Source organism: Cryptomeria japonica, chromosome 9 (genome assembly GCF_030272615.1).
Source record: "Cryptomeria japonica chromosome 9, Sugi_1.0, whole genome shotgun sequence".
Taxonomy (NCBI): Eukaryota; Viridiplantae; Streptophyta; class Pinopsida; order Cupressales; family Cupressaceae; genus Cryptomeria; species Cryptomeria japonica.
This window is the reverse complement of record NC_081413.1, coordinates 592,548,607-592,620,695: the sequence shown is the minus strand read 5'-3', so window position 1 is coordinate 592,620,695 and position 72,089 is coordinate 592,548,607. Positions and strand designations below refer to the sequence as shown.

At 34.8% G+C, this 72,089-nt stretch overlaps 1 protein-coding gene across 1 annotated transcript; it reads right to left on the bottom strand.

Moving 5' to 3' along the window:
- Nucleotides 1–38,850: 38,850 nt before the first annotated feature.
- On the bottom strand, nucleotides 38,851–45,973 carry LOC131030146 (uncharacterized). The gene is made up of 8 exons (XM_057960844.2): nucleotides 45,052–45,973; nucleotides 42,408–42,566; nucleotides 41,135–41,335; nucleotides 40,793–41,026; nucleotides 40,192–40,616; nucleotides 39,924–40,070; nucleotides 39,652–39,771; nucleotides 38,851–39,394 (listed from the first exon to the last, which is right to left on the bottom strand). Exons 1-8 carry the CDS (start codon nucleotides 45,761–45,763, stop codon nucleotides 39,314–39,316), a joined length of 2,079 nt encoding a protein of 692 aa, XP_057816827.2. The 5' UTR covers nucleotides 45,764–45,973; the 3' UTR covers nucleotides 38,851–39,313.
- Nucleotides 45,974–72,089: the final 26,116 nt, after the last annotated feature.

The window sequence follows — 72,089 nt, the reverse complement described above, 5'->3', positions numbered from 1 at the left end:
CTGTAAACTCCCCCTGAACCATAGATCTCAGGTCTTCTTTGTCTATCAGGTCCTAAATAAGGGCACCAATCTGCACCTTATACTAGTAGATCTAACCATGCATGATGTACAGATGTCCTTCCACTTCCACGATATACATCACAACATGTGACATGATATTACATGACCACAATATCAAACCACATCACCATCATGTTAGCTATCAAACTAGTTAGATCATAATGATGCATGCACATAAGGTCAACTACTGAATCAACACATTGTCATTCAGGACTTCTCCAATATAAGATAAGACATAATCTCCTCAATCCAAACCAAAAGAGTCACTGCAATGATCTTGGGACACATTGACTCACATAATCTACGATACTGGTTAATATGCATACCAGTTTACTATACCAGACCAATATCTCTACTGAAACACCTTCCTCTAACCTGTGTCTTCTTGAGTCAAATGCTACTGCTACCATTTTGTAGCTTAACCCATCCATTGACACTTGTAGCAGCAATCGATCCTTCATATGTAGATGTGTAGCTAAGACAGTAACTACACACTATCATCTCATCTTCTTCCTTGTGCCGATAGAAAATAGTCCTTTCATTCGTCCATTTCAACTATGGGGGTGAATGATGTGATCAATATGTATCTCCCCCTAAGGTCGTGTATCTCCTTTAAACCTTAGGAGATATCACATATCCATTGAATGCATTGTGCCTACCCATGGTTGTATTCTCTTGCTTCTTTCTCCATGCCTACTTGATCTCCCTCCTTTTCTCATTTGCAGTCTTGGGAGAAGTGTGAATTTTCTTTTTCTTATTGGTCCTTTCTCTACAAGATTCTGCAATATGACCAAAAACATTGTTGTAGTAACATACCGTGTTCATGCCAAACAAATGATTGGAGGACCTTCCATCAAACTAATTTGATCTCCTTCTCCTGATCATTCTATTGTAGCTAGCTACAGGAACCAATGGATCTCTCGATCTTGTAAGAACATTCATCCTTTCATCCCATGCAAGTTTTTGATTTTCATATGCTCTATAACTAGTTCCATATTGAGCATGATTGTTACACCGGCTGCCACATGGCTGAAAATTCTTCTTTCTACATTCATGACATCTATGACCAAATACATTACATCTTTGACAAACTAAATTGTTATTCTGAGGAAAAACACTTTGTCTATTCCTAGACTTTATTTTACATTCATTTTCTCTATGGCCATATCCTTTGCATGAAAAATAGTAACTAGAGAAAGAGGGCTTATAACTTACAAATTTATTTTTCCAAACATGAGGTGATCTTGCATACTCATTTCCTCAATTCCTTCTTCCTTTGTTGTTGATGTTGGGATGCTCATTTACAACAGAAATATGTCTTGGCCTTCTCCTATTCTCAGTTTTGTGTGCAACAAAATCTCTTTGTCTTTTAACAACAGAAGGTCTTCTAGGTTGTGTTCTTATGTTCCCTTTTCTGATGAAGCCTTCTTCTATCACCTTTCATTTCCCTTTTGGATCAGCATTATTCCTTCTTGCAGCAACAATCTTCATTTTCATGTCCTCACCGATTGTAGTTAGGTCAACCTTCTTCCTTGGAGCATTTCTGACTGTGAAGGTCTGACTCTTGTCATTTTCACATTTGGAGACAAATTGAATTTATTTGTTAGAGATGTCCTTGCTTATGGAGCACTTGCCGGTATCAAATCCTAATCCTCTGGTATCCTTGGAGTGTTTTTGTTTATTCAACATTTTTTGCAAGGCATCAATGCTGCCATCATACTGGATCCTCACCTTGAGCTCATCCTAGCACTTCTCAAGGTCTTTCTTGAGATTCTCCATTTCTTCTTTTAGCTGCTGACACTTTTTATCTTTTGTCTCCACTTCTAGCTCCAACTCCTCACATCTTCTCATCTTGGAATCAAAGACTGATTTTAATTCATCAGACATTCCTTTGGCTTCTTCTAGTTGAGTTGTCAATATGCAGATATTTTTATTTGACTCTTCAAGACATGTTCTCAACTGGTTGCATTCTTCATGAACTGATTTTTTATAATTCTTAAATTCATTCGTAACATTTTTTAGCTCTTCTAGGGCACTTACCAGCTCCCCTTCAAGATCAACTTGAGCCTCAACTTCTTCTTCATCTTCTTCATCACTGCCAAATACATCTTGCCAGTAGGATTGATCTCTATTATCACTTTCTGATGTGTGCATCTCACTTTGTGTCTCTTAAGACATGAAGAGATGAGTCTCCTCTTCATCATTGTTGCAACAGTTGATTGATCTACCTTTATCATTTGCACATGTGTTTGGTTTATTGATCTTCTTTCTTCCACAAACCGGTTCTATGGTGTTATGTTCATTTTCATATGGCTTCTTCAAACTATCCCACAATCTCTTTGTTGACTTGCACTTATCCACCTTTGAAGAAACATCATCAGAAAGCCTACTAAGTATGCCATTCATTGCTTCAGAGTTGCACCTATATCTTCTTTTTGATTCAGGATCAGTGGGAGGACTAACATACTAGAGAAACTATTTACAATTGACATCCATACATCATAGCCTAACGAGGACAGGTAGACTTCCATTCTACAACACCAAGCAAAATAGTTTGAACCTTTAAACACCGGAGTAGGGATTGACTCAAAATTCACCATTGTGTTCTCACACCAGAATCTACCCAAGTTGGCGAAAACTTATATAACTGGGAACCTAGGCTCTGCTACCAATTGTAGAACACTAGATGCCACTAATAGGGGGGGTGAATTAGTGGTTATCATTATTTTAACTTTTAAACCTGACTATGTGTACCGATTAGAAGATCTAACACAAAGAGAATATACCGTTGAGATAAGGGAAGAGATCAAGATGCAAGCACACACAATGACACATCACATAACACCAAATATATGACGAAAACCCAATATGGGAAAAATCTCGATGAGAAATATTGTTGGAGTCTATTGATCCAATCCAACCTCACAAATAAAATTGAATACAAAGTTTAGGTTACCAACCCAAGGAGCACCGACCCCTACTGATTTAGGGCACCAACCTAAGGAGAACCAACCCCTACACTCAGCACCAACTTAGTGATTACAATGATTGTAAACAATACAATAGTAATACCCTGCTTACAAATGAGTTTTGTAACCTCTGCAATTATTCTCTTGCGGTTCATGTCTTCTCTTTCGGTTCAACTCTTCTCTTCTGGTTCAAGGCTTCTCTGTTATCTGTTGATTCTCTACTCACCATCTCTTACTAATTCTCCTCCTGCTCTGCTTCCACCTTTTTAGATCTCCTCTTTCTCACACTATATCTTTACCGGTTTCACTCTTTTTAATCTTCTTGCTTCTATTCTTTGTCGGTTCTCTGATCACTCTGACCCCCTATAACTTGTCAACAATGATACTCTGCTCACCCTCTCAAAATCTTCTGCTACTCATCCTCTATTGTTTTTGACCTCTTCTCACTCTCTCTTCTCTCCTTTGGTCACTGTTGTTTCCTGACCGGTTCAGACTTTATCGGTTAGATGAACTATCAGACTATTCACCTGGTTACTGGTTACTTTGCTTACTAGTTTAACCCTTCTTACCGGTTCACTCTTCAACACTCATTCTCAATGATCTTCTATAGATTTCACTTTGATTGATTCTTCTTGCACACTCACGCTATGTCCTCCTGCATCCAACATCATCAACTTGATCTTTGAACTACATATATATACTTGTGCTTTCTCACCAAAACACTCAATCAAACCTTGGTGCTCTAGGGTTTCCTTCACCAACTCCATCTGTATCAGATCTGATCTGATCTTGTTTCAAGAATGGACAACTTGCCACAAATCACGCAACAGATTAGATAAAATGGCTATCTTTTCTTCGAATACACATATACTAAACATGGCAACCTGCAAATTGATCATCGACCCGCTTCTATCAATCATATTAAATGATCTCATTGTTCCCTTCTCCAGATTGACAAGATGATTAGATATCTTGCTTCGATCAACTCACCAAGAGACATCCTTTGATCTGCATCGAGCTGCAATTCTCTACAACTCACCTGTCATTTTCGTCTACATTAAACACTGACTTAGTTGGCAACTACTTCATCGATGTACCTTTCATCTACAACTTAACGTTTTCTACCTAAATTCTATGTGTCATCACTATACAACATACCCCTTAGTTGACTGTGTCGTTTTAGGATGAGTCACTGACCAAAAACACTCTATTGATATTCACCCTATACTACCGATTCATCTTGCCTTACCAGTTAACCTTCATGCCATGCACTTCACCATTCTGTCGGTTAGGTCATGATGACCTAGACTGCTTCCAGTTCAGAGTTCATCACTTCACTTTGTCTCTTTGTCAGTTTACAGGTTGCCTTACTTACTTGCATGTTGGACCGGTATTCATTCGTCTTCACAAAGAACATATTAGTCAATTATTAGTGAGCTCTCCGGTTGACCAATCTTGATACTATTTCAATCACAGACTCATGCCAATGTTATGAACATATATTTTGAACCACAACACTTGAATCCTCTCCAATCATTTGTACAGGTTGTTTTATCACTACTTTGTTCATGTTTACGGGTTGACAACATATCTGCCTGCATACTGGTAACATCCTTCATGACTCCATGCCATCAATCTCCAACTGTTATGCATAAATCTACATTTGCATCCCAATAACACACTCTTGCCTCCTGATGTAACTCCATAAGGACCTCATCTCAACCAGTTTGCCAAAGTGGAAAACTCATCACTTCTTATCTTTCCTTTTCTATCCCCGGTAGCTCATCATGCCTTCTCTTGTTTATCCGATGTGTATGTCTCTTTTGACACACATGAGGCATCTTTATGTTTCACTTAGGTCATCTGGTATGACCCTTCAATCAACTTCCTTTAAATTTTTTGTCTTATCTTGGAGGGTTATTATGCATTCCATGCATATTTGTGAGATAGGCTAAGTATTACCACTAACTGGTGGGAGTGGATCCTTGTCACTCATTCTAATTTCTGACATTGCACTAATAAGAAGATACATCTTCAACCAGACATATAACTCGGTTGAGCATACTCTCTATCAGTCTTCTTGTCATCCTGTGACAACATCTTTATCATTTTGGAGTCCTTTTGAATGTCATCAATCAAACTGTATACTAGTTGTCTGCCCTTCATCATTATCTCAACCTTGCTTTCGTACCAGTCACAATCTTACTAGTTGGCAACAACACCCTGCCAACATATCACTCAACAGTTGACATACCATACCGGTCTCCAATCCTTACTCACCAGTCAACATTCCATACTTACTGGTGATATGCTATATCCGTTGACATCAATGACAACACAATCCAGTTGAAATCAATGACAACACAATGCCAACAATTTCCCCCTTTGGAATTGATGTCAACACATGTAGTATCCGATATATTATAGATTTTCTCTCCCCCATTGACAACAATGGCAAAGGGAACTGATAGAACTTTCTACCGATTGCTTCTCCCACTTTGACTATTTACTCTGCATCCTCTCATCTAGCAACACTTGAGATAGAGGGCTCAGATGCTAATTGATACCAATTGTATATTCTCCCCCTGTGCAGGTAACTCTCCCTCTTTGGCCAGCATATGGTTCAAAAATCAAGGGATGTAATGCTGTAAACTCCCTCTGAACCATAGATCTCGGATCTTCTTTATCTGTAAGGTCCTAAACTGGGGCACCAATCTGCACCTTGTACTGGTAGAGTTGAGCATACATGATCCACACATGGCTTTCTACTTCCACGATATACATCACAACTTGTGACATGATATTACATGACCACAATGTCAAACCACAATACCATCATGTCACCTATCAAACTGGTTAGATCATAATGATGAAGGCACACAAGGTCAACTACCAGATCGACACATTGTCATTCAAGATTTCTCCAATATCACCTGAGACATAATTTCCTCAATCCAAGTCACAGGAGTCACTACAATGATCCTGGAACACATTGACTCACATTATCTGCAATATCGTTTTATATTCATATCGGTAACATACTATACATACCGGTTTACTGTAGGAGACCAATATCTCTACCAGAACACCTTCCTCTAATATTTGTCTTCTTGAGTCAAATGTTACTACTACCATTTTGTAGTTTAAGCCATCCATTGGCACTTGCAACAATCAATCAATCTTTCATACGTAGATGTGTAGCTAAGCCAGTAACTACACACTATCATTTCATCTTCTTCCTTGTACTGACAACAAACACTCTTTCATTTGTCCATTTCAACTATGCGGGTGAATGATGTGATCAATATGTAGCTCCCCTTAAGGTCTTGCATCTCCTTTAAGCCTTAGGAGATATCACCTGTACTTTGAATGCACAATGCCTGCCCATGGTTGTATTCTCTCACTTCTTTCTCCATACCTGCTTGATCTCCCTCCTTTTCTCATTTGCAGACTTGGGAGAAGTGTGAATTTTCTTTTGCTGATTGGTCCTTTCTCTACAATATTTTGCAGTATGAGCATAAACATTGTTGTAGTAACATGTTGTGTTCATGCCAAACAAATGATAGGAGGACTTTCCATCAAACTGGTTTGATCTCCTTCTCCCAATTATCCTATTGTAGCCAGCTACTGGAACTAATGGATCTCTTGATCTTGCAGGAACATTCCTCCTTTTGTTCCATGCAGGTCTTTGATTTTCATATGCTTTATAACCACTTCCTTATTGAGCATGAATTTTACATCAGCTACCACATGGTTGAAAGTTCTTATTTCTACATGCATGACTTATATGGCCAAATGCATTACATCTTTGTTAAACTAAATTATTATTCTTAGGAAAAATAATTTGTCTATTCCTAGACCTCATTTTACATTCATTTTCTCTATGGCCATATCCTTTGCATGAAAAATAGTAATCGGAGAAAGAGGGTTTATAACTTGCAAATTTGTTTTGCCAAAAATGAGGTGATCTTGCAAGCTCATTTCCTCCATTCCTTCTTCCTTTGTTATTGATCCCGGGATGCTCATTTACAAGAGACATGTGTCTTGGCCTTATCCTATTCTCAATTTTGTGTTCAACAACATCTATTTGTCTTTTACCGACAAAAGGTCTTCTAGGTTGTCTTCTTATTTTCCCATTTTTGATGAAGCCTTTTTCTATCAGCTTTCCTTTCCCTTTTGGATCAACATTATTCCTTCTTGCAGCAACAATCTTCATTTTCATGTCCTCACTAGTTGTAGTTAGGTCAACCTTCCTTTTTGGAGTATTTCTGAATATGAAGGTCTAACTCTTGTCATTTTCACTTTTGGAGAGAAATTAAATTTCTTTGTTGGAGATGTCCTTGCTTGTGGAGCACTTGTCGATATCAAATCCTAATCCTCTAGTATCCTTGGAGTGTTTTTGTTTATTCAACATTTTGTCCAAGGTATCAGTGCTACCATCATACCGGATCCTCACCTTGAGCTCATCCTGGCACTTCTCAAGGTCTTTCCTAAGATTCTCCATTTCTTCTTTTAGCTACTAACACTCTTTATCTTTTGTCTCCACTTCTAGCTCCAACTCGTCACATCTTCTCTTCTTGGAATCAAAGATTGATTTTAATTCATTAGTCATTCCTTTGGATTCTTCTAGTTGAGTTGCCAATATGCAAATATTTTTATTTGACTCTTCAAGACATGTTCTCAACTGGCTGCATTCTTCATGAACTGATTTTTTGTAATTATTAAATTCATTCCTAACATTTTAAAGTTCTTCTAGGGCATTTACCAGCTCCCCTTCAAGATCAACTTGAGCCTCAAAATATCCTTCATCTTCTTCATCATTGTTAAACACATCTTGTCGATAGGATTGATATCTATTATCACTTTTTGATGTGTGCATCTCACTTTGTGTTTCTTGAGTCACGAAGAGATGAGTGTCCTCTTTATCATTGTTGCAGCAGTTGACTGATCTACTTGTATCATCTGCACATGTGTTTGTTTCATTAATCTTCTTGCTTCCCCAAACCAGTTCTATAGTGCTAGGTTCATTTCCATATAGCTTCTTCAACCTATTCCACAAGCTCTTTGCTGACTTGCACTTATCCACCTTTGAAGAAATATCATCAGAAATCCCACTAAGTATGGCCTTCATTGCTTCAATGTTACACCTGTATCTTCTTTCTGATTTAGGATCGGTGGGAGGAATGACAAGATAGAGAAACCATTTACAACTATCATCTAGACATCATAGTCTAAAGAGGACAGGTAGACTTCCATTCTACAACTCCAAACATAATAGTTTGAACCTTTAAGCATCAAAGTAGGGATTGACTCAAAATTCACCATTGTGTTCTCACACCATAATCTACCCAAGCTGGAGAAAGCTTATCTAATGGAGAACCTAGGATCTACTACCAATTGTAGAACACAAGATGCCACTAAGAGGGGGGTTGAATCAGTGGTTATCAATATTTTAACCTTTAAACTTGACTATGTGTACCGGTTAGAAGATCTAACACAAAGTGAATATATCAGTGAGATAAGGGAAGAGATCAAGATGTAAGCACACACGATCACACATCACATAGCACCGAATATATGAGGAAAACCAATATGGGAAAAACCTCGGTGAGAAATGTTGTTGGATTCTACTGCTCCAATCTAGCCTCACAAATAAAACTGAATATAAAGTTTAGGGCACCAACCCCTGCACCAAGCACCAACTCAATGATTACAATGACTATAAACAATACAATAGTAATACACTAGTTACAAATAAGTTATTTAACCTTTGCAATGAATTCTCTCTACTGGTTCAACTCTTCTCTTATGGTTCAACACTACTTTGTTCTCTATTGATTCTCTGCTCACCCTCTCTTACTGATTCTCCTCCTACTCTACTTATGCCTTGCCAAATCTTTTCTTTCTCACACTATCTCTTTACCGGTTTCACTCTTCTCAATCTTAATGCTTCTATTCTCTATTGGTTCTCTGATCACTCTGACCCACTGCAACTTGTCAACATAGGTACTCTGCTCACCCTCTCTAAATCTTTTGCTACTCATCTTATGTCATGTCTGACCTCTTCTCACTCTCTCTCTGCTCCCCTTTTCGCACTTTTGTTGCCTTATCAGTTCAGACTTTACCAGTTAGATGAACTATCAAACTATGTACTTGTTTACCAGTTGCTCTGCTTACCGATTTAACCCTTCTTACTAGTTCACTCTTCAACACTTAGTCACAATGATCTTTTGCAGATTACACTTTGACTGGTTCTTCTCACACACTCACGCTATTTCCTCTTGCATCTAGCATCATCAACTTGATTTTTGAACTGCATATATATACTTGTTCTTTCCAGCCAAAATAGTCGATCAAACCTTGGTGCACTAGGGTTTCCTTCACCAACTCCATATGTATCAGATCTGATCTGATCTTGTTTTAGGGATGGACAACTTGCCACAAATCATGCAATAGATCAGATAAAATGGCTATCTTTTCTTCCAATACACGTATACTAAACTTGGCAACCTGCAAACTGATCACCAACCCGCTTCTATCAATCACATTGAATGATTTTATTGTTCTCTTCTCTAGATCAACAAGATGATCAAATATCTTGCTTCGATCAACTCACCAAGAGACGTCCTTTGATCTACATCGAGCCATAATCCTCTGCAACTCATGCATGATTTTCGCCGACTACATTAAATGTTGACTTGGTCGGCAACTACTTCACCGATGTACCCTTCATCTACAACTGCATGTTTTCCAGCTGGATTCTACGTGTCATCTCTATCAACATCCACCTCAGTTGACTGTGTCAGTTTAGGATGAGTCATTGACCAAAAACACTCTACTGATATTCACCCTATACTACTGGCTCATCTTGCCTTATTGGTTACATTAACCGGTTAACCTTCATGCCATGCACTTCACCATTCTATCGGTTAGGTCATGATGACCTCGACTGCTCACGATTTAGATTTCATCACTTCACTTTGTCTCTATGTTAGTTTACCAGTTGCCTTACTTGCATGTTGGATTGATATTCATTTTTCTTCATAGAGCACATATCAGTCAATTATTAGTGTGCTCTTTGGTTCACCAATCTTGATGCGGTTTCAGTCACAGACTCATGTCAATATTATGAACATATATTCTGAACCACAATGCCTAGATCCTCTCCAATTGTCTGTACTGGTTTCTTGATCACTGCTTTGTTCCTATTTACTAGTTGACAACACATCTGCCTACATACCGGTAACATCCTTGGTGACTCCATGCCATCAATCTCCAACTATTATGCATCAATCTACATCTCCATCCTGATAACACACTCTTGTCTCTTGGTGTAACTCCATAAGGACCTCATCTCAACCAGTTTGCCCAAGTGACAAACTCATCACTTCTTATCCTTCCTTTTCTATCCCTAGTAGCTAATCATGCCTTATCTTGTTGATTTGGTGCATATCTCTCTTTTCACAAACCTGAGGCATATTTATGTTACACTTAGGTCATCTGGTATGAGCCTTCAATCACCTTCCTTTAACTTCTATGTCTTATCTCAGAGGGTTATTATGCATTCCATGCATATTTATGAGATAGGATAAGTATAACCAATAATCGATGGGAGTGGATGGATTGAAGCACTTAACCTACCAATACCTGGTGGGAGTCGATCCTTGTCACTCATTCTTCTTTCTGGCATGGCAGTAATAAGAAGATACATATTCAACCAAACATATAGCCTAGTAGAGCACACTCTCTCTTAGTCTTCTCCTCATCCAGTAACAACACCTTTTTGTTGTGGGAGTCCTGTTGAATATCATCAATCAAATTGTATACCGGTTGGCTACCCTTCTTCATTAGCTCAACCTTGCTTTCTTATCGGTCACAAGCTTACAGGTTGTCAACAAGACCTTGCCAACTTATCACTCACCAGTTGACATACCATACCGGTCTCCAATACTTACTGTGTAGGGGGAAAAGTGAGACTAAGTATGGAAACCCTAATCTCACTCTCATACACACTCATGGAATAGGAAAGAGCCTAGGGAGGTAATGCACGTCAACTACTTCTTATGAGAAAGAGAGAGTCATGGATTACCTCTTAGGTTTACTATTCCTTTGTTGTAAATGAGAGAGAGGAATGATGCAAAATGCAATCTAAACTAGAAAGAAAGTAGGCAAGAAAATCCTAATATGAGAATGCAGATCAAAGAACAACTGATATACTGTTGAAAAGTACAGATTAGAAGGCAGAATAAGAGGTGCACCTGTGTCTAAAATCTAAGCAGAAATGTCTGGGACCAGGGTGCCACGCCATTGTCCTAATTCTGCAATTCTAGAGTTACAACTGACATGAGGGGTTTTGAGATCTGTAAGTTGTTGATCTACCAAGTCCTGCTTACAAATGGCAGAACTAGGGTGCCACGCCCCTATCCTTAACTAATTTCTGCACTTCTAAAGTTTCTTGGTGATGTAGATGCCTGTTTCAGACCTGTAACAGCTTCCAGATTCTTGTTTCTGCACCTGCAACTGTAAAGGGAAGGTTTGGGTGGCTATATAGGGTTTTTCCTAATTCAAACCCCCATGTTGGTGATTTCCACCTCCACAAATAGTTGATAATGTATTGAAAATGTGTGTGCAAGAACCTTGTGTATATGCAAGATCCTAAGAATGAAATTAAACAACCTAGAGCAACCCTAAAGAGTAAACCCTAATTGCTTATAATTGACAAAGTAAATGCTCTAAATCCACAATGCAAAGTGATCTAAAGCATGAATTTGAATCAAAATGAATCTTATGCAAAGATCTGAAAACAACATGAAACCATACCCAGCCCCAAGAGAGAGGTACAAGTCAATCATTAGTTAGTGATCTCCTATTGTTCTTCTACATCTTCAAAAGCCCCCAATTGATAAAATGATGCTTGATGAATGTTTTATGGATGGACGTTGAATGTTGTTGAAGACTTCAAAGATCTACACTTTTGATGCAAACAAGGCTCTAATACTCCAAAAAACTGCTCTTAGATTCTTAGAAGAAGACCCCTTCAAATGAAGAAAGAGAGCTCTTAAGTATGAGACCCTAGATCTTAATTTCATGTTTAGGCCGACCTAGGATTTGAATTTCCTGCTGATATTTTGGGGTTAAGCATTATCATATCATAGGATTGTACAATTTACGACACTACACTTACTCATCGGTCAATATTACATACTTACCGGTGACATGCTATACCAGTTGAAATCAATGACAACACAATCCGATTGAATTCAATGACAACACAATGCCAACAATTATATGAAATATCATACATTTAAAATTTTTAAATTGACCTATGGGATATTAAACATTTCTATATGTAATTAGAGAATTTGTGATCTGAATGAACATTGCCAAGCTATGTTGAATATATCTTTTTCACTATTTCACTAATATGTTTCAATTGTTGACAAAATCCAAAATTATTTATGATATTTTTCTAAGGTCTATTGCTCACAACCGATCAGTACATTGATGCAATATTTTGTACCACATTCTACCACTATGTTGTTTTAAGGCTTTTAGTTTGAAAAATAAGTAAGGCTAAACACAAAGGAAAGTCAACTCTATTCAAATTTCAGAGGGGGCAATCAAGAAGGAAATTTAAGGTTGACATTATGCTCACTATGACTAGTTCATAGTTTGTTCCAGGGTGTTCCAAATAAATGCACTAGAGTATTGCGCTATGCACTGGCTAGACAAAGTGTGTGGACTTTCATTGGAGCAAACAGAGTGTGGTTTGGGTGACATGTAGTTCATGTACCCACTCTTGGAGTAACGTGTGGGCTTTAGGACCTAGTTGAATAGACATTGTGATTGAGAAACTATCTTGTGGATGACTTTTAGATATTGTGAATATAATCTAGGCTAACATAAGGTGGTAATTATTATGGGAATGCATATATATTTTTGATCAAATCTATTCTAATGATTTGTATGTGAGTAGAACTGATAACTCTTTCTTTGTATTCTCTTCTCACTTTTAAATCTATTCTTTCTCTCTGAAAAAACTCTCTTGCTTCTCTCTCTCTCTCTTTGTCTATAACCATCTTTCTCTCGCAAGTCTCTCTCCTTCCCTCTCTCCCTCTCTCCCTCTTTATTTTATTCTTTCCCTCTCAAGTCTCTCCCTATATCTCTCTTTCTCTTTTTCCCTCTCAAGTCTCCCTCTCTCTTTTTCTCTCTTCATCCCCTCCTGCCCCCCCCCCCCCTCTCTCTCTCTCTCTCTCTCTCTCAGGTGTCTCCATCCCATTTTGTCCATTGTCTCCCTCTCCTTCCTTTATCTTTCTCTCTCACATCTCTCTCTCTCTCTTTGTCTATAACTCTCTTTCTCTCTCAAGTCTCTCTCTTTCTCTCTCTCCCTCTCTCTCTCTTTATTTTCTTCTTTCCCTCTCAAGTCTCTCCCTATATATCTCTTTCTCTCTTTCCCTCTCTCTCTGCTTCCCCTCCCTTTACCTCTCTCTCTCTCTCTCTCTCTCTCTATATATATATATATATATATATATCCTTTCCTCTCTATCAATCCCCTTCTCCCTTCCTCCCCTTCTCTCTCTTTGCCTATAACTCTAATTTGGTTAAGGGTTATAGAAGGTTGTGGGAATGAATCATTGTGTTATTGCATAACAAACCATTAAAAGGATTCATCCATTAAATTCTCCATAAATGTCTCATTAGGGAACACAACATGATGCAAATATTTGTAATGTAAAAGTATCAATGACATTAAGAATTAGGCCATATCATTATTAGTTATAAAATAGCCTTGAATAATCACAAAATAAAGTATTATCATTTTTAGACACATCATTATCATTCATTAAAGGAGAGTAATTACTATGAATTAATTATGTAATGGCATTAAAATTAAAAACATAATGAATTAATTATGTAACTATATAAGTCAAATAAAATTCTATCAAGAAATAAATATATAATATATAATATATATACTAATCGCATACCTCATACATTTCAATCATGTCGTTGATCTTCTTCTTCATCCAACTCTTTGTCTGTATCATCTGATCCATAATCGACATTGTAAGGATCATCATCATCATCATCATCATCATCATCATCATCATCATCATGAACATTAACTCCTACATCATCGTGATCTTGTTCCTCTTCTTCGACATCTTCATCAAGCACATCATCAACTAACTATTGATCCTGATCATCATCTTCTAGTTATTCGGTATCTTCTTCTTCCATCACATTATACTTTATTGGCCTTCCTCTAGGATCATGTATAACAAAAATGACCAACCTGATTTATGTGGAACCTCTGATTAAAGTCCCTACTCACATTGGCTTGGAAGAACATAGGGCTCATTTCCATCTCGCTCAAACGACCTTGTATTAACCATTGTAAATCCATTATCATGTTCAATAATAGTTCTATCAAGATCATTTTCATTCAATCGTAGCTTATACCAATGGACGACAAACATAATTAATTTGAAGGACCTAAAGTCACACTCAAGTATATCATCCAAAATCCCATAGTATTGATTTTTTGAGACTTGAGGATGTATGTCGCTTCTAGATGAAACATTAGTCACCTAAAAGACTGTAGTTATCCCAGAATCATAAGTTTTCTTTGTGTCATCCAACTTTTTGATGCGAAATTTATGACATAGCCTTGTGGTGTTTCACCTGCAATATGTCAAACATGTAAAAATTATTGCATCGCTAGTTGATAAACATATTTATTGTTGGTCGAATATATGCAAAAAGCAACACACACACACACACACACACATATCAATACAATTGAAAAATAAATAAATAATATGGGTGATTAATATATTTATACATACCTATTTATCTCTTAAACCATATGCTAAATCAATTTCCTTTGGCATGACATTGGAATCTCCATTATGATGGGCTTCTTTAACCAATGAAGCCACACCTTCCCATGTTAATGTGCAACCAAATTGTTGACATCGTTCAATCCATACCGTCATCCAATCAAGATTGTTTGCGACATACAAATGTAGTGCATCCCACTCTCAACCAACTATATAAAAAATAAATAGAAATTTACAATTGATCTATATTGAAGATTAAGAATTAATTAACTACAATATATATAAAAACCAAATATAATTAAAATGTATTCAGATTAATGTCCATGAACATCTTATAATTACCTCTCACTTTCCTCAATCTACCTTTCCCCATCAGGTACTCCCCTTTGAATTTGGAGTTGGGATCCCAAATGCGATCTACATGGATCTTTGCCACGAACTTAGGAAGATATTCAGTAATGTGCACCATAATTTGGTATACCATGTATCCCTCCACCATGGAACCCTCAGGATGTTCTCTTTGTCGAGCCAAAGCCTTCAAAAAATTTAAGTTCCTCTCAACCATCCACATTGACCTTGTGTGTACAGGTCCACACAATTCAGTCTCTAAAACTTGGTGTATGAGGTAGTGTTCTTGTGCATTAAAAAATGTTGAAGGTAGACACTTTGGCATTTCACACATTAGACGAGGAATTTTTCTCTTCCAATAATTTATATCTTCTTTATGGATTTCTTTAGATGACAACCATCTACAAGTGATTCAATACACAAATATATTAACGAGACTTAACAAAATAATATACAATATATTACATAACAAGTAAAACAAATGGAAAATATAATATCTATAGGAGTTGAGGAAAAATTAAATCTACAACTCCCAAGGATCACCTGCATGCAAACCTGTCACAGAAGGAGAGAAGCAAAAACAAAGCTATGGAGGCTAAAATTCAATGATCCTAAAAAGAGGAGTCATATTGATTGTGCAAGAATAATGCAATACTTAAAATAAATTACAAAGAGAGAATCCTTATAAAAGGATACTAGAAACCCTAAAGGAGAAAACCCTAAAGAATTATAAGTTGCCTAAGTTTAGCTTAAGCATAAAGTATAATAGACTAATAATAATAATAAAAAAAAATTAGCCACAACATGATAACTCTAACACCCCCTCTTAAGATGAACTTAAGGAGTAGCTAAAAATGACTAAGGACTAAAAAATGCATGTAAACAAAATGCATGAAAGTAACAATGGGTCCCGACAACTAGGCCTGATGAGGTACCCAAGTGCAAAAGATCTCTCATAACTAGAGAAAGGGAGAAAACCTCATAGGAAAAAATCCTCTCCTAAAGAGAGAAATACAAGTGAAGGACTGAAGAAGCCTCCAAACAAGAGAATGGCCCAGAAAAAAGGAATAAAGGATGAACATGAAGAACACCATTGAAGCATGAAGTTGCAAACACTGTCAAAGAATAACCATCAATCTGAAGAACCTCCACTAAAATAGAAGATGATTAGGTAGAGAAGACTGTAATTTGCATGAGTGCCCTCAAATAACACTACTCAAATCAGATGGCAAACAAAGGCAAACAACTGAACTCAAAAATACAGATGGAAAAAACACCAAAGTCTGAAGAGTTGATCAATCGAAGATGAAAGGTTGCCTCCAAAAACATGAATGAAAGAGTGTCCATATGGTAAATGATCCATCTCACCGAAATGCATAGGTAACCAGCCACTGCATCCGCCTAGTACATAGGACAAATATTGAATACATTGCTCACTCCAATGAACCAAATAAGAATTAGAACCAACAACCAACAGGAGAAATCTCCCATAATGCTGACAAGGGAGAGGTGAAAGGTACACTGAAATTGAATTCCAAGAAAAACTGCATGACGAAAAACCAAGAACATTGAGAATGCAGCAAAAAATATAAACACATATAAAGGCTAGTGTCGTGGAAGAAACACTCACTTGAAACACATCATGAGGTTGATATCATGGAAGGAACACTCACGTGACAATGGTAGATGGTAAACAAAGGCAAACATCAAAGCCCCCATGACACTTTATAATGGAGTGTGAGTACAATAAGGCACAAGATGTGCAAGATCCCAAGCATGCAAAGCATATTGGCACTTTATCTTAGTGTGTTTGCAAAAAGGAAAATGCTTACAAAAATAATGTATACAATGCTCAAAGAATACAAAAGGCTGGGATACAAAAATAATAGCCAAAGATGAGTCATCCCATATAAAGAAAAGGATCCCAGGAGTTGAAACATCCAAGATATTCACCAAAGTGCATAAATGCAAAACACTGAATACAATATACTTGGAGAAAAATATAGAAAGAAGAGTGATACCACTAAAAAGTGCACAAAACTAGATTTCCAACGATATCTCATGTGCCAAAAATGGAGTCCAGATGCTCAAGATATGCCTCCCAGAGTGCAAAAAAGAACTTCTGGATTTGATATCAAAAAAAGACATCAGAACAACAAAAAACAAAAGATCAAACCTCTAGATTTGAAGAGATCTTGGAAATATCTTTCCGACGCCTATTTGTTTGCCAAAATCCGACTTTGTTTGCCCAAGTTATGGCAAAAAAATGACCCCCTATCAAAAAACATGTAAAACAAGGTCTGGTGGAGCTTCGGTGGCTAGTGGGCGATGCAGCTGGCAGTGGTGGCACTCAGGTTGAGCGGAGGTGGCGGATCGGGTGGTGGACCAGTGGCGGTGGTGGTAGTCGGTTGGCGAGTGGCGGTGGTGAATTGCGGTTGGCGACCGAACCGCTAGCAGTCAACGGTGATGGTTACTGCTGGTTGTAGTGGTTAATGATCATCGAACCTGCTGATGGTCGCGACGGCTAGTAAACCGTAGGCAGCAGCAGGTGCTATGATGGCTATGGTCACTGTGGCGGTTAGGGAACCGCATCGGCCTAGGCACACCGTTAAACTACCTAAAATAATTTTATTTTATTTTTCGCCTCAATCCACGTGCAGTAGGGGGTTGTACAGCCCTAAGCCAAAAAAAATTGTCAACTTTGTCCAAATTGGACAAATTATCTATGGAAATAAGGATTTTTGGGCGCTCTGAGCACAACCGTGTGGTCCGTTTGAGCCCAAAATGCCAAGGAAAAAGGCTACCTCTAGATCCAATAGAAAAACCTCTTAAATTTGAAACCCTCAAGGCTCCAAAAAATCTTCAAAAAACAAGAACAGGCTGCAGTAGATCTGAGCTCTGATACCATATAGGAGTTGAGGAAAAATCAACTCTATAGCTCCCAAGGATCACCTGCATGCAAACCTATCATAGAAAGAGAGAAGTGAAAACAAAGCTATGGGGGCCAGAATTCAATGATCCAGAAAAGAGGAGTCATATTGATTGTGCAAGAATAATGTAATACTTAAAATAAATTACAAAGAGAGAATCCTTATAAAAGGATACTAGAAACCCTAAAGGAAAAAACCCTAAAGAATTATAAGATAGCTAAGTTTAGCTTAAGCGTAGAGTATAATAGACTAATAATTAAATAAATAATTATTAGCCACAACATGATAACTCTAACAATATCTATACAACAAATTGAACAAATGTCACTACTTACCTCATGTATTTTCCAAGATCATATATAACTTGCTTGACATTGTTGTCTAAGTGGTCTGGGAGAGAGGTAGAACGTACTCCAACAATTATAAAATGATATTTTCATTGTTTTTCCAAAACTAGTAAACATAATACAATGAAAAGTACATGCAGTATACAAATATATCGTAAATATACAAGAACATGAATTACCTTAATGAAGGTATGCCAATCATGCATTTTCATCCCTAGCCCAAATTCACCTTTCTTTGTTATGATATTGTTTATGTTCGCAGCAAATCCTGTGGGAAATCAAATTTTTCGTATTTCTTTGATAGCATTGTTTTGCTACTCCATTAATAACCAAGGAATGGTGCTTATATTAATTTGGTCTCCATCGTTATTTAATTGAATGACATTTTTCACTGCATTATTGGATTCCTAAATGTCACAACAAATTTTGGCAGTTTTTTCTTTGTCACACCTTCCATCCAATATTTTCCATAATGTCTTTGTTATATTCTTTCTAATATGCATAGTATCAAACAAATGCACATTTTTTAGCTGCTCATAGTAGGCCAACCTACTAAATTGCCTAGGATAACTTTTTAGTCGCTTTGGAAGCTGGTCATTAATGCCTTAACGACCTTCATGAAGCATATAAGTTTTAAAAGTTAACAACGACAATCATCATCAATTACAACATGGGTAAATAAAACACAATATATAAATATAAATTCCAAACATATCATATATGATAGATAAACAATTTGATTGAATGACATTTACCTTGACGATTAATTCTATTATATTCCAACTTCCATAAGCGAGGTGTCATTCTTTGTGGTTTTGATGTAGTCTCTTCTTTCCCATTGAAAAGATGTTTTTTAGTAGTTCGATACTTATGGTTTTTATGGAGGAAGTGCATATACTCATCAAATACCTGCTTTCCTAAACTTGTTGAATGACGAGATTTCATCTTTGGACCACAAGATGGACATGCAAATTTTCCCTTTGTTTGAAGACTTGCAAGATCATGTATAATTGGATTAAATATGTTAATTTTTATAATTTTATATATATATATATATATATATATATTGAATAGATTATTTTTAAAAATGCATGATTTATACTTTAAAAAATTAAATATTATTAAAGTGTGCAAGTTGAACTTTATAACATACCACAAAAAAGTGTTAGCCCTAGGGCATCATGAATTGTCCATACAAGCATTGCATGGAATTGAAATTGTCTTTGTACTATTGGTCTAGAGAAATCATACATAGTGACGCCATTCCATAACTCTAGTAACTCGTCGATAATAGGTTGGTACTTACCTAGTTGAATGAATAGAAACATTGCGTAATTATAACAATTTTACTGCAATATATATAATTTTATGTACATGACTATTAAATGAAAAAAATACCTGGAACAATCATTGCCAACATTATGTACTCCCTCTTAATTGACATCCATGGAGGAATATTATTGTTGATAACAAAAACAGGCCACACCGAGTAAATAGATCTTATCTCTCCAAATGGATTGACACCGTCCATTGCCAATGAAAGCCTGAGATTATGAGGTTCTTCTTTAAAGTATGGCCATTTTTTCTCTATGTCCCTAAATGTATAACCATCCACAGGGATTCGAATAATGGCATCTCCACTTCTATTCTATGCATGGTAATCCATAAATTGCGCTAATCTTTCACACCTAAATAATCGTTGCATACGTGGAATAAAGGGAATATAACAAAGAACCTTGCGAGGCACCTTTTTTTTAGTTGATATGTTTGATATCTACTGATATGATATTCAGGGCATTCTGTTGCAAATTCATGTTGTTTATGATATATAATATGATCATTGGGACATGCATCTATTGCTTGATACTCCATTCCAATATCTTTCATAATGGCAGATAATTCTCGGTATGAGCGAGGTAGAATATTTGATGGTGGTAACAAAAATTTACCTATCAATCTACAATGAAATAAATTATTTGTTAATATAAAGAATATTAATGGTACATATTTCACCCTTTATTTACTAGTGATGAAATAACAATAAAAAAAAATGAGAAAAGATGACATACATGACATACCTTAACATATGTGAGATTGTTATGTTGGATAAACCATTCATAACCTTCAAGTTCACCAACAACAATACAACAGAGAGAAGAGTTGTTTGGGAGCCTTCATAAAGGGGCTCGTATGCCTTCTCAAGTACAGGTAAATCATGAACAACATCAAAGTCATCTTGATCATCATGACCAATAGCACCAGTATTAAATGTGTCATGGATCATTGTATTTGTACCATCATCTTCAACTGTGTTTTCTAGTGCATGATCATCTTCTTCCATAGGATCATTATCTTCATCTTTGATATTCACACCTCCATGTTCCTCCACTTGGAAAAGCACATTCTCTAGGTCATGGTAGTCCATATCATGTGCCCTAGGGTGCCCCACCTATATAATAATGATCAACATAAATAAACCATGATCATGATCTCATTATCAAGTGAATTTTTATGTATATAAATTATTAAAACAATATAAACATTTACAAATGCAATCAATATAAACACATATAATGAACAACTTACCAATGGACGATAATCATGCCCCCCTTCAATGTGACCATGCTTCCTACAATGTTTCTTAGTTGTTGTGATTAAAAGTCTTCTCGTCTTTAAGCCCTAGCAAATTTTTGCAGGGACAATAACATTTCCCATCACCTTTTCTTTTCAAGCTAGACCACAATCTAGGAATTGTCTCCTTATTTTGTTCTTGACTAATATTATCTGACATGATTTTTCTTCAGGGCAACTAAATCAGACTATAAAAAATTCAGTCTATAACCTTCACAAACTTAACAAAATGTTGTCGCAAGTACGGAAAACACTGTCTGTGTGATTTTTTTATATTTTTTACTTGACTAACCCTAAGGGTCTTTTTTTTTTACTTTTTTACTTTTTTGTTTTTCATCGAAATTCTGACAACCACCCGTTGTAACTAAGATGAAATTAATAACCATCAAAAAAGGTTTTTTAAAAAAATAACAAATTGACACAATTAACCTCATAATATCTGACAAAACAAAAAAATCCCATAGTTCGTCAGAAAATGCACCCAAATGAGTTAGTGCTTTTAGATATTCATAATCTTTGAATTATGATGTGTGGATGTTTTATGTTCTTTTGAATGGTTATCAATGGGTGGATTATATTTGAGATGGTGAATGGTTTAAATTTTTTGTTACTGCAAGAATATTATCTGTGAATGATATGTTATGGTAATTTGGTTGATTCAAAATCTAGAAAATCCAAAAATGGTGTTTTGTATTTTATGCATGCCTTTGCAAGGCTTTATGGTTAAAAGATCTTTCCTTATTTTCTTTCGGGTTAAAAGCATTTGGTTAATTCTCTATTCATTGAATATTATATGAAAGTAGTTACCACCTTGTAAAATAAGTAGAGAATCAGTTATTAGATAGTTTGTTTAGACTTGTTCAACTGTGGTTACATTTGTCACCTTTGTGGGTGTGAGAATATAGAGTTAGGTGATAAATCTGTTAACCAACAGGGATAAAACAAATACAAGTAGGAATGCCTACAATTAGTGTAATACATGATAAAACAAGATCTATATAGTACATATTTTTGTTATTATATTCTCCCCCCCCTTTAGAAATCTAATGACACACTAAACACCAAGAAATACACTAAAGTAAAGAGTATATCAAATATACATGTAATCATAAAAGTATATTTGTTGGCAATATGTGTTGTCAATGATGTCAACCTAATGTTTGACAATAAGTGTTGTTCTTGATGATGGAAAATTGTTGTGTGGTATTGATGTTGTTGTGTTGTTGATCGCAATAGAGAGTGTTGGCAGTGTTGTCATTTGTTGTCAATTTGCAGTTGCATTGGTTTGTCAAATATGTTTTGGTAAAATATGAGGAGATAGATATTACTAATTGTAGTTGCTTTGGACTGTGGATATCCACCCTTCTTGGTGTTTGATGTCTACATTCATTATGATGTGTTGATGGTAAGGATGATAGTATATTTGTCTCTCTTTGTTTTATGTGAAAAATATTTTCATTATTACAATTTTCCTTTCAAGGGGTATTAGAGTAGTTTCTAGGTCATGAGAGATTTGTCAAGTATTTGTAATTCTTGGTATGATAGATTCATGTGCATAGTTGAATCCATGGTCTTGGAGAAAAAGAATGAAGACATTTTCAAGGTCAAAAGTTTGTTTATAGACTTGGGATCCTATGAATACACAGTTTGATAAAGATTTAGCAAGTAATTTTTCTATTTAGGCTCTTTCTATGAGGGTTTTGGGGATGAAATTTTCTTGGAGACCTCCTAATAAAAAACAAACCTTGCTAATGAGTCTAGAAGACCCAAAAACCAATGGATTAATATAAAACCCAACTATGCGGAGAGAAAAAGATTGGCTATTTTAAGGCCTTGGAGGAATCATGAGGGATTCTTGTATATAAAATTGGACAAATTCATATTGTATATACATAGGAATCTTTTTTAATTCTAAAAAATATGTTTGGTCACAAGGTACAACTATCAACAATAGGTATGGATCTACATAAGAGTTAAATTTGTAGTAGGTCAAATTTTAAACTATAAAAAAAAATGAAGGGTCCAACCTAAATCAAATTTACTTCAATATTTTTGCTACACTATTTTCCTTTCAGCATTGACTTGCAATATATATTCTACCTATAACAAATTATTCAACAACACATAGGTCACAAATAGTAAAACTTGCATTTATCAATAATTTATAAGAAATTAGATGTCAAAAATAAAATTGAGAAATATTAAATTATAAATAAAATATTTATATTTGTGACAAATCAAACTAACCACCATGTAATTTTAAAATGTTGATTTGACACTAATTTCTCTATAAACAATAATAAAGATAGAATGCACCAGCATCAAGCCCTCTCCTATAATAATGCTCAAAATACATGTTAGGGTCATCTAAAAGGTGTTAAAACTATGAAATGAAAAAGGAGAAGGACAATTTACCAAGTGATCTACCAAATATTTCCCTTTTATGGATGTTTTACACACAAAATTCAAGTCAAATTTAGTAAAGAGAATCACCCACTTGGGTGAATGTGAGATTGTGATGGAGTAAACAATAGCCCTAAGTGGCAATAAAAATACTAAAAACATACTTAATTAACTTCACATCAACAATTGAGTAAGTTATCTACAAAATATAATAATAATATAGAAATAAGATTTATAGTAGATTGAATTTAGTTTATGACATAGTATATATTTTTAAAATTAATTTGGTGAAAATATGATATTTTAATGAAGTACTATTGATAACTTTTTGAAAAATGTAAAATGGTGTCATTTTAGCTAACCTAACTATGAGAAGCAAATTTCTTCAATTGTTAGATTTAAGAAAAGGAAAAAATGAGTGAATGTGATGCATTTTTTTCTAAGCTTTTCGATAAATAAATAATTATTTATAAACTTTTTAATTTAACTTTTTCATTGAGGGCGAAATAATCCATGTTATGATGGGATGATTAAGGAAAAAGTGGAATAATGGCTGAAAAGAGAGGTAAAGAAGGATGGTATAAACGTATTGGGAATTTGTTGATTATATTAACAATATGAGAGTAAGGAGAAGAAGACAAAGACCCTGAAGATGGATGGTTTGTGTCGAACCCAACTCCTGACCCCGCTAATGTATGGGGAAAGAAAGATGATCCAAATCCTCCTCCCTCGGTTGCCTCTACTTTGGCTCCTTGAGGAATTTTTTTTATGAATAGCTTTATTTTTTGACTCTGGCTTCTTGTCGTGTGACTCTCGCGGGGTGATCTTGTATCCCCCGACGTTTTTTTGTGAATATGTACTTTAATATTTATACTTAATAGAGAAGGCCTATTCATCCAAAAAAAATGTGAAAAAATGATTCTATTTTTTCAATCATTTCCTATTGGGTTCCATAATTTTTTCTCCATAATCCTTGAACATAGTTTCACCTTTAAGGTTAGGAATTTTTCATCCAAAAGGTAAAATAAATGTTCATCAATAGACTAAGGAGGGTTAAAGTCTAATAGTTGAGGTTGGTATATGGTACTTTCTCCTACAATTTGGGCTCAATTAGACTTGAGAGGGTATTCCCAAAGGTATCCCTAATAAAGTTTTAAACCAATTAAAATGTAGCGTGATTTAAAAAAATGTCTCTAGTCAATGTCAATATTTGCGTAGTGTGATGGTTATGTTTTGGTGTTGTCGTTCTTGCCATCAAGGTTCAAACCCTACTATTGTGTTATTATTGAGTGTTTATATCGACAATGAGGTCCCTTGTTTGTGGCCTAACCGGTTCATAGCTTTGAGAAAAAAATATTTTTACCCTTTTAAAAGAACATAGCTCTAACCAATGTACACTTGACCTTTATGCATTTCTCTAGGTCAAAGATTAACCAGCTACACATAGCCTCTTGTAAAGCTAATATAACACCTTACAAATGCAGCTATATATAAAAATAATGTTATAAACTCCATGAAGAATTTCATTTAATTCTTTATGCATAATGGAAAGGTATAGACAAGTGTGCCATGATTCTCTAATGATTTAGATATTTGGGTTACTTGAGATTGTTCCTTGGTTTGTAATGCCAAATCATGAATATAATGTATACCAAATTAAATCTAATATAATCCTACTTTTAACAAGAATGAAGATTATTTTAATTGAAGATAAATTGATCCATCGATAATATGTGCCTGTACCTACTCCATTAGGTAATAAAGTTATTAATATCAAAGAGGGAGGAAATGAATCTAACAAAACTATATTGTATTTAAACACAAATCACATATTGCAGCATACAAAATGGACATACTTAAGTATCCATCTCAAAAATATAATAACCCATATGCAACAAAGGAATAAATTGCTACCACTTTGTGCCCTCTTGTTTCCAATCAATCATATATAATCCAATAAATATTAATGGGTGTATTATGCTCAAATATGCTTCTGGTAGTTGTGGTTTCCCTTTCCCAAAATTCAATTAAAAAAACCCATTTAAAAAATCCCAAAAAGATAGCTAAGTCTGGGACGAATTTCTTCCTTTTGGTGGCAACAAAATTTCAGGTTCCCCAAGGCTATTTGGACAAAGTCTAAAATTCCAAGTTATTTCCCTATTCCCCATTGCACACTTTCTTCATTTTGGTCCCAACAGAACTTTGGGTCCCCACGGATCTTTGAACAAAGTCCAAAAGTCTAAGTTCCTTCCATATTCACTATTCCCTATTTTCTTTTGTTTGGTTTCAATAGAACTTTGATTCCCCTTGGGATCTTTGGACAAAGTCCAGAAGTCCATTTTCCTTCCCTACTCCCATTCCCCACTTTCTTCATTTTGGTTGCAATGGAACTTTGGGTCCCCCAAGGATATTTAGATAAAGTATAAAAGTTTGATTCCCTTCCACGTTCCTTATTCCCACTTTCTTCCATTTGGTCTAGATGGAACTTCAAGTTCCTTAGGGATATTTGGAAAAAGTCAAAAAATTCAAGTTCATTCCCTATTCCCCATTCCCCACTTTATTCTTTTTGGTCTCAATGGAACTTCGGGACCCCTAGGGATATTTGGAAAAAGTCCAAAAGTCCAAGTTCCTTCCACAAAGTCCATGATTTTTTTTTAATCTTTTTACCTAAAAAATGACATTAATATTGCAACAACTCCCATAACAACTAGATCTCAATCCATGGAGTTACCTAAAGGATTTTAATTAAATTTTAGAATTTGTAGAGGGAAAGAAAGGGTGCACATGCTCATTTATTACATCTCGGACTCCTTTTGTCAGAGGTCAATTATTATCGTGATATTTTGCAGTAGATCTTATGGGCATCCATAAATTCATCAATGGTGTAGCATGGCTATGGTGTTAGGAATTTTTTCTTGTGCCTACAACTCTGTATTTGAGGTACACATGCTTGCATGCGACTAGTGGTGATGGCGGTTAGGGTTTCTACCTCTTCTCTATCATGTAATGTTTTGTTGGGTCCTCAGTCTTTTGATGAATAAAAGAAATTTTTGTACTCATTGTAAGGATTCTCCCCTTGTTTCTCTTGCAAATACATGTATCTTTTTGCATTTTTTTAATTGCAAACAAATGCATGCCTATCAATAAAAATTGGCATTTCACCTCTTTTCTAGTTTATGTGCTCTATGTAAAATCCTCTTAACTTAGTGTATGAATCATTGTTTACCATTTATTATATTTTCATGTTGTGTTAACTTAGTTTGTAAGGCTAACTGTGAATTTAATCTTCCATCCTTATGTTTGTCAAACCATCACCTCCCCACTCACATCTAGAAACTAGTATAGCAAAATATTGTATGGGTCCTACTATTGATTTTTTTAATTCCCTATGCTATTTTGGGTTGGAAGAATCATATTAATCTAGGTGCATTACCACCCATTTTCCTTTCATGCATATTCCTTCCCCTTTTCCTTGGCAAACATATAGAATAGATTTAGCTTATGGTTATTAAATATTGAGTTGGATCAACACCTCTACATCTAGAGTATAGAGGAAGCCACCCTCCAAAGATTTAACCTCATTCGTAAGGTCCCACACCATGAGCTCAATTTTATTATTTCACTTGAATGTTGAAACCTAGTTTTAGCAAGGTACAATTTCATGTGACAACACGATGATTAGAAAAAAACATATAAATGAAAACCTCATTACATTTATTCCAACATACATGGCGAGAGAAAATACATGGCTAAAATTAAAAGATTTCCCTGAAACGTTAAAATTACAATGGAGACATACCAATACATGCAAATGTGATTTACAAACCCTTCCTATAATTTACAAGATGTATTCTAGCATTTCTAGCTTGGACTTGGAATGTTTGATGACATATAACTAGCTCAAGGCATTTGCATACCCAAAAATTGGCTCAATGACCAACCCTTTTAATTAATTAAAAAACTATTTATAATATTTGGTGTTCCATGCCTTGCATCCCCATGGGAAATCAAGTCATGTTCAAATATCATTCATGGTATGCATAAAAATGGAAATCCCATGAAACCTACCCAAATTGTAGCATGTAGCTTTTGTAAAAATCAATCACATCATAAACGCAATTGTTAAAATGAAACTAGTGTGGTGCTTTCTTTTTTCATCACTAGAAATATATGTGAATCCACAACTTGAGATGAATTTCCTTTTGGGTGGAAAAATCTCTTATGTCCAACACTTTTACAAAGGAAATGGTCAACACTGATCCAACTTTTTAACTTGATTCAATAAAAAATGACATATATGTTTTGAATTTTAAAAAGATGGAAATCAATAAAATGCGTATTTTTTGTGTGTATTTATAACTGAAATTTTTAGTGCATAGATTTTTATTTTTTCAATTTTAGTAAAAACATTTTTTTTAAATTAATATTAAAATGTGCATGTATTGAAAATAAACTATTTCCATTTGACATCAACTTTTGACTTAACAATTTATCTAAAATAGAAAAAACTATACAATCTTGACATGGAATCTTTTATCTAGTGCATCATATTTTTTTATTTTTAATAAATTTTGGTATTTTATTTATGTAATAATCATGCAAATAAAATATAAATAATAATTAAACTATTAATTGTTTTTTGAAAAGTACACAAATCTAGAAAGGGGTATTTTTTATATTTTTTAAAATTTATTATTACATGAATTTAACCTCAAAATGGTGCTACATATGCATTTAGTGAACAATTTTAGGTTGAAAAGTTGTAGACATATCTATAAGTAGGTGTTGATAACCTACTTTTAGTAAAAATAAATAATAAAGTATAAATAATAATTAAACTATTAAATTTTTATTTTTTTGAAAAGCACATTATAGATCTACAAAATGTATTTTTTATATTTTTAAAAAATATATTATTTACATAAGTGTAGCCTCAAAATAGTTCTACATGTGCATTTAGTGAACAATTTTAGGCTGAAAAGTTGTATACATATCTAACTTAGCTAAAATGAATCTAGCTAGCTCATTTTTTAATCAAAAGTGAAATTGGGTCAATAATGGAACTCTATGTCATGTAGAGTAGGAGGTTAAGAGAACAATGCATAACATAGTTGCTTGCACATTTTTCTCTCTTTAGTTTATGTGAAAATATTTTTATTGTTTCAATTTTCCTTTCAAGTGGTATTGGAGTCTAGTTTCTAGGTCATAGGACAGTTATCAAGTATTTGTAATCCTTGATATGAATACATTCTTGTGCATAGTTGAATCCATGGTCTTGGTAGAAAAGAATGAATATATTTTTAAGGTCAAAAGTTTGTTTATAGGTGAACACATGGCTTGATAAAGATTTAGCAGGTAGTTTTTTTTATTATTTAGACTCCCTCTAAGGGTTTTGGTGATGAAATTTTGTTGAAGACCTCTTAATAAAAAATAAACCTTGCCAATGAATCTAGAAGCCCAAAAACCAATGGATTGATATAAAACCCAACTATGATTGGAGAGAAAAAGATTGTCTATTTTAGGGGGTTGAAGAAATCATGAGAAAATCTTATATGTACGATTGTACAAATTCATATTGTATAAAAGATTCATTACAACCAATGAAGATCATAGTTGGTAGGATTTTTATAAAAATTCTAAAAAAATATGTTTGGTCACAAGATACAATTGTCAACAATAGGTATAGATTTGTATATAAGTCAAATTTAAAATTTTAAAAAATGGAGGGTGCAACCTAAGTCACTTTTACTTCAATATTTTTGCTCTAATTTTTTCTTTCAATGTTGACTTCCACTATATATGTTTTTTGTATTGAGCAAAGCGAGAGAAAATACAATAAAAATAATTAGCAATCCAAGAAGGGACTGTAAGAAGGAAAAGAAAATTACATCCTTAAATCACTCACATACAATATACGAAATTACATAAAACAACTGATCCAATCAGCTCACTAAATGGGACAATTGCATACATAAGGAAAGACCCTGGTGAACAAATACAAGTAGCACAAGCATGGCAAATAAGGAATACAAGATATACAATGACCATCAGCCACGACTTCCACTATATTTACTACCTATAACAAATGTGATATGATTCAACAACTCATAGGTCACATAGAATAAAACTTGCATTTATCAGTAGTCTGTAGAAAACTCGACGCCGCAAATAAAATTGTGAAAAATTAAATTATAATATTTGTGACAAATTAAATAAACCACCATATCAGTTTAAAATGATGACTTAAAACTTATTCCAGAAGTAGAGGGCCATGTTACGTATAGAATAGTGAAACCATTTCGACACTAATTTTTATATAAATAATAATAGTACACCACCATCAAACCCTCTCTCATAATAATACTTTAAGGTCTTGGTCTTGACTATAGAGCCTAATGCATTATACAATTTCCAATTAGCATTCATTAAAATAAGGCCAAGCTATATCAAATGTTTTATCTTTAGATGATCTATAACAAATCCTTATTAATTGTTGAGCAAACAATTCAAATAATGTATTATTTGAAAGGATATTTTCCCTATTTGATTGATTCTCTAATTATTTGTCCACCCCTTTTTAGGCATTCGGCAACCACTTTTGTCTAAATCCACAACCACTTGTTCATTCTTTGTCTTTATTTTCAACTTGTAAAGTATATTGGTATGGGAAATACACTTTTAAAAATCAAAGTTCTAATAATTATTGGATTTGCTCAACTATATACCTAAAAAATTAGCTAATTAAGAAAAAGAAATAACAGACAAAATAATAGGGATGTTGCGTGATTTTATAACCATTAATGATGATCTCATAGATTTTACATGTACCACTTATATCCTAGAATTTTCTAGTAGTAACTTCCATAGAGTGTTTTGGCATTTAATGAATTTTTTGGGGGTAATTCATCATTCAAATGTGGAGGTCACCTTATGGGAATATTTTTACATAATAATGGATCATGTGAATTAATTAGGCACTCTTATTGTGTCACCATAATTTTTTTTAAACAATTGTTGTGGCGAAAAAAAAAAGAGTGCATTGATATGGTCAAGATGTGTTAAATGGTTAATGAGTAAGATCATCTAAAAAAAATTAATAATCGGAGGCCACAACATTTTAATTGAGGACAATAATATTTTATATGTAAATTATTAAGGAATTTCATAAAGATTCAAATTGAAATAAGAAGATTATAATTATATATTTGTCACGTGGATTTTGATTGATATGATATTATGTGATAAACAAGGTTGTAAATTAAACTTTTGAAATAGAAATTGGATAAAAAAGTTTGTTTTTTTTTTTTAAATCTTGAAAGAGAAGAAGTTTATTTCAAAATGACGATAATGATTATATCCAAGGGTGTGATTTTGTCTTGATTTTTATGATTCTCACATTCGATAGAATTTGGCGTTCTACACTTGAATACCTAATGATAAAATAAGGAAACAATCATTAGGGCTAAGCATCAATGTGGAAATTTCTATGCAAGGATTGAAGTTCAAGACTTCCTTGTGCCTTAGTCAAACCTTGAGACCAAGTCAACAATAAAAGTATAAAATATAAAGTGGTTGAATGTTGATCTAGCTAGAGAGGTTGAAATAGTAGACCTATAAAATGTTAGAGACAAATGTTTGAATGTCTTATTCTAATTTAATTCAATGATTGAATTAATTTGTTATAATGACCTAGGTATGATTCTTTAAAACGTATGCCCTAGATACCTAATTTAAAATTTTTGGTGCACACTGTAATGAGTAATAGTTGTGTATGGGATTGTCAATCATGAAGTGCATATAATTTAAAACTTATATGATGGAGACATGAATGTCATGTGTTTTCATTTAAGAATAGTATAGTTATAGCTATGAACTTGGATAGGGCAATGAAAGTCTTTAATAATGTATCAAAAATGTTCAAAATTGATTAATGAGGTATTATAGAGTGTTGGAATGGGTCTTTGGGTTAATGAGCATACCAAGAGTCCAAAAATATGCTATAAAAATGTACTAAAATCATCAATACAAAGTGATGTAAAGCAAGTTGAGAAAAAGTGTAACTCTATAAACTTTCCTCCTCTACAGTTTGCCTCCTCTTTAGTGTGTGTGAAAACTAAGTGTTTATGTATTTCAAAGCATAAACAAATAAAATAAAAGCAAGATAAAGGAAATTAATCTTATTATATCTAAATCTCTTGAACAAATGTGTGTTCTCAACCTATAAAAACTATGCATGAATTGGAGATAAAATCAATAATAATACAACCCTTCAAATTATGGGTACAATAAAGAAGCACATAAATTGGACAAGGAGAGAAAAGTGAAAAATAAAGACATGGCTAAAAACTAATTGTGTAACAAAGTATGAGAGTTAAATGCAAAATTGGATAAGGAATGTTTACTTATTGTGTACTTATCTATTATATGAACCATTTCAATGAAGGATTAGATGGAAAATATGTTTCCACACACTTTCCTTATTACTTGTTGAGCGCTCACTTTCCAATAGTTGGTATAGCACTTGTTGATTTAATGTCCAATATTTTTAACTTTATTGCACCAATAATTGTCACTTTAAAATTGTTAGTGTTGATGATGACTACCCATAATTGAATGAAATGAATTCCTTAGATCTGAAAAATAACAAATCGTGTGATGCTACATCAGCGCACCAATAAAACATGACTTAGTGCACTAATAATAGTTGGTATAGCACTTGTTGATTTAATGTCCAATATTTTTAACATTATTGTACTAATAATTGTCACTTTAAAGTTGTTAGTGTTGGTAATGAATACTCATAATTGAATGAAATGTATTCCTTAGATCTAAAACGCTGCAAACCATGTGATGCTAAATCAATGCACCAATAAAACATAACTTAGTGCACAAGTAACACTTTTTGGGGGCCTTTTTGGAAACCTTAACAAAAAGCATGGTCGTGCGGCATCATATTTGATGATGTGGCCCTGAAACCTTAGTTATAAGTAGGGGACTTGCCAAGTGAACTCTTGTAAAAAAAACTGGGAATGATTTGAATTTTCACATAAGATTTTGAGATGGGCAAAGTTAGGGTACCCAACTATCAGGTCCTCGCCCCTACTACTTCATGATATGAAACCGCCACTAAATCAGATAGAATGATAACCAACAATCCAAATTACACTTACTCTAACAAAAATAAAATCTTGTGAGATTTTTTAACAATTGTACAATCAATTCAAAACCGTCAAATTTGATTTGTTTTTTTGAAAAAATAAAAAAGACAAAGAAAAATGATTAAAAAAGGAAATTGATTTAGTTAGGCGAAATGATTATGCGATGGATCCAAAGAGATTTGCTGTCTGATTGCCTCACGGACTGTCTGTCTCCGTATCCGATTAGATTGTGACTTTTTCGATTTGTCAACAATAATATCCCCCTTTTTTTTATTCTGCACCCAAACCCAAACAAAAAGTCTTCAATCAAACCATAATCTCTCGGGAATGCTAACCATGTAAATGTGGTTTGACATTGACACTTTGTTTTCTACTTTAAGAAAATTCTGCTACTTACATGATATTGTATTTTGGTTTCTTATTTAACTAAACAAGTATTGAAAACATGTTTAAATGATAAAAGGTTTATCTTACACCTTCTAGAAGAGTATAAGTTAATCATTCTTCCTCCTTTCACATTTGGGAAAAATTTTAAGTTTTTTTTTTTTTGGTTTTTTTGTTTTTAAATATCGTAAGATGTTAGTTCATTCTATCAATTAGTGTTAAGCTGTAAAGAGAAAATTGTAAAACCTTATTAACAAGGTCAACATTATCATCTTTCTTCATAATGCACTTTTCTACTTTTTCACATAAGTATATTTATTTGGTAGATGAAATTAAAATAATGCGTGACATATCACTCACATATGATACAGATAATGATGAGCATGAGCATTCTGATATGCTAACACATGCTTATCCTTCTAATGCTACTCATGCTACTTTCGTTCATACTTCTACATGTTTTATGGTTGTGCAACTTGCCCGCTCCTTTTACAAGCCTCCACATAAGATTGTTTCAAATATCCCTCCTTTATCTTCTATTCACCAAAGGATCACTTTTCTCTTTTGGGTTTTTGTTATATAGTTATCTCTGCATGGCACATACTCAATCAACTTCTAATCTCAATATTTTGAGCACATTGACCTACTACTTGATTTCTATTTCACTTCTATTCCAACTCTATAATTTCAACCCCCCCAACTTATCTATAGCCTCTTGTTCCTACTATATATGATCTTCCATGGATCTTAAGTTGAAAGATACAGTTTGAAGTAATCCTAAGTTTTCTTAGAAATAGTTAAAACTTTCTCTCTTTTTTGCACTCGCTCTGAATTAAAAAATATTTATAACAAAATAGAAAAAATGGAAATGCTTTAAATATAATCTAAAATAGTGTATGAAAGATGTAGGATTTATTGGGAATGTGTTGTACATCTTGCATAAAATATTTGATATTTTGTGAAGTTGTGGTTGGTTTTGAAGTTGGGCACCACACGTAGGGAGTGCAATGATTTTCCATAGTTTTTGTATAGGACATTGGAAATACAATTAGTGGAGTAGGCCTTAGTGATATAATTGGAAATACAATTAGTGTAGTAGGCATAGTAGGAAAGTGTATTTAGCATTGGGAGTCATGGTTTAGTAAGCAAGTGGATTGTTGGGATCATGATTCAATGTGTTGGGATTGGGCAACGCATTTAAAGTGGGAGCCACATTCAAGAAATGTATTTAATTATTTGACATCTTGTAAAAACATTTAGTATAGATTTACATCAAGATAAGTCATTTTAGGCTCTTGGATTGGATAGAGGGTAGCATTTCCTTGGAGGTTGCAATGACTTGACTATAGAGTCAAAGTTGGGCATCCACCTTAAGATGTGTTACTTGGTGCATTAATTAAGTTTGAATACAAAAAGAAGTAATTTGTTCCATTCTTGTTGCTCTCTTTCCTTTAAAAAAAGGGCTTAGGGTGGAGTTTAGATGTCATTTTGTGCATGTTCATTATGCATGAAGCTTGATGTACCCATATAGAGACTTGAGTTTCTTGTTAAGAGATCTCCAGGAGCACGGAGTGGAATGTGTGAATCTCATCTGTTCTTAGATCAATCTTATGAGGAATATTATAATAGTTGCTCGCTACTAAAAAATGCCATATCTTGCATGATTTTCTCCTTGCTTGAGAGTGTTGATCTTCTATTAAGTCTTAGAGTGATATTATATTGTAACTTGTTGAGATTACATTAGTTTTAGTAATTTAAATTCCAAAAAAGGTTTTCCTAGAGTATCTTGATTCCTCTCATGTAGTTGCTCTATTTTTTCCTTCATTTTTGTTATTCTTTAGTGTTATTATTATGTCAAAATATTGTTGGAATTTAAATAGAATGAATAACTTGTGACATCTCTCTATGTGAGATTCAGAAGGAAATTGTTTTATATTTCCTTTCATTTGGTATCAAAGCATGTTGTTATTTTGTCAAAATATTGTTGGAATTTATACAGATTGAATAACTTGTGACATCTCTCTATGTGGGATTCAGAAGGAAATTGTTTTGTATTTCCTTTCATTTGGTATCAAAGCATGGCCAACTTGTATGATCTATGAGAAGAGTATGGCTTGTTTTGCAATTAATCCCTTTTTGGGTAGGAGTTTGTTGTAGTAATCTTATTTCAAGATATAATTATTGCATGCACTTTTAGAATGGAGGTGGTGAGATTCAATGGAACAAAATTTAAGCTTTGGAAGCTCAAGATGGGGGATTTCTTTAATTGTAACATGAGTGGATTATAAATCATGATGCAAGTTTCCTTGGATTCTATCCTCATTATTGGACGGTCATATAGTGACTTGGAGCTCCTATTTGGTGGTATATGATAGATCCTTAGTAGGAAATTGTGGAATTGGTCATATGATATTTGTAGCTCATGTTTATCCTCCTAGATACATGGCCATGTGGAGGTTGCAGAGGTGGTCATATGGTGACCTAGACCTCTTGCTTATCCCTTAGACAAATCGTCACATGGAGGTTATGGAGTTTGTCATGTGATGACTTACAAATTTTAATTAACCCCATGTTCCTTTTAGTTGCATATACTTGGTGGAGTTGGTCATGTGGTGACTCAAAGCTCCTAGATACATCTAGATGCATTTTGCAAATTCATGGTGAACATTGAATCTACATGTTTTAGATTTGTGATATTCATCATTCAAAATATAAATATTATCTTTGTAGATTTATGGGTGTTTTAGATGTATGAACACATTCATATTTGCATGGTGGTTTTGATTGTGGCCTATGTTACATGCTACATGCAATATGTTTTGTAGGTTTTTTGTTTAAAATATACGGATTTTTACAAATCTGTGAAGCTTTGTTTTTCAAATTGTAATCCTCAACGGTTGTCTAGATGGATATAATTTTATATTTGTATGCATGATTTCAATCATAGTTAGGGAATTGTTCATCAATTGTATTTTTTTACTTGTAGTTGTACTATAGTTATAGATTTATGGCATTTTGGATCTAAGGATGTTTTAGTTCTAATGTTAGTTACATAAAAAGAATATGCATGGTGTCTTAGTTTTATTGTTGTCAATAGAGTTCTAAACCTGCATAATTTTTAGGTTGATATGTTTTCGTAAATACAACTTTTCTATATTGAGACTTACAGGAAATCTTCATCACACAACAAACACCTTTCGATATTTTAAAGACATGATCTACAAGTCATATCTCTCTATATATATCATGTCTCTCTATATATATGCAAACCAATATGTTTCCATTTCTATGAGAACAAAACTCCCACTTAACAAGAGTTTTCCTACACTAAATGGAATGGAGCATATGTGTCATATCCTTTATTTAAATGTGGTTGGTAATCTACTATAATTGATGCAGTGTATCCATTTCTATTTCTATGTTTCCATCACATGATATATTCCGACTATAAATTAAGCTAATTAATTTGTCCTATTCAATAACCTATTTTAGGGTAAAGGAATCTATTTACTTAGAATAGAATTAAAATGAACATTAAAATAATACTACAAAAAATTAAGTGCACCCAACTCTCGAAATTTGGTGTGTCTAAGGTAATTTAGATTTATTATCAATTTGATGTAGACCCGTTGTATTGACATATCGAGAAGGCAAAGCATTATAGGCGCTAGTCTCACCAAAACATCTACTAATGAAGGTAGAGAGTGTGTTTCTAGTTAAGAGTTGTATGCCTTTGGTAAGAGGGCAATTAGCTTGTATGTGGATTGAAATCGGTCTACTCGTGAGCACACACATTTTATTAATGTTTTTATCAACCCCAAGAAAAAATCATGTGATCCACACCACCGTGGAATCCTGATCATTAAGCTTCAAACTGGCCGAGATTCTTAATCCCACTGGCACATCTTTAAGATATTTTTCTTGTGTTTTATTGATTCTTATCATTATTAAAATCTTCGCAGATTCCTCTAGTTAGCTTACAAAATTTATTGGGCTTTCATGGATAAAACCTGCAATTTCACTGACATGGCTAGAAGCATATATATATACTAGGAAGCAAGCCTCAACAATCCAAGATGTCTAATTTTGGGCTGGTGAGGCCCAGGACAGGAAACACAGGCGAAATATATTGGCCATCCATGTTCAATCAGCAGAGAAACGCATTGATTTGCTACATTTCCTTACAAATTAATGCAGGTTAATGTTAAATGATTTAGTACAAGTGGTCTCAGCGAGTAGAGGGTTATGTGAATTGTCAGTAATGATCACATACCCCTACTCAAAGTGACAGCACAATAGTCTCACCTCAACATCCTTGGCAAGAGTGTTTGTAAGCTCAAAAACGATACAAGCTTATAAAAGGAATTGGCATTGGATAAATGCATTTCAAAATGATAAGCAATGAGTTTAACTTCCTCCATTAACAGGTTATAAATGCCACAAAACTCTGCATTATTAGGTTATGAATGCCACAAAACAATTTTTTCTCAAGTGGGTCAATTACTCCATAACATCTCAGGAAATTATCCTCTAGCCATGTTTCCCCATGTAGATCAACAGCACCTTCACATAAGAAAGCAAGAAGTTATCAGTGAAACAAATTCTCTCTGTTGAGGTCTCGAGGTTGATGCAACTGATCAGCTTACTATTTCTAAACTAAAGAACAGTACTCAAGTTTTGAACAAAGTTATTTCTAGTCAGCTTATAAGAGACATTGGCACTGGCTATTTGCAGCTTACAATTACTAACTTCATCTGCTAAAAGGTTATGAATGCCCCTAATACTGTTTTATTCTCAAATGAATGTTTTCCCATGTGGATCAGTAGTTCCATAACATTTCAATCATTTTCCTGTGATTAACAAGAGAACCCAGAATCTTCAAAAGCACCTGGCACTTCAAATCACTGGAACTCATTAGCTTTTATTCTCAAAGCTTTTACTTGAGGCATTTTTCAATTGGGACCTACTACCTTTCAAACCTCGAGACCTCAACAGAGAGAATTTGTTTCACTGATAACTTCTTGCTTTCTTATGTGAACAAGCTTGGAAGAGAAAGTGATGTTATTGTTTTATGTGCTTTCATGGATTTTTGTGTAGCTTTGGCTCCCTCTGGATAATAATGGTCCATATCCCCAACAGCTTTATATATTCCTCCTTTTGAAGGAGCTCCCTTCAGTGGAAAAATAACTGTTGATGTTATTTTTGGCTTCGATTATCCACTATTGAATGTGATGCTTTGCCAACTTGTTTAATTTAATATGCCTATATACTCACATTTCTTACATTTTGTTTCAGTTCAATACAAAGCTTATCTTATTGTAGTTTTTCTCTTCCGCATAGTAAATTTTGCTTTGGAGATATTTTTGACAAAAACAGCTTCTCCGACTGCTCTTATTGTAGTTTTGTTCATCCTCATAATAAAATTTAGGCTTTAGCTTTGCAGAAATATTTTGGGCAAAGACTTCTCAGAACAAGTTAAGCTACATTCAATAATCTTGGGCGTCTTCTCTTTGCATGTCTTGGGTGAGATTTTGCATAGAGCCTATATTTGAGGTAATATTAGCAAATTGATATTTCTCATTACAATAATTTACAAACTTATTTATCAGAAACGTCGTGAATTTAAATCAGCAACATTTTGTTCAAGTTGCTTGGTAGCTTTGCAAGCTATTTAAAGAGGGATTTCAAAATTCTACCAACATAATATTATGACAGAAACACGAGCAGAATGGAATCAGTCAAAGCAAACAGGATTCACTTCACAATACAAGCCTCAATTGTCAAAAAGTGAAATTTGTGGTGCTATTTCTTAGTCATGATCAAGAAGATCCATAAATATATTTGAGATGGTAAGCTTGTTCTGTGGTATACAAGATTTATAATAGTTATACTGTGTTGTAGGGAATGCAAAATTGTGCATGCCAGACGCAAGGGGGAAAACAATAAGTGTATTGGCACAAAGGCATTCCCCACAACATCTTTTTTAACTTTTCTAAGAGACATGTTTAAGCATTCCATCCAATATGTATACAATAATGTAATTACATTATCAGGCCAATGCTATACATTGCAAAAAATAAGTCTCAAAAGTTCGGAAAAAAATTCAGCAAAACGGAGAAATTGCTCCACTAAAAAGCTGAAACTCTGATTCCCTTGCCACTGGCTCTGTTTGCTTTTGGTTATCTGTAAAGTAGCAACATCCTTGTTATTATACAATGAAGCAGTGTAGCTTCTCCTTTCTCAGCGCCTTCTATTCTCCGTACATGAACTCTCAACCCCAAATCGAGCTAGCAACTGCACAAGTTTGTCTCTGGAGAGAGGCTGTTAAGGGACAAGCAGAATCGGATAACAAAGTGAATATGAAATATTGGAAACAATTATGTAAACAAATAAAAAATATTTAATGTTGCCTATATTAAAAAATATAAGAGTTGTTTTAAAAGAACATTGAAAACGTCAAGAAATAGCTATTCATGATGCGAAACCAGTTGTGGGCGGTAAAAACACAAAACAGTTGCTCTAGTATGCATTCCCTGCAACATAAGGCATATGAGAGAAAGAGCACGAAAAACACATACCTTAGTTTGAAAGTCATCCACACCAGCTTCAAAGAAAAGGTCTTTATCAGATTGCAGAGCATTTCCAGTCAATGCAATAATGGGTGTCTTAACTCCCATTGTTCTTAGTTGTCTTGTTGCCTAATATAAGACAGAAATTTCAGATACAAAATATGACTGAATCTTGCTGAAGCAAGAATATTTGCATTGAAGAGGATGACTAATTGACAAACTTTTGTCCAACAAAGTACAATAAACATAACTCTACATGTCAAAGAATTAAATTTTTTCACCTCATGTCCATCCATGACTGGCATTTCTTTGTCCATCAATATAAGATCATAAGTTCTCCCTTGCTTGAAATAGTCCACTGCTATTTTTCCATTTTCAGCTTCTTCGCATTGAAGATTAAGATTCTGGAGAACTTTGCGCAAAATTATCTGCCATTTATAAGAAAATAAAAAACACAATTAGCATGATTAGTGGTAGACAGAAATCCTATATCAATAAAGCCTTGAAAACGTAACTGACAAAACTGGAATAATGTCAGAGTTAACGTACTCGGTTGATTTCTGTGTCCTCTACAAGCAAAACTCGTCTCTGGGAGCCACAGTCCTGGGTTGATAAGGAATTTTTTAACTTGATATTTTTACTTCTTTGAGTTCTAGACTCAGTCTGAGATGAATTGTTAAGACCATCCTGAATGATGCGCACTGGCCTGCAACCAGTTGCATCAGATTTATGAGCATCCTTTGCTTCTGTATCTGGTCTTGCATGTCTATCAACTGGTACCAGAATATAGGGTATTGACAAGCAGAAAGACTTATCCTTGCTATTTATGGATTTCAATCCAATAAAGCCACCCACTTGCTCAGCAAATCGTTTTGCCATGCTGAATCCTGATCCAGAAAGTCCACAATTTGTAACACAGCTAGTTGCCAATGAGTGTGGCTCAAACAACTTTGACTGATCCTGAGAAGACATTCCTGAATTTTAACTTCTTATTAGAACACTCTTATCCATCCATTATATGTGATGAGAAAAACAACCACCATCACCTAAATTTACAAAAATTCCAATTAAATAATGAAACTTAATACATATCATATTTAAGTAAATTAGTTGAAATTCTTTACAGGAACTCAGTATTTTTTTCCCTCACCTGTAACAAAGTCCTTGACAGAAAGGAGAACATTAGCAACCTTATATTTCACACCTACGTCATCCTGAGGTGGCATTGCAGAATGTTGCACCCTTAGTGAAGATGCTACCGATTGTAAACATGTCTGCTGCCACAAGTTAATCGATGCACCCTCCACAACCTCTTCACACCTTACTTTGAGCTCTAGCCTGCCCCCAGCTGGAGTGAATTTGACAGCATTGCTAAGGAAAAATCCTGCATTTTACAATGGCAGGAAACCCTAACAGTAAATCACAGTCAAAAAAAGTTCAATAACCAATAAACATGTGTCAGCAATCACCATGGAAGGTAGTTGCAACATACCTAAGGTCTGCACAACCCTGTTTTTATCCCCAACTACACAGTATGTCGTAAGAAGGCTCTTAACCATAGGTTCAATATCCATCTTGAAACAAATCTTCTTGTGGGATATAAGATCTTTCAAACCCCAAACCAAAAATTCCAAAACTGTCAATAAGTAAAACTCTTCCAGATGAAGTTCCATTGCCCTACCTTCATCTTGGCCTGCAGTCAATGCATCACACCATGTCAGTAAAACTCTGACCACAAAACCATTCACACATCTACAACCAAAGCATATTCAAATATTGGCAATGGGCATAGATTTATTTTAGTAAAACTTAGCAGTCTTTGGATGAGTAAACTTAGCTGGAAAAAAGATTGGTGTCCGTATGATTGTCACATTTCTTTAAATTTTGCTAGGTTTTTATTTAAAATGTTTGATGCATTTATAAATTCATTGTATACAAACAAGTGTTGCTGACTTTCACCTTGTAATATGAACAAATGCAAGAAAACCCCCAGACTGTAAGGCCATTCACATAGACGTTTGACATTCATTTTATTTTTGACTTATGGCTTTATTGCCAACCAACTCTCTCTTCCCTCTTGAAGATTCGACCACAGCATTCTTTGAATTTAGTGTTGTGCTCTACTTAAAACATTTGATATGCCCATCATATATTAAATATCCCTGTAATCTTACTGAGAAAAATGTTGTAATATAAAAAAAGACAGGGAAACTGTAGGACGTAAGGCCATTCGGAAATTCATGTATGGTATTTATTTTGCTCTCAACGGATAACCAAAATCCTCGTTCCTACACTGTAACTTGCTTCATCAATAAGCCTATGTATGTTGTGTCTATATTTTCACTATTCAGTGGGATAGGCAGGGCCTTAAACAGCATACAGAAAATAATAGCCAATGCCCATAAACACAAAATTTACAATCAGTGAAAGGAAATAGTCAGAAGCGCAATAAGCCCAACACATGACTAAATCCAATCATGACAGGTTCATGCATGAATAGGGCCACATTTTGATTATTTCGTAGTAGCTAAGCTAACAATAAAACAGATGGAAAAAGGAAACAACAATTATACCTTTGTACAGTGCATATTGTTACTAATAAATTGGGAGAAAATAGTTCTAAATTGATGTTACATTTCATTGAAAGAATTTTTTTTCAGCTAAAGTGATTTTAATTTTTTTTTAAAGGCCTAGAAAATAGAATCAAGAGTTCCAACGTGACATATCATGAAATTGAGACTTTGCATTTGAAGAAGCATACAAACCTAAATCTGCAACATCATTAAGTACATTTGTCATTGTCTCGGCACAATCAAGCATCAACTTGACAAGATCCATCTTTTCCTTTACATCAACAGAAGAGGATTCCCCATCTTCAGTAGCGCTCAGATATCCTAGGCCAAGTACTATGGCATTAAAGGGCACTGTTCATATCAATACAAAATTATTTAGTTACTCATAATAGAAAATTAAGAACGTAGGATACCCAAATCTTTTAGAAAACCAGAATAAAGAATTAAAGGTTCCCCTACAAATTCAAAATTTTAAACCAATTAAATTATTAAAAATATGATTGCTATGCTGATCAAAAATTTGAAAGTGTAACCTGCAAAATGAATGCGCCGCATAGAGAAATAAATTTAGATAAGCAAATCCCAAGCCAGTGGATCCAAACTCAGATACGTGAGACCCACTTCATAAGAAATCAAACGAATGAAAGCCATTTCCATGCCATTGAAGCACATCAAACTCGTATGAATTCAATCCAAACAAGTAATGCACGTGGAAGCAATTAAAAAACATGAAATTTGGTCAAACGCAGTCCATATCAGCCAACCCCCACTTCAATCAAGACTAGGTAAATGAATACATGTCAACAGAATATATACACGAGACCCAATCCTAAAGACCCAACAATGAGAACTATTTGAACAGATGTCAAACATATGAGCCCAATTTTACTCCATTTCAAATAAGTAATCCCAACCCTAAAACGAAGGCTTGTTTCAATGTAGTCTTGACAAATTAAACCCATTTCAGTAAAATAATAAAATTGCAATACATGAAAACCTATATGGATTAACCTATCTCTCTCCAAGTTAAAGATAAGAATGCAATTTCTCCTTCATATGATCGGATGCCATTCCATTGTAGGTAGGTCTGACAAATGAGATCCATTTCAATGGAATTGGAATTCATGAAAACCTACTTCACTGAACTTTTTTACTTTTGTACTGGTGAATTTTTTATCTTACGCTGGTGAAGCTTAAGAGAGTTTGGCCTACCTGACTGGGTGTTGCACAAAAAAATTGAAATTAATTTCAATTGAATCCAACTAAATGTAACATATAGCATGATCAAATATGAATCTTTCCAATAAAATCAAGTACGTGCCTTTCCAAAAATGAGACTCCATTTCAATTACCATTAAACCAACTTTACCATAATCTGGACAGCTAAAACTCAATTAAATACACGCAAAACAAGTAAGACTAACTGTAATGCATCCAAATGAGTTAAACTTGTTTCAATGCTGAAAGTATATGACACGGCTCTCCATTTAATGCAAAAACATCCAAGCTGTCTGAATGCAACAGTCCATATATCTGAAAACCATTTCCGTGGGAACAGACAAATGAAACATGTTTCAAAAACAGAAGTCCCAATCCAATAGAAAAACGCATTTGAGCAGGATCGGACCAATTTCAATAAAATCCACACTAGCACAACTTACCCCAATGTTGAACAGTAAAATACAATTCAAATCCATCGAGCCCGTGCAAATGCAGTTGATTTATCTGAAACCCATTCCAGTGTAGGCCAGACCTGAGACCCACTTCTATGCAATCCGAAAAGATGACTCTATTTGAAATTTATGCCACTGATTTCAATACAACCTATCTGCAAAAAAATAGTCCTAAGTAAATGGATCCACTCCTTTTTTGAGGCAAACCGAATTGGATGAAACCTCTCTAATTGCAGCCATGTAAGCGAAACTTATTTCAGTGGAATGGGCTGAAACGAAACTTATTCCAATGTACACCAGACAAAAGAAATTCATATGATAAATAACACCCAATTCAAATCAGTCCGGAACAAATTGAACTAAGTTGAATGCAATGAGACCAATCAGAATGCAACCCAAGCGTATGAAACCATCCTACTGCCGAGAATGTTGTGTGGCATAACCCTTAATTGAATGGAGCCCGTCTCAGTGGAATCCAAATGAATAAAATTGCCTATAACTGAGACCTATTCTAGTGTAGGGCAGACGATTAAAACCCATTAGAAAGACATAAGACGCACTTCAATGCAATTCAGAACGGATTAAGGCCGTTTGAATGGACCGGGGCATAATTAAATTTAATCCACATGAGTTATACATATCCCAATCCTGAAAACCAAATAAATGGAAAACGCAAGCCAAAAAGCATGATACCATTCCAAATGCAGCCTATTTGACTGAGTTCTTTGTGCCCATTTTCAGTGGTGAGCAGACCGATAAAACCCATTTGAATGACATAAGGACACACGCCAATGCAATCCAAACAAATAGAACCCATTGAAATGGGTATATACCAATTCCATTGTGATTCAAATAAAGAAGAACCATCCCAACATAATCCAAATGAGAAAATAACGCGGCCCAGTGGAGTCCAAATGAGAAAACAACGCATTCCAATGCAATCAAAATCCATGGAACTCATCCAAATGCAGTTGATATAACTGAAATCCATTTCAATGGAAGCCAAACAAATGAAGCCCACCTCATTTCAAAACCCACTTCACTTCTTTTCAACCAGATGAGAGTCATTTGAATGGAATATGCCCAATTAAGCCCACTCAAATGCAGAAAATCCCCACAAGCAGCACAACCCCATATATAAGAAAACAACAAGCACTAATTACCTCTTATGTTATGAAACACATAGGCCATGAACTCTTGTTTGGACCTCTGAGCCTTCTGAGCCCTCTTGTCTGCATCATCTGCCCTGCTTCTGCTGAGCTCCATATCATGACAAGAAAAGCATGTCCTCCTGTTTCTCCAAAACACCCCACCCGCCACAACACCCACACCCCCAAATCCCGCCACCCACACAACCCAATTGACCCCTGCTCTGTCCACACACAACCCTGTATCCTCCTTTTCCTTCTCCAGAGCACCCAGAAACAAGTACTGGACAGTAATCATAGCCAAAAGCCCAAACAAACACAACCCAAGACAGTACCTGCAAGCTTGGGCTACCAGGTCCTGCTCGATCAGTGACTCCCACATACCACCATTGCCACCATCACAATCGCCATCATCATCAAAATCCAATACATTGGAATCATTCTTCAATCCAACCATTTCAATATCACATTCCACTCCAGAAACTCCAGATTCCCAATCCTCACAAATTTGACTTGTTCTACTACAGCTCAATCCCAACCCACTTCTACCCTCCACCATATAAACAGAACTGGGATTGTGATTATGGTGGTCTTCTTGTTTTCCTCCTCCTTCCCCTTCTATTGTAAGAATACTCTTGGCTGTAGCGGCTGCTGCATTTTTTAACATGAGAGCTTCCATAAAGCTGTCTGAATCCCAATCACGCATAAAATCCACTAGTAGTACCATTAAAGCCTAGTCCTAAACCTTGTTTTTAGCAATGAAAAGGATTAACTTAACGTGGAATATGTGGCCAAATCCTACAATAATCATCATTGAACGAAGAATATGATGAAATCCATAAAAATCCAGCATAATCTTTTTTTCTTCAAAAAAATATTGAGGAAAAAGTACGTGCAGTTCAAGACAGTCCAATCCTCAACCACACGACCAAACTTTTTAAACACTCTCATTTCCGTTTCCCGACGGCCCTTTTTAAAGGATTCTCGGTTCTCATTTCTAAGCATTCTCACATTTCCAGTCAGTTGACGCACTTTTCAACATTGAATTAGGTTGAGAACTTGAAAAAAAGGGTCTATATTCTACAATGTTTGGAACAAGGCTTCCTACGTACATGTGACTCAGCTCAAATTTAAATTCATTATTATTTTAATGGTTTATGTAGTTGAACTCTCATTTTAAAAAATTGTAATTTAATTTTATTTTTTTTAATAGAGAGAAATTGGTAGGTTATTCAACTATCTGAAGTTTAGTTTCCAGCAAATTCTAATATAATTTAAAATATTGATACTAAAAATCTCATTATAATTACATAGAAAATTTTAAATGGTACTCAATTTTGTTGGGATAATTCAATTGAGGTGTTCATGCATAAATGTTTGTTCTTACATTATATTTGGGATGACAACTCGTAGTGAGGTCCGACATATCAGATCCCAACAAACCCAACACTCATTATCATGATCAAGATACATAGTAAAAGAAATTAAGTAGACAGGATTGTCGGTCTCTTCTTTGTGGTCCCTTTGTACTTATCAGATTTGTTGGTTATCTGTGGGTCCCATAAACTATTCTACTTTGTGAACGTCATTTAAAAACATTCATTCATTTATTGTAGAAATATCATCTCTTATGCATACACTACTTTGAATGTGAGGAGAAGAAACGTTTCTTTTTATATCATTTTGAACATGTTATTTATAAACATAATATTTCTATAATTTATAATAATGAATATATGACATGGATATTTTAAATCATATTCATGATCTATGATCTAGATAAAGAAAAAAATCATGTCTTAAATATATATGAACAAATCTTCTTTAAATTTAATGGTGACCCAAAATGAATTTTACTTTCAACCTTTTAAAAATATTATTTTAATAAATTCCAAAATAGTAATAAATCTATATAATCTAACTTTTAATATCATATATCTTTGTTTAAATACAATTCCAATGCCATCTTATTTTCATTAGTCAACTCATTATTAATATCTCACAAATAAATGCGAAGGAGATCTCACAAATAAAAAATTGGATTTGAGTCTCATGACCTTACCAAAATATTTAATAAAATGACCCGAAGTATAAATATAAATTAATGAGATTTAAAAGGACACTAACTAAATAAAATAAAATCTATGATCCAGAGTGGTAACATTCAAAGCTTTGAAAGTGAAACTCTAGATTTAGATTTAGGAAATATAATAAAATATTAAAGTAAATATAACATATCAAATCTAAGATTTAAATCAAATAATTTAATGGAAAAAATAGTGCTATCTAGACTGAAAGTCCGCACTAATAAAAGTTAATAAGAAACAATTAAAAAAATTTATCTTTTACCTTTTTCCTTTGACCTTTTTGCCTTTTATCTTTTTATTTTCCTCTCCACATCGCTTTCTACAGTGTCGTGGAATTTCCCGTCATTTGACGTAACTTCTCCCGCCATGATATTTCTGTCTGTCTGACGACCGTTAACTTTTATACGCTATCGTACTGCCGTCAAAGTAGAAGATCACATCGTGATTTGGGAAAATATTCTCAGAACTCTTTTTCACCTACCCATTTTTATCGGTTACCTGCTTTTTACCTTTGACCGGCGGTAAATGCGGGCGTCCCGTCGCAAGAATTAGAACAACGTCTACGTGAAGATTTGATTTTAACCGGGGTTAAAAGGGTGATTACGAGATTCGTTAATTAAATACGCCTGCAGACGGATACGCAGAATTTACGGACGATCTGATTGGAACCTTTGAGAATATTTGGCAGACTTTAAGTCTGACACGTGTCCGCTACTAATGGCGGCAGAACCTCTGCCTTGCACGTGGTGAAAACTTGCGAGGATTTTTACGGTGGATTTGACTACCCACTGACGTCCCCAAACGCTTTCTTTCCCAGTATTTTCCTCTCTTTTTCTTTTTCCATTAAATTCTTATTTTAAATAATAGTATGGTCAATGTAGTATTGTTTTTTTTTTAAATTAGGGTATCTCCGGACCGTCCCTGAGGATGCACGGAGTCTCTGTAAGCTCCGTGCATCGGGTTAACCTGAGGAGAGAGTCGAATTTGGAATCAATGGGGAGCAAACCCATGGCCCAAACCAACTCTACCATCCATGCGGCATCAATTTAATATTGTTATGGTGAAAGTAGCATACCTAGCCTTTATTTGATTTACAATTTCTTTTATGCAATAATAATAAGTTTACAAGTGGTATATCTATGGTATTAATGTGCTTTTATTTCAGCGTAATCTTATCATCTACTATTTTTAGAGATTAATTTTATTCTTAAATGTTTTATTCATTGTCTCGATCAGATTTATAGGTGTGAAATTGACTAAGGTCACTTCCACATGAATAGATCTCAACCTCAAACTTCTATATTTCAAATTTAAAACTTGGTTGTTGTTGTCAATAGTCATTGTGAGCTAATCTAGTGCATGTTTGTGTGGATGTATTTGTTATGTTGTTGTATTTAAGGGCATATTTCATTCATTTTGAAATCCATGCAAGAATCATTAAAGATTGTAGAAAAGCATTATCATAGTCCATAGAACCACTATAAGAGCGTACATCATCTTAAGCATTCCTATATGCTTAGTTGTTGTCTTCAATTGTTGTTCCAAAGTCATTTAATGAGTCTACCTATGGGCTAGACCAAAAGAGAATAATCCTTGTATAGTTTCCAAATGGTGTTTGTAGACACCACCCCACTTTAGACATAGGCATAATGAGTTGAAGCACATGTATTGCAATTGTCAATTCTCTACCATTTCACTTTTGTAAATCTGAATTCAATTATTCACACGTAAGTGTGGAGATCAATTTCACAAGCAAATATCACATTTAATTTATTTGAATTAATTATGTAGATTTAATATTGTGTTTTTCATATAGTCATGTAAATTTAATATTGTATTTTTCATATAGTCATGTAAATGTAATAATGAATTTTTCATGTTAATTTAATTAGTCTACCTATGGACTTGACAAAAAGAGAATAAATCCTTGTTTAAAAAGTTTCTAAATAGTGCCTTTAGACACCACCCCACTTTAGACTTAAGTATAATGAGTTGAAGCGCATTGATTATAGTTGTCAATTCTCTAGACCATTTCACTTTTGCAAATCTTAATTCAATTATGCACACCAAGTTAATTATGCAAGAGTGGATATCAATTTCACAAGCTCGTCACATTAATTTATTTGAATTATGTGAATTTAATTATGTATTTTCCAATTCTAACTCTAATTCCTTGGCTTTTTATTATTGTTTAATAATTATTTCTATGTAAATTATAGTGAAAGCATTTATTTTCATTATATATATTGTCAAACCTAATATTCCTACACAACTTAGGTTTGACATTATAGTTTATTCTTCTTTTATTGGGATTTTCATAATTGATTTTCTAATTGCATATATTATTTTTTTGATATCATTAAGATTTGGGTTACCTCTCCTTATGTTCTTATATCTTCTTTATGATTTTGATTTTCATACCACCTTAACCACTCTTATTTTGAGCTCTTCATTTGCCAATTTATTTATGGATACAATTACTTTCTTTTCTTTTTTTATATCAAATCTCAACTTTTCATATCATTTATGCTTTAGGGTTTTGTGAGTTATTTAAATGTCAAGGTCTCATCCATATCCTTAATTTCCCTTTATTAAAAAGTGTTGTATGCCTAAAATCATCAAAAATCGAGTCAATTAGATAAACAAGTGAATCACAAAAGCTCTCTCTAATTAATAAATTCAATCATGCATCAATGAAAGTACATTCAAGAAACAAGTAAAATAATAATCAAATCATTATGAAAACTCCTTATTTCATTTGAATGTCTTGCTTACATGCTCTTCTCTTTCTTGTGGAATGTTGGCTCTTAGAGTTGTGTTGCTAACCTAGAGTTGTGTTGCTAACCTAAATTAAGACAATGAGAATTTGAAGATTGTGATTCTAGAAAATGAAGGAATTGATGCTCAATTTATAGATTTCAGAGAGGGGATTTAAATGGTTGAGATTGATTTGAGAATCGAATTGATCAATGGTTGAGATTGCTTGAGACAAAGTTGATTAGAGATGATTATGATGAGAATGGGTCGCATGACTAATGTAATATAAAAAATATTATCCTTTGTAGTTAATGTGACAAATTGCGCTTTTACTCCATGTTATTGGAGCTCAGGATATGCCATCATGTCCTTTGGTCCACTCAAACCATCCATGTCAGCTCTAGCTGAAGCATTGCCAACTCTGCCACCTTGTCACTTTCGGGAACACAAGCGCGGCGCGGAGACGTTCGTGTGACGCACTAGCGTCCCGCGAATCTGTCAGTCTGCAAGTGGTCGTTTGAGCATTACGCCTGCGCTTGGAAGGAATCATAACACCCCTACATGCACCCACCAACGTCTGAATTCCTTCCTAGGCCTTTATCTTTCACTTTGGAGGCATTTGGAAGGGACTCTTTGGCAAGTTTGGCAATCTTCTTGCAGGTTGAGCTCTTGGAGACCATTTTGGATAGCATACTATCAACACCACCATTGTTGCACCATTACCAAGCTTTCCAAACACACCATTCTTGTTGGTAATTGACACTCATTGGATTCATATGTTGTCATTGATGGCAACAAGATTCTATAGAAGGCATACACTGATGGATACTGGCATTTGGAGGCATACACCAGCATATACCGGCATTGGAGTAATTAGGATCATCACCAGCACCGGCACTGGTACCGGCATCCAACACTTCAGTGAAGCCGACATTAGTCTGGGATCCGAAAGGTTTTATTTATAAAATCATTTTGTAATTATTGCATAGGGCTGACACTGAATATATTTTGTATTGTAAGCCGACATAAGGCATATTGTTTATAGAGGGTATATAAGTCAGTCTGTTAGGTCATTTTGATATAGGACAATGTATATGATAAGGAAGTAGAATTGTGTAATGCAAAGGATATGTAAGTAGGTCATTTGTATGTGAAAGTTATATCATGCTATGATCAGTAGATGGTTTGTAAAGCATTCTTGGAGGAAAGGAGATACCAGTAGAAGGGTTCAAGTTTTATGAACCGGTATAGAGCAGAGCTTTAACCAGAACTCTTTTTGGCATTGTAGATGCATTTTGTGGGTTCACCATTACTGTTTTATCTCAGCAGAAGCTTGTAGTCAATGAGGCTCTTATGTGTTGAGCAGTGTGCTCTAGGTAGTGTGCCTTCCTGCATGTGCAAGCCCCCATGCTATGTAATATCTTTCATATGGCCAGTGAATTGATATTATGGGTCACAAATCCCACCATGGTTTTTCCTCTTTGAGATTTTCCACATATAAAATTTTATGTGTTATGGTGTTCATTCATGTGGCTAGTTTATTTACTTCATGTTATATGTTTCTTCATTTACCGATTTATATGTGTATGTTATAATAAGGTAAAATCTTATATTACCGGCAGAACACTGATTCACCCGTCCCCCCCCCCTCTCAGTGTTCTTGGATTCCAATAATTCCAAGCACTTCCAAGCATTCCAATCTTCGTTCGTGATAGGGGAGTTATCTTAATCCTCTCTCTTGCATATTTATCAACTTTATTTCCAATTTTACATTGTTATTCTCTTTATCATTTATCTTTCCCATGGCTTTCTTGGGTTGTCCGTGAAGGTGGAAACGCCAAAACAGGGGTCTGACTTAGGAAGGCTCCAAAACACAACCCCCAACATTTTCATTTATTGTTGTAATGGAGGGAATTTGTCACCTCAAGGATGATAAATCCTCAAGGACAAATTGTCCCACCGATTACCTCTTCGAACAAGCCCAATGCTAAGCCAGGCGATAACAAAATCATGCAAGGAATGTCGGACGCCCAAGAGATGTCTCTGGACGGCTCTGCAGAGCCTTTGTCCATAGGACGAGCATGCGGAGCAGGGACACCAGTGCGATGCACTGTCGTCTTGTATGGACGGAGTACAGAGTCAGAGCAAAAAGCTTAGGACACGTTGACAAAACTTGCAAATTAGCTAAACAATACTAAAATGTACGGAAAACAAAGATTACGAAGTGGAATGAGAAGAGTGCTAAAAGGATGAAGGAATCTCACAACCAGTCCATGCTATGAAGCCTCCCACAAGATAGTCTTCTCTCCACGAAGTTGTGCCTACACACATGCAAGAGATAAAATATTGGGGGTTGTGTTTTGGATCTTGCCTAAGTTAGACCCCTATTTTGGTGGTTCCACCTCCACGGACAACCCCAGATAGCTATGGGAAAGGAAGAGGATAAAAAAGAATGCAAAGACAAATGCAAAGATGATGCTATGCTATTCGATAATTGGAAAGTAAATAAGATGTTGAAAATGCAAGATAAAGTTAGATTACTCCCCTAATGCTTGGCAAGTGTTAATGCGCTTGATGAACTTGGTAGCTTGACAATGTTGCAATAATGTTGGTAGTATCTCTAAGAGCTTCGATCTCTAAGAGCAAGTCTTCAATCTGCCAAAAGATCATTTGGAAGTGTCCCAAAACCAAAGATATAGGCTAAGGGACGAATCCTGATGTTGGTGGTCGCACAGGGAGGTGTTACAATTCCTTCCTGGCGCAGGTCATAACGGCCCAACGACCACCTACTGGCTGGTAGGTTGGCGGGATAGTAGCACGTCGCGCAAACGTCTATGTGTCGTGTCTTCATCCGCAAACCTGCCAGATTGGTAGGATTGGTGATGCCTCCGAAGAAGATGACATGGACTTCTTTGGTGGACAAAAGGACAAGTTGGCGGACCTGTCCTCCAAGCAGCGTGGGGGAGGCACCACATGTCGTAATTACCACTAAAGGTGATGAGGGTGATATTTTTGACTCTACACTTGCATGTGTGTAGGTACATTGTTGTGAAGAGGAGATTAACTTGTGAGAGGCTTCATAGCATGGACCTTTTGTTTGTCTACTTCCTTCTCTTTTCTCCTTCCATTATATCTTGGTTATTTCATATATCGCGTTTACTAGTTTAGTTTCATTATTTTTTGTACTCTTATTGCATCATAATCGCACTTAGAGCTTTCTGTATGAACTCTGTACGTCATCCATATAGGACAACAACATGTTGCACTGATGTCCCAGATCCGTGCGCTCGCCCCGAGGAGAGAGGCTCTGCAGAGTCGTCCAAAGACACTTCTTGCATAAATTTGTTATCCCCTGGCTCATCTTAGTGCCAGTTCGTAGAGGTAATTGGAAGGACAATTTGTCCTCAAGGATCCATCATCCTTGAGGCGGCAAATTCCCTCCATTACAACTAAATTGATTGGGAGTTGACTGGGTTGATTAATCAAATAACTAATTCAATTGATCTGTTCGAAAAAGTTGATTGAGAGTTAGAAAAAGTGATTGAAGAGTTAACTGACCAATAGACTGATTTGGTTGCCTAGTCATAAAAGGTGATTGACAGTTGAACTTAGAGTCAGTGCTAGTTAGGATTCTAGCATGTGCTATAGGAATTTGGCATGAATTTCTATTTGAATTTGAATTTGGATTTTTGAAAATGTCACATGACATGCAAATTAGAAATGAAATTAATTGAAATTAGAATTTGGGGAAATTTTGATTTTTTGAATATTTGAATTAGTTAGACAAGAATAAGTTAGATAATCAAATAATTTAAAGAAATTATTTAATTATTAGAGATCAGAAATTGAATTTAATTAAATAATAAATAATGGTTATTAATTTTATAATTAATTAAATAATAAAACTATTTAACTAATTTTTGGAAAGGAAGATTAAATGATTGGAGGGAAATTGAGGAATTAGAAATGATGAAATATGATGACGTATTAGTTTAGAAGAAATGTGATTAAATTAATTAATTAAGAAAAATAATTAGTGTTGTTAGTAATGGGACATTTTTTAGTTGTCTACAAAAAGTACACATTTGAATTGTCAAATAGACCATTTTGGAGATAACAGTGTTTATGATGATCTTGATATGGATACTATTATTTTTACTACTAGTATTCAAGTTGAGATTGAGAACTTTGATCAAGAGGTAAATTTGGAACAATGACAATTTCACATGATCTTGTCAGTATGGTCAATATGGATAGTCCTTCATATTTGGTTTAGGGCACTCATGATTCTTTTAATTAATAAACCAATTTATTTAGAATACTTAAGGCATAGATGGTAAGATTATTTGTTCTAGTTATGTGAACGGTCCATCTTTCCCTCTCCATCTTACTTAAGCTACCCTCTCGCAATTTCCTCTTAATTTGGTTCCTCAATTTGGTAGGCATCTATTTTCAACCCCTCCACTTACCATGTTGGATACCTTTATTATGTATATTTCATATATTGTTCTTTATGCATCTACTCCTTCATCCCATCCCATTATCATTATTACCTACTTTCCATGTTATCCCTACTAGTATTATGACTACTGGAGTTTCTAGTGTTTCTTCTACCATAAATGCACTTTCGCCACTAGGGTTTCCTATTCTTCCAAGAATTCTACTGATATCTCTACCTCCATTAGTCTACCCCTCACTCCAATATTTACTTCATTATTGGTCCCCTACTTGATTTTACACCTTCTTCCATACCTTTGTATATTAAATTTCATATCATATTCCACTCCTCCCACCACAGGCATGTTTAAATGTCTTATCATCTGTAGCATCCTAAAATTGCACACCTTGCAATTTTGACTGCATTTGGGGCCCTCACATTAGTAGCCTCCTCCCCATGCTTGATCAGGACCTGTTTATGTCTCCCCCATGCAACCAAGCTTCATTTTCCCATCCTACACCTTGCATAGCCCTTTGATCCTGGCCCAAATTGGGGTAGGACCAGGGTGCCATGCCTTGGTCCTCCCTAATTGGGACCCATTTTGGCCCCTAGGCCCTATCCCAAATATGAGCGAGAAAACAATTCCTCATGTCATCCCATGTCAGAAAATAATGTTTGACAATGGACAAGTATATAAGGAGGTCTTCCCCTCTCATTTGGCATAGCAAGATATCCAATCATAAGGCAAAATAGGAGGAGAAGGAAACAAGACTATATTCAAGCATCATTCCTTAAGGTTGCATATTTTTCATCTATCCATTGTGGAGCAACATTACATCATTCATTTTCAAGCACATGTGTGTGTGTTAGGGTTTTGTCATATTCATGCCATTTCATACAACATATTTTATTACATTCAAGAAGCAAAACATCATCATCATCTATTGCAAATATGAAGGTATACCTTTCCATCATTTATTTCAAGCATTTGTAGTATTATCATTCAAGGTTGATTCCAAACCGGGGTTTGACTTAGGCAAACACCTATTCCCAACCCTCTTCTCCTTCTTTCTGTGTGCAAGAAATAGGTGTGTAGTTGTACCTCTGGAAACAAGCTTCAGACATAGAGACGGAAAAACCCTTTTCGGTGATTGGAAAATTCGGAGGACCAAGAGGGTGTGCCACAAGTGTGCATCCTGGTCCAAACACATGGTCCTTGCTACTTTCATCCATTTTCACAGAGAAACTCCAAATAATCTCATACTTCTTAGATCCAGGGGCACGATGAAATCTCGAATCTGTAGCTCACTGTTTCCGCTTATTTTGTCTTCAATTTTAGCATTTTACTTATTCAACTTACAAAAGAGGGTAAAATACATTCCAAAAATAATCAATTTACTTAGTATTTAGTCCTTGTCTCATTTGGTATTGGATCTAGTAAATCCATCCCCTCTTTTGAATGTAAAGTCCTCCAAGTGAAAATCAGCTTAGTGATTTCTCCCTTCCATGTGGTGAATTTGCTAAACCCAAAATTTTCCACTTTACATTTTGGTGAACCTGACTCCTTACACCATTAATTCTGATTTTTCTTTTTAGATCTGAGTGTATGCAATTTAAAATTCAAATTATCATTTACAAGTTTGATTTCCTTGCAAATTTTATAAATTTAGAGGTTAATTTCATTAAAACCCTAATTTTTAATTTCAAAATTGAACTTGTGAATTGCTTAAATTGGGTTAATTATTTCAGATCTGAGTACTTTTTCAATTTCAAAATTCAAAATTTAATCTACAAGACAAATTTCACAATTTAATTTTAATTTGAAGTGGTTAATTTCAAAAAAAACCCTAATTTTTAAAAATTTAAAATTTTAAAAAATTGAGCTTGTGGGTTATTTAAATTTTGAATTTCCTTCTTCAAATTTGTTGTTAATTCCAATTCAAATTCAAAATTGCAATCTTGGATCAAATTTCAATTTCCAATTTAAATTTTAAAATTAAGTGGTTAATTAAAAGAACCCTAATTTTTAAATTTAAGTTAATTCTTTCAATTCAAAATTTCAACATTTCAAATTTCAAATTTTAAAATTAAGAGGTTATCTTCACAAGGCCCTAATTTTAAAATTCAATCTCTTTTGGATAATTTTAATTTTAAATTAAGAGGTTATTTTTACATAATCCTAATTTTAAATTTCAATTTCTTAGGAGGTTACATTATTGCTCTTTATTCTTTCAATCAATTTGTTCATTTAATTGAGTAATCATTTTTCCTTGAATTTTGCATTATTCAATTATTTTGCAAGTTTCAATTTTCAAATTCAAATTTCAAATTTTCAAAATTCAAATTTCAAATTTCCAATTCAAATTCTATTTTCTCTCCTTTATTCAATTTTCCATGCATGTATGGGGTGAACACTATTATGGTTAAATGACATATGGGTTTCTTGTTTGATCATAAGTGAATATGGAGTTCTTATCTTATTTTGCTAATTCAATTTTGAGTTACATCAAAGATGTTCATGATGTTCCCTTTCATGCATATGATGATAATTTAGTTCTCCTTTCATTCATAGCTATGATTTACCCTCTCCCAAAATTGATCTCATTAATGAGGGCACATTGGTGTAAAAGGGAATATGGACATTTCTTTCAAAGATCTCCCTCCTAAAGATGAATCTTTGGAGAATTGCGTTCCTTTTTATCCTAAAAATTACCTCCCTCGTAAGGATTATTTGGTGCAAGAGGATGATATTATGGCTACTTATCCCAGTGATACCATACCTTCTTTTCATGATCTCCCCCTAGGAATGAAAAATTAATTACATATGATAGTCCCTTTCCTAATATTTGTCTTAATCACAAAGATGTCTTTGAGCAAGAAGATGAAATTATTAGTAGTTTCCTTGATTCTCTCCCTTCCCAAGATATATCCTTAGAGAAAAAAGAACCTAGTCAATTCAATACCATTCATGCTTCTAGTTATGAGAGGCATAGACCTAAAAAACCTCCTAATATCCTACAAGCTGCAAAATACATATGTGAAAGAAGTAATGTGGAAAGGTAACTAGAACAAAAATATGGTTTTGAACTACATCACTCATATAATGTTGGCAACAAAAAGAAAGATCCCAATGTTATTTTCACTTATCTTCCTTCCCCCCTCATTCTAAGAAACAAGTTTATAGGGAACCTAATCTTGTTGAAAAGCTTCATGATATCTTAGCTAAGATTCCCTTTGGGATTTAATTCAAAATTCACCTTCATATCATAAGTTGATCCAAAAAGCCTTACAAAGGGTGGTTCCTCATCCTTCTTCTAAACCAAATGATATCACATTCTCACAAGATGAATTGCCTTCTATAGAGGTTAAAAATTGAGATGATCCCCTTATGATTACTCCTTGCATTTATGAACAAAAGATAAGAGGTACTTTAATTGATAATGGGTCATCTTTTAACATTTGTTTTGTTTACTTATTATATAAGATAAATTGGGATTATTCTTCTATTCAACCTGATCATCTTTGTGAGTGTGGCTTTGATAATGTTCCTAGAGAGTCACTTGGTATAGTCATATTAGCTATTAAAGTAGGACCTATGACTTTGCCTACTCCTATTCATGTCATGCCCAACCATCTTAATCATAACCTTCTTCTAGTTAGACTATGGATTTATGCTATGAAAGCAATCCCTATCAATGATGCTTCTCTAAAAAGGAATTGGGGTACAATAGACTTTATACCCTCCTCCAATGGGTATAAGACCCCTCAATCTAAGATTGAAGCCTTCACAAATCCTTTTGTGTCTTTTATCCAAGCTTCTAAACCAGTTTCGACTTCTTCTTCTAACACATGTCTTGATAATGATAGGAAAGAATAGAATGGACAAGTTCTAGGATGTGTGCAACAAAGTCTTGAAAGTCATGAGAAATCACACTCTTCTAATGAAAAGCTAGGTTTCCAACCTCTTCCTTTGACAACATCCTCTCCTCCATTGTCTAGTAAATCCACACCTTCTTCCAATAGTGTATTAGAACAAGAAAATTCTTTGTCTAATATTCTCCATGCCAATTTAATCTCTCTTCTTTGGCCAAAAAGAAGAAGAAAACGTAGAGAACATCTTGAAAATTATTCTTTTTGCAAGTATCATAATATTCATGAACATTCTACTGATGAGTATCAAGATTTGAAAACAAAAATACAACATTATATTGATACAAGTATCATAAAAATAACAGCGGACAATGAATTGCATATTTCTCATAATCATTTCAAATAACATTCAAGATCCCATTATGTTGATCCTCACTATGTGACATTGTTGGCCTACCTATTGGGGGCTCATTGTCATTCACGGTGGTACAATTTCAAGTTCAACCATACTTAGTGAGCAACATAATAGTATATTTATTCGTGTCTCTAGGCTTGGGGGGCAAGAATATTATCTTTCCTCTTTCCAAGGTTTCACTATTTCCTTTATGGATTGCATTGTTCATAACGTGATGTCCTTTCTTGCATAGAATTATCCTTCATGTGAGTACATGTGTGTCCCTTGTTAGGACCTATTCTTTGTTTGAAACGGTATGTCTCTTATGAATAATCTCTCTTTGGAAGTTGTGTAATTATTCCCATTGTCCTTACCTTTGGGGGGCAATGATTTATTTCCCTCTCTCCTCTCTAAGGATTTACTTTTCCTTTGTGGAGTGGTGTTTGTTCATGAATTGGTGTCATTCATTGTGTGAAGTTATTGTTTTCTCAAGGATTATCCCTTATACAAGAGGTGTAAGTCCTTGGCTACAACCTCTTATTCACTTTGCAATATACATCTACCATGAATTTACCCCTTTACATTGGGTCAAAAGTGTGACATCCTTCATCAAGAATCTCTTTCACCTAGCAATAGGAGGAAGGTTTGAATTCTTGTTCTCTTTTGGTAGAAGATGTTATGTTTGTTCAAGATATATCCTCTTGGAGGTAGATGTCTTTTGAGAAAAGATCTTTTCTCCTCCAAGGATACCCTTTACACATGTTGCAAGATATCTCTTTTTTAACTATCTTATCCTTGCTTGTGTTAGGTCTCGGAGACAACTGAAAGGGGGGGGTGAATAAACAACTTAACCAACCTTAATGCTTAATACCGGTAAACCAAACTTTATGCTGGTATATAGTTTATCAGGTAATTGCATAACTGATAAAGATTAATCCATGAAGCAGAAAGACAGTAACATCCACAACACATAACACCAATATTTGTATGTGGAAACCCTGTAAGGGGAAAAACCATGGTGGGAAACCTTACCCACAATCAAGTGATACTACTGCAGATAGTATGTGTATACAAATGGGGTTTGCACATGCAGAAAGGCCAAGCACCTAGAGCTCACTGCTCAAACACAAATAGGAGTCACACTGACTACAATTGGATGGTTAAATCCAATAAGAATGTACTGCTCAAAATAGCATGTTCATATGTTGGATTCAGTACCGGTGTAGTTCTGATTGTCTTTACAAAAACCTTGCTTCACCTTCAAATGATGTCTGCATGTATAGCTATGCTAATTCTCGCATATAACTTCTTACAATTCCTTATCCCAATCGCATATCGATCTTATAACTAAGATCTTACATATATACCATAACCTAAGACCAATTTTAGTAGGTCAGCTCTAAAAGATATTACAATAAAACAATTACAAGTAAATCAATAACCGATGCAATATCTAATTCAACATGTTGGCTTAATGCATTTACAATAACAACAAAATCATCTCCAAAGTGTGTCGTGTTGATCTAGAATAGATAAGCATGTCGGTGCATAACCTAGACCTATTTGCCGGTAACAACAAATATGCAAATATGAATATGCCAATGAACAAATCTCCAAGACAAAGTGTCCAAATGATGTCTTCGACATAACTAGATGTTTTCCATGTCATTCCAAGTGCCGGTGAACAATATATCCTGCCAGTGTAACAGATACTGGTGACTGTGCATAAATTCACTTGCTTGCTAGTGAACGTTTGTCAATCCTCCAAGGTGCCAGAGTGTTGATAGGTGTTGAAATCAATGACAAAACCATACCAAAATACCAACAATGTCCCCCTTTGGCATTGATGGCAACACAAGATGGAAAAACCATCAAAGTGCCAAAATAGAAATGTCAAAAGCCAATAAACCAATAATCTCCCAAAAGAGATCATAACCAGAAATCAAAATTCAGTCTCTCCCAAAGTAACAATCTCTCCCCCTAAGAGTAATATGTGTTTTCCTTATGTTTTTCCATATCAATCTCTCCCCCTTTGACATCAAATGCCAAAGTCAAAAAGCCAGGTTCAAATACAAAATACCAACCAATTTAGTATGCCAACTACTCCCCCTTAGAAGTAGCTCTCCTCATCAAAGCCGGAGTAAAAGATTTCTTTGTTAATTCTGTTGGTTGATGACAAACATCATCTGTCTAAGTCTCTACCGGTGGGGGTACGACCCCAAGCTGGTCTCTGAGATATTCAAAAGTCTCCTTAGGCAAAGGCTTAGTGAAAATATCTGCAATCTGCTCTTTAGTATTCACATAAACCAGTTTTACTTCTTTTGCTTCAACATTCTCTTTCAGAAAATTCAATTTGATAGAAACATGTTTAGTTTTATAATGTAGTACCAGATTCTTAGATATATCAATTGCTGCAGTGTTGTCACAATAGATAGTTATAGGTTCCTTGCATTTTACCTTTATGTCCTTCAACATTTGCTTAAGCCATAATACCTGTGTACAATTAGTTGTTGCTGCAACATATTCTGATTATGTTGTTGATAAAGATGTGCAACTTTGTTTCTTACTCAACCAAGAAATTAATCTTCTTCCAAGAAAAAATGCTCCGTCGGTGGTGCTTTTTTTGTCATCCACATCTCCTGCCCGATTTGCATCTGTGTATGCACATAATTCAAATTTTTCATCTCTAGGATACCATAAACCAAGATTTGTAGTGCCTTGTAAGTACCGAAAAATCTTTTTTACTATTGATCATGATTTTCTCTAGGATTACTCTGAAATATTGAAACAATACATATCGCATTCATAATATCAAGTCTTGTTTGTGTCAAATACAGTAGGCCTCCTATCATAGATTTGTATCTAGTCGGATTAACAGGTGTAGATTCATCCCTCAGTGATAATTTGTCATTTGTAGTCATAGGTGTGCTTATTGGTTTAGAGTTTTCCATCCCAAATTTCTTTAGTAACTCTTTCAAGTACTTGGATTGACTCAAGAATATACCTTTATCAGTCTGTGAAATCTGTAATCCTAAAAAGAATTTTATCTCTCCAATCATAGACATTTCAAATTCATGATGCATTTCAATAGAAAAGTCTTTACATAATTCATCTTCTCCTCCAAAGATTATATCATCAACAAAAACTTCTATAGCCAAGATGTCATCATTAGTCATTTTATAGTATAAGTTACTATCAGCATTACCTTTAGAAAAACCAATCTTCAAAAGATATTTATCCAATCTAGCATGTCAAGCTCTTGGAGCTTGCTTCAACCCATACAAAGCTTTCCTTAGCCTACAAACCATATCTTTATTATCTATTAAACAAAATCCATCAGGTTTCTCAATGTAAACTTCTTCTTCAAGATCTCCATTCAAAAATGAACATTTAATATCCATTTGATATACTTTGTAGTTCTTGTGTACTGCAAAAGACAAGAATAATTTGACTACCTCAATTCTAGCTACCAGTGCAAAGGTTTCATTAGAATCAATTCCTTCTTTCTGAGAATATCCCTTACACACTAGTCTTGCTTTATTTCTGATTACCTTACCATCTTCATTAAGTTTATTTTTGAATACCCATTTTGTTCCAATCATATTTTTGTCTTTAGGCTGGGGAACTAATGTCCATGTGTTGTTCTTCTCAATTTGTTATAGTTCCTCTTCCATAGCTTTAATCTAGTGTTTATCTTCACATGCCTCATTAATTGATGATGGTTCAATTTGAGAAATAAGACATACCTCTTCATTTTCTAGTCTTCCTCTTGTCATAACTTCTTGACACTTGTTCCCAATTATCTGATTTTCAGAGTGATTCAGTCTTACATACCAGGGTGTCTTCATTTGTTGTTGTTCCTCAGTTACAATGGAATTTTAAGATGATACTGGTGTAACTAGATCTTCATTCTGTACCGGTGGATTGAATGTAGGTTAATTTGTTAGTATCTCTGTTGCCGGTTCAGAGTCTATATACCTTGAAGTTCCTCTAAATTGTTCATCAATCTTCACATTTGTACTCTGAACAATTTACTGCAATCTCTTGCTAAAACATCTATATGCCTTGCTCTTAGATGAATAACCAAGAAATATTCCTTCATCACTTCTAGGATCAAATTTGCCAATATACTCATCTCTTCTAATATAGCATTTACTTCCAAATATTCTGAAATATTTAAGAGTAGGAGTAATACCAAACCATAGTTCATGAGGGGTCTTACCGGTTTCACCTTTGATGTGAACTTTGTTGAATGTATAGATCGTTGTGCTTACTGCCTCTCTCTAATATACATGTGGTAGATTTGCTTCAGATAGCATACTTCTAGCTGCATCCAAGATAGTTGTGTTTTTCCTTTCTACAACTGTATTCTGCTGTGGTGTCTGGGGTGCTGATAACTGCCTTCTGATTCCATTCACTTCACAGAATGTATTAAATACCTTAGATGTGAATTCACCTCCTTGATCTGATCTTAGACATTTGATTTTCTTGCCGGTTTCATTTTCTACCATTGCTTTGAATAGTTTGAACTTCCCAAGTGCTTCTGATTTTTCTTTGAGAAAAGTAACCCAACACATTCTAGAATAGTCATCAATAATTAGCATAAAATATCTATCACCTTGTATGCTTTTAGTTCTAGCTGGACCACATAAATCAATGTGAATTAAGTCAAGAGCATTATTGGATTTTTCTGGAATACTTTTAAAAGATGCTCCAACTTGTTTTCCAAATTGACATTCCTTACATACCGGATTGTGAGGCTTAACAATCTTAGGTAAATCTCTAACTACCTTAGTAGTACTGATTTTTACCATGCAATCAAAAATTACATGACAGAGTCTCTTATGCCATAGCCAGCTTTCATCAATATGTGCAATCAAGCATGTCTTTTCACTGTTATTCAGATGAAAGATATTTCCTCTAGTTTGATTACCGGTTGCAATTTCCAAACCAGTTCTGTTCATAATTTTGCATTTTCCATTCTTGAATTGCAACTGAAATCCTTTTTCAACCAATTGACCAACACTTAAAAGATTATGCTTTAAACCTTCTACATAGTAAACATTGTCAGTATTATGCTTACCATCAAGAGATATAGTACCTTTCCCTTTGATCAAACAAGCTTTATCATCTCCAAATCTTACCAGACCTCCATTATATTCCTGAAAGTTCAAGAATTTACCTTTATCACTAGTCATATGATGTGAACATCCTGAATCAATGATCCATTCATCCTTAACTTCAACTTTAGCTACTAGGGCCTACTCTATCGGTTGAACAGTAGGTGTCGGTTGATCTTCTGTTATAGCAACAAAAACCCATCCATTGTCTACCAGATATTCATCAAAATCATCAGTGACTCCTTCATCAACAAGATAACAAGATTTATCTTTATTCTTCTTAAATTTGTATCTTTGATATTCAGGGTTAGACTTGTATGTTCTTCTAGCTTCTTCTCTTAGTCTAGCATGTCTATCAGGGCATCTTGAAGCCATATGCCCATTATTATTACAGTTAAAACATTTAAAGGGTGCTTTACCTTCATACTTACTTCCAACTGGACCTTTAGGCATTTTCCTTGCAAATAATGCTTCAAGTTCTTCATTTTCTCTCCTGCTTTCCTCAAGTTCTCTTGTATAAAAGGCTTTCCAATCAGATTTGTCAAAAGATGGTGCAGATGATGTTGATGCCTTAAAAGCTAAATCTGTCTTTATAGTAGCAACATGACCAAATTCCTTAATTTCAAAAGCTGAAAGTTTTTCAATCAATGTATCCCTAGTTACTGATGTATTAGGCATTGTTCTCAACTCATTTATAGCAGTAACTTTCATTTTATATGTCGGTGGCAATCCTCTTAAAACATTTAAAACAATTTCATCTTCACTTAAGGTTCCTCCACAACATTTAATACCCAAAACAATTTCATTTACTCTTTCCATAAAAGCAGAAATCCTTTCATCTTCTTCCATTTTCAGATTTTCATACCTGACCCGAAAGCTTTCAAGTTTTGCAATTTTGACTGTGGAATCTCCTTCATTCAATTTTTCAAAATGATCCCAAATAGCTTTAGCAGTAGACCTATTTGATAATCCCATGATTTTTTGATCTGATAATGCACTCAAAAGTGCTTCTCTTGCTTTGCAATCATTTTCTTCATCTTTTCCTAAGGTATGTGGATTAGGCTGACCGGATGTAGGAGCAATGTAGCCATTCTTTGTAACATCCCAGATGTCCTTTCAAATGCAATTTATATGTGTCTCCATTATGATCTTCCATATACCATAGTTGGTTCCATCAAGTTTAGGACTGTCCTTCCTGAAATAGTTAGTAGACATTGGATCTCCTCAAGTTGTTAAACTTATGCAAAAAGAGGACTAGGCTCTGATACCAATTGTTAGGTCCCGGAGACAACTGAGAGGGGGGGGGGGGGGGGTGAATCAGTTGTCAAATAAATTCAAACCAAAACAACTTAACCAACCTTAATGCTTAATACCGGTAAACCAAACTTTATGTCGGTAGATAGTTTATCAGGTAATTGCAGAACCGGTAAAGATTAATCCATGAAATAGAAAGACAATAACATCCACAACACATAACACCAATATTTGTACATGGAAACCCTGTAAGGGGAAAAAACATGATGGGAAACCTTACCCACAATCAGATGATACTACTGCAGATAGTATGTGTATACAAATGGGGTCTGCACATGCAGAAAGGCCAAGCGCGTAGAGCTCACTGCTCAAACACAAATAGGAGTCACACTGACTACAATTGGATGGTTAAATCCAATAAGAATGTACTGCTCAAAATGGCATCTTCATATGCTGGATTCAGTACCGGTGTAGTTATGATTGTCTTTACAAAAACCTTGCTTCACCTTTAAATGATGTCTGCATGTATAGATCTGCTTATTCTCGCATATACCTTTTTACAATTCTTTATCCCAATCACATATTGATCTTATAAATAAGATCTTACATATATACCATAACCTAAGACCAATTTTAGTCGGTTGGCTCTAAAAGATATTATAATAAAACAATTACAAGTAAATCAATAACCGATGTAATATCTGATTCAACATGTCGACTTAATGCATTTACAATAACAACAAAATCATCTCCAAAGCGTGTCATGTTGATGTGGAATAGATAAGCCTGTCGGTGCATAACCTGGACCTATTTGCTGGTAACAACAAATATGCAAATATGAATATGCCAATGAACAAATCTCCAAGACAAAGTGTCCAAATGATGTCTTCGACATAACTAGATGTTTTCCATGTCATTCCAAGTGCCGGTGAACGATATATCTTGTTGGTGTAACAGATACCGGTGACTGTGCATAAAGTCACTTGCTTGTCGGTGAACGTTTGTCAATCCTCCAAGGTGCCAGAGTGTTGATAGGTGTTGACATCAATGACAAAACCATACCAAAATACCAACAGCTTGAAGAGTATTCCCTCTCTAGCTTGGATTTATGACATTGTTGCTTAAATGATATCTCCTTAGTGTTGAAGATAAGGTATCCTTGTCTCTTTCTTCCTTAAGACATCAGCATAGGGTTATGTTGACATCTTAAGGGGGAGGCACCCATATCGCTCCATTTGTACCATATTTTTTTATATCACTTTTGCATGTCTTAAATGGGGTGTTCATTCTCAAAAGTAGATTAAAAACTCTTAGAGAGAGATGCTTCACATTTGAAACCAGACACAATATTTGATATATGTCTTAGACGGGGTTACACATCACCGAAACCAGAGCAAAGACTCTTAAACGAGATGGCCTCGAAACCAGACATGTATCTGTCATTCGCCACTTGACATTTGCATTTACATTACATGTCTTAAATAGGTTGAAGCACACTAAAAAATAGAGCAAAGAATCTTACACGGGGTATTATACACTTGAAACCAAACATCACTTGCACACACGCACAAGGATGGGTGGAACTAGCTAAAAAAAACTAGACTATTCTTACTCTCCTCCTTACATGGATCACCTAGATAAAAACACCTAGGGGTGAGTTGTCCATGTCCCTTCCCACCATGGATCACCTAGATAAAAACATCTAGGGGTGAGTAGTCCATGCCCTCTCTCATCATTCTTCTCATGGATCACCTAGATAATGTTAGGATTCCCAAAGATACTGAGAGGGGGCGGGGGGGTGAATCGGTATCTGACCGGTTAATGAATTTTCTGAACTTATTATATGAAAAGCATTCCAAAACCATGTACAGGTAAACCAAAATTAATGCAGTAAGTAAGAACAACAACCACAACATGAAAGACACACCATAACACAATATTTTAATGAAGAAACCTAGTGTGGGAAAAACCTCGGTGGGATTTGTGACCCACAATATTCGCTTACTAGCCAATAAGCGAATATTACTGTTACAATAGGGGCTTGCACATTCAGGAATGCCAAGTGCCTAGAGCTCACTGCTCAGTTACAAAAGAAGTGTCACTGACTTAGAAAAATGGATTATACAAATCCAATGTCATGTACTACTTCAGATCAACATCTGCAATGCCAGATTCAGTACCAGTTTAAGCTCTGCAATAAACATAAACCCTTATCCAAAATCGGCCTTACAATTCGCACATTAGGTTTGCAATAATCTAACCATATCCGCTTCTTCTAAATGATCTACAAGATCTCATACTTATATGAGTCTTATTACAATCCTCCATGTCGGCTTACAAAAAGATTTTACAATTAAATACAAATACAATTAAACAAAATTATTGTCGGCCATGGTGTTGGTAATCAATCTTTTCGGTGTCGGTGAACTGTATGCCGGTGTAGAGTTTGCCAATGCTGGTGCCTGTCGGTAACATATTATTGTAAGGTTGCCATTAATGACAAAACCTTCAATAAACTACAATTTCTCATTGGAGTGTGCATTTGCCAACAATCTCCCCCTTTGGCATTGATGGCAACACTCATGAGAAAAATCCAAAAAGTGTACAAAAAGAATCTGCCAAAATGTCTTATCAAAACTATGTTATCAAAATGTGTGCTCCCCCTGAGGTCATGATGTCTTCCTTCTGATCATTTTTCTCATCACCACTACTCCCCCTTTGGCATCAATGACAAAGGTTGTCATTCACTGTCAATGGAGTGTGGTTCCTGCCTAGATCCTTGTAACCGGTGGGTTACAATCTGATAGATGTCCGCCAATACAAAATTTTGACTGTCGTTGAACATTTTGTTGTCCTTTATTGCTGCTTTTGTTCTCTGAATTGTACCAGTGAGTATGTGCATTTTCTCTTCCAGTGTCTTAAGTCCTAGAACCAGAGCCTCAAAAATTTCTTTTCTCAAAGAAATGAGGTAATCCACTTTAGGGCCTAGTTTACATTTTAAATCCTTTGCCTTAAACTTTATCTTTTCTTTATCTTTTTCTGACTTTTCAATTTTCTCCTAAAAAACTGCAATATTCTTTTCAACTTCCAAAAATGAATCTGATGTTCCTATTAAGTTGTCAGCAATATTGTTGATTTCTTTTTGTGCTTTGTTGATCTCTGAATCTATGTCTTCTGTCAAAATATCAATTTTGCAGGTATCTATGTATAGTTTCTTGAAATCCAAAATTATTTCTTCTAATGCCGGTAATAAGGTTTCCATTTGTTCCTTATTCTTCTTAACAGTTTCCTCAAAGAATTTTTCTTTTTCTTTATTCATTTTGTCTTTAAATGTATCTTCATTTATCTAGTCCAGTGTTATTAGGTTGTCGGTTATATACTTAGACAATGTGTCTAATTGGCTCAAAGAATCTTTATTATCTATGTTACACTTTGGAGCTATCATCTTCAAAATTGGTAAAGTGTCATCTATAGCCTTATAAGCTTGTGCATTACACTCTGTTATTTTCTTTATTGAATCCAAGAGTACCTTTGTTACTTTTGTTGGCCTAAATTCAGTCATTGATGTGCCAGATGACTATCCAACTGTTCTCACAATATGTAGTCTGTCGGTTGTAGTGATAGCTTTGCTTACCTCTTTCTTTGGAGGATATGTTTGAGTTTTCATTTCTACTACCAAAGGCTTGGGCTTATCAGATGTAGCCGGTGGTACAGTCTGAGTAGGTACCTAAGAAGGAGCCTGTTGCTCTACCTGTTTCTCTGTGTTTTCCTCAGCAAGAGCCTGTTGCTCTGATGGTTTCTCTGTTTGTGCTTCAGATGATTTCACTATAGTGTCCACTGCCAGTTTTTCTTTATTTACCTCTGTGCTGTCTACTGTTGGTGACTCAGTTGGTTTTTCAGTTTTAGTAGTTTCTGGTGGCTCAGTAGATGCAACAGTATGCACATCTGTGGTCTCTGCCTTTCCAGTGTCTGGGGATTCATTTGATCCTTCAGTTTGTTGTTGTTCCCCAATTCCAATGTTTTCAACTCCAACATTTCCTGTCGGTGGCTCTATTGCCACATCTGTCTTCTTAGTTGATTCCTTATCCACCACAATATTGACTTCTTGAGTGTCAATGTTCATTGTGTATAACACCTCAAAATCAGGATTCATATCCTCATGTGGTGTACCCATACTCTCAGTTGCCGGTTGTGTGTCAATAGTTTCTACCGGTGGAGTATCAGAGAGAGGTGGGGGCAAGTTATCAGTTATCTTTAGGCTCGGAGGTCCACCTACCTTACCTTTCCCCTTATCCTTCTGGTAGACTTTGATAGTCTTTGGTTTCTTAAGTTCTTCCTGTTTTTCTTTCTCTACAAAAAATATGTCCCACTTATCCGATTGTTTCCTCTGATATCTCATTTACTCTTCCTAGCATTAATGCTACATGCCGGTGTCCAGTTGAGAATACTATCCGGTTAGCTTCACTGATTAGCTCATCAATTTCTTGAGTGGAGTTCACTGGGCGAACTGCAAGTAGTTTTTGTATTTTTATTTTCTTGTCTAACTCCACAATGGCTACCCTTCTAGCTTCTAGTCTTCTGTATAGATCATTGGGTATGTCATCTACAATCTCTATAAAAAATTTCTTATAAATGTCAAGATGTAAGATTACACTATTTTCTATGCTCTCCTTTTCATCATTGGATAATATATTATACAACTTGCTGATATTTGTCAGTTTGCCATCTTCAATGATCTCTTCCAAAAGTTTGTCAAAAGTAGGAATAACCTGTTTTTGTTTCCTCTTCTTTGGTGTCAATTTCTTAGTCGAAGGCCTAACTGCCTGTTGTTTTTGTCTTGTCTTTCTGTGTGTAGGTGAGGGTGTCGGTGAGGGTTTCATTTTTCTTTCTACCCTTTTGAATATAGTCGGTATCTCACTGTTAGAAGAAGTTGTGACCAGTGAAAGATGTGCTTCCAATTGAAGTCCTTCCAGTTCACTTTCCTTAATACCAGTTTTCTTTAATACATCTTCTTTTATTGCTTTTGCATGTCTTGTTCCCTTCCTCACTATCTGTTCAGTTTTCTTAATCTTTTATGAGATTGAAGGCCACTTTCAATTGTTTCAGCATTGCTAAATACTTTTTCTGTCGGTTCCTTAGGGGCTTCTAAGAGGGCTTTTGCATAAGTTTTGACTATGTTGTCATCTGTCTCATATCCCATCTCGGTAACCCAAATAGTTCTAGGGACAACTGCTTCCATCCAAATTTCATCTTTCTTTATCACAAAGCATATCTCCTTTTGATACTTATCAACAATTGCTTGAGATAGCCTTATTCTTGTTTTCATTCTTGCTTTCAAGGTTTGAATATATTCATTTATATTTTTCTCTATATCATCTTCCATGTTGTTTAGTATGTCTAACAGTTGCTTTCCTACCGGTATATAAAACCAAAGTCTTTCCTACCAATACCGGGGACTTCCTTGGTAATGTATAGCACTAAGCACACAAGAAAGTTACCAAATCTAAAAGTTCCCTTCTTATCACCTTTGATTTTCTTCAAGTTGTCTATCAGTTCATCTTTAAGCCATTCACATACATCAATTCTTGCATTGTTATTCACCATGTCATATGCACTTTTAATACATAAGCTAGAGACAAAGTTTAGTCTATTTTCATGTGTAGCCTTATAACCAAGAATCATACTGACAAATCTAACATTGATGTCCTTCACATCATTGATTCTCAGGGATCTTTTGTCAAATGTTGCATCGATTAAGGTCATCACAGTATCATTTGGAACTTTCTTAGTTCTGTCAGGCCTGCTACCGATGGAAGGTAAGCCTGCTACTGCCCTAACTGCCTCTTTAGTGATCTTATGGATGGAATCCAACCAAAATAATTCGCCATGGACTCTGCTCAGGACTATCCTTATCACATCTTTAGGAAAAGCAGGGATACTGAGAATGTCCACAAAACCTAGGGTTTCCACTACCTTGTATTCCAGTTTAACATTACCATTTTCATCATAAATTACAGTCCTATACATGTTCATTATTTCTTCAGTTCCTAGTTCCTCAATATGACAATGTATATATATTCTAGGATCCTCTGCATAAATTACTCCCTTAGGTATTTTCGAAAATGCTCCTAGGGTATCATCTTTCTTCACAATTTCGGGAATAAGTTTGAACACGGGTCTAGGGCGCTTGATAACTTCAATCATAGTAGGGTTTGCAATAAATTCAAGTGTAGATGAAGAAGTCATAGCTATAAATACCTTAATCTACCTTTAGGATGAGTGCTTGAATGAACTGCTTCATTTTTCACTAAGGATGCCTTCGCTCGGGATTTTCGCGCTCTCTGGAGATTTGAATGCTTGGTGAATGAAAAAAGAGCCAAAACACTTTCTTTATAGTGTTATAACCTTCAATTGCCACATTTAATGTCTGCCGGTTAAGTCAAAAATTTAACTCATCTGCCGGTAAGGAAGTAATTCAACTTCTCACCATCAACCGAGGGTAAATTAGCATGTTTTCAATTTGTTTCCATACCCTTAAAGGATTTTCCTTTAGTTAGATGAAGAATCTCCTACCGGTGGAGTGATACTTTGTTCTGCCGATGGAGGAGTATTCCCATCCACATTATGATATGACTTTTTGATCTGTTGCTTTGAAAATTCTTCCTTTACCTCTTCAACTTTTTCTTCACCTTTCAAGTTGGGTCCTTTGTTATTTGTCGGTGATGTCTTACTTCTACAAAATTTTGCAATATGTCCAATCTTGTTGCAAGCATAACAAGTCACATTTATTTTCTGCATAGATTTCCCATATCCTATGTCGGTATGTGTTCTGCATTGATTAGATAAGTGTCCAAATCTTCCACAAACATAACATCTTACATTCATTCTGCAATTTTCTGAATTATGACCAACTTTGTTGCATTTAGAACATTGATCAGTGGGTGTATTAGTGTTCTGATAATTTCTAGATCTACACTAATTTGCTCTATGACCATACTTGTTACAGTTAAAGCAATTCCCATTAAATTTGTAAGCATTAGGTTGTCTTACTGGTTTGCTATGATCATGATTGTTTGCAGTACCGAAGCTTTCACCAATTTCAAAGCCAAGGCCATTTGTATCACCATTAGGTT

Bases quoted from the DNA above. Each gene is read 5' to 3' on its own strand.
- LOC131030146 (XM_057960844.2), bottom strand. From the start codon at position 45,763: ATGGTACTACTAGTGGATTTTATGCGTGATTGGGATTCAGACAGCTTT. The intron at 41,336-42,407 runs GTTTGTATGCTT...CATTGACTGCAG, and splicing joins TAATGATGTTGCAGATTTAG to GCCAAGATGAAGGTAGGGCA. The intron at 41,027-41,134 runs GTATGTTGCAAC...TGTAAAATGCAG, and splicing joins CAGGGTTGTGCAGACCTTAG to GATTTTTCCTTAGCAATGCT.